We start from the raw sequence: 68,511 nt of genomic DNA, 5'->3' as shown, positions 1-68,511 counted from the left end.
CTAGAGCTAATATTGCAAGCAGCCCTCTGGTGTTTGATTGGTTGCCGGAAAGCGGGGCCATGCGTCCTCGAGCTTTACCTCACGTGGCTTGCTAGCTAATTCATGCGACAGTTTTGTCTATTTCATTCGAACAATAGTCACACGCGCCTTTTCAAGGAGTCGTTGTAGGACTCGGAAAATATCATTTTCTTTTTCTTCCTTTTTTTAACCAAAAAAAATAAAAATTGAAAACAATGAGAAAATCTAAGGTGATTAAGTTATAACTAATAATATTTATTCAATAGAAAAAATAAATATCAGAAGACAGAAACATGTGAGGGAATAAAAAAATATTTTTTGAGCATGTAAAAATACTTTTATATTTTTTATGGAATTTAATATGATTTTTTTAAATTAGAACCCAGTAATATAGAGTTAATATAAATTAGAATGTATGAATATTTAATTTATAAACTTTTTTTTGCAACGAATAAATGAATAAAGAAGTTAAAACCTGTCCTGCCTTCCATTTGATATTCCAATTGTCAATCTTATATTAATTTTGATATGATTTTGTTTTATAAATATTCTGCTCAACCCACAGATAATTTGAATGTAATAAATCTTTCAACACATACCATTGACAGTTTCCTACACGCGCTTCAGGGGCCGGTTTTTTTCATTATTTTATTTACTAATCATGTAAAAAATAATAATTAGATTGGTCGATACTCGATAGCACTGATTGCAATAAAATATCTCAGCTGATTTTTATTCTTGATTTACAAGACGACCATTTTGCCTGAATTGACCATTTTGCCTGAATTGATGGCTGAGGCCCGCATCTAATTTCTCGCGGAATGACCCATGTGCCCTCCTCCATGATGCCATTTCTCGCGGAATGACCCGGATATTACAATCCCATTTGACTTATAGGTTTTTTTTTATTAAAAAAAAAACAATTAATAAGTGATTCTATATGAAATACATATGGTATAAATTTAAAAGGTTACATATCATTTAATATAAAATAAATATTTTTAGTATGCTACAATTTTTCAAGTCATTATATATCTTAAAATCACAATAATAAAATATAATAAAATACTATTTAAATATTTATAAATACAATACAAAGCTACAATAATTAATCAAATAATATTGTTACCTCACAACATAATAATAAATAACATAACATAAAGTAGTAGATACAATAATATCCAAGTACTTGTTTGGTGGTACGATAAAAATTGTTTTTTAAAAATATAAAAAATTATCTTTTGATATAACACATGAAAAAAATAAAAATACTAATTTAAAATAAAAAAATCTATTTTTTTAATATAATTGTGGCACAATATCAATGTCAAACACCACTTAGCAGCCCAATCCAAATTCGGGGACAGTATGGTAATACTATTAAAGCAAAGGACACCGGTGGGAGATCCCCATCACCGAGAACATCCGTCGAAAGCCACTACCGTCATTTCGGTCAAGGACAAATGCGTCCAATAAATTAACGCAAAAATTTAAAAATAAAAACCTAAATAATCACGCCCAAAAAACCCAATCTAAACCGTCCATGTCCACCATCCGACGGCTCCGAACAAATATTCAAAAAACAGGAGGGAACCAATATAAACCGTCCGATCTCACTCCCTGTCCCTCACCTCCACTCTTCAGATAACCATATATCTTCTCTCCAGAGCTCTCATATCTCCCCACTCCCTCTCACGGACTCGAATTTTATCCCTCTCTCTCTAAACACCTCAAGGTAAACATCTCTTTCTCTCCATATCTCATGTTTTTCTGAGTCACATTGCCGTTAATTATTACTCACTAGATATATCAATTGTGTATCATTTATGCTTAATTTTATTGCGATGTTTTTTTTTGCGTTTTTTTTCGATTTTTCTGGTTAAATTGTTGATCTTCTACGCTCTTAATCGATTAGATCTCTAAATCTTCAAAATTATGTATAATTTGCTGCTTTTTTTTTACCGCATTTGCTGCAACGCTCTCACCAGGTAGCGATTTGATTGATTTATCCATTTCTTCTGATTTTTTAAAGTTTATTATAGTTACTGAATTGAGTTTATAGTAACGATTTTATTCAATTTTTGAAATTAAATTATTTCTAGTTAATTTATTTAGATTTGATTATTTTTCTCACTAAATTTATTTCTAATTTGCAATTTTTTTAGATCTTATCACTCCCGCGCAACATTTTATTTGATATTATGATTTGTTAAATTATAGTGCTAATTTATGCGTTTTTTTTATTAAATGAGAATCTATTAAAGTATTATATCTGTTAGATTTTTTTTTTTTGTTATCATGTGAAATTAATATTATTGTGAATTCTGTTTGCTTAAATCTTGGAGGATAATTTCGATAGATGTGTCAGATAATTACTCTTATTAAAGCTCGATTTTTTTGAAGTTTAAATTACTTTCTGTAGTTGTTAATTGCTGATTAAATGATCTGTTCTTTGTGAAATTTTGGGTTTTGATTGATTGGGGTCCTGTTTTTTGCTGAAGCAGCAAAAATGAGAGAGATCCTTCACGTACAGGGTGGTCAGTGCGGTAACCAGATTGGTTCAAAGTTCTGGGAAGTTGTTTGTGATGAGCATGGAATAGACCCGACAGGAAGGTACATTGGTTCATCAGATCTGCAGTTGGAGCGTGTGAATGTGTACTACAATGAGGCTTCGTGTGGGAGGTTTGTTCCTCGTGCAGTGCTCATGGACTTGGAGCCTGGTACTATGGACAGTGTTCGTACTGGTCCTTATGGGCAGATTTTCAGGCCTGATAACTTTGTATTTGGACAATCTGGTGCTGGAAACAACTGGGCGAAGGGGCATTATACTGAGGGAGCGGAGCTTATTGATTCTGTTCTTGATGTTGTAAGGAAGGAGGCAGAGAATTGTGACTGTCTCCAAGGTTTGCCGTAACTCCTCTTTTTTTATTTTTCCATTTGTTTCCTGATAATTTGTAAAATGGGTGTGGTGAACCTTTTGTTATTCATGCAGGTTTCCAAGTGTGCCACTCACTGGGTGGTGGAACTGGATCAGGAATGGGTACCTTGCTCATCTCGAAAATCCGTGAGGAGTACCCTGATAGGATGATGCTGACATTCTCTGTGTTTCCCTCCCCAAAGGTTTCAGATACAGTGGTTGAGCCATACAATGCCACACTTTCTGTACATCAGCTTGTTGAGAATGCTGATGAGTGCATGGTTCTGGATAACGAGGCTTTATATGATATTTGCTTCAGGACTCTTAAATTGACTACTCCCAGCTGTAAGTAAAGATGAAATGGCTTTAGTTGCATCTCCAATCACTTCAAGTTCTGTGTGCATCTTGTTTATGTTAGCTGCTGTTCTTCAAGTTGGACTGGTTTAGATTCCCTTTGCTTGTTTCGTGATTGTGGATTTGCTTGATTCGACGCATTCCTTTGCTTGTTTCTTTTGTTCAATTGATCATGTGATTCTTAATTTGGTTGCTGGTTTTTTTGCAATGTAAAATTGTTGCTCGTTTATTTGGGTTATGGAGCTAGCTTAACAGTATGCAAATAATGGAGCATTCTGTGATTTAAGTGGAAGATGACCACCAGTGGCATCTTTACTTTTAGTAATTTGTTTGTTGCTAATGAATTAACATGCTTTAGATCTGCTAGATATTCACCTTTTTTCTTTATGTTCAGAGCATTTGTGATAATTTAAATAGCTTAGAGCAATTTGAAAGACAATTGCTGGCTAGTCATTGTTTAGAGCATTAAATAATGACAGTTTTGAAATGCAATTTGCTGGTAAGTTATCGTGTTGCAATCTTTTACATGTTGAACTTAATGAATGTAAAATAGCGAGTAGATTCTGAATTTCTTACTTTGGATTTCTTTTATCTCCATTATTAGTGACCATTATGTACTGTTGCAATTGCTATTTTGTTGCTTGATGGCTGTGTTAAACATAAGCTCATTTGGGTCATTATTCCTTTACAGTTGGTGATCTTAACCACTTGATTTCTGCAACCATGAGTGGTGTCACTTGCTGCCTGAGGTTCCCTGGTCAGCTCAACTCTGACCTCCGAAAGCTTGCAGTGAATCTCATCCCCTTCCCTCGTCTCCACTTCTTCATGGTTGGTTTTGCTCCTCTGACCTCCCGTGGATCCCAGCAATATCGTGCCCTCACTGTTCCTGAACTGACCCAGCAAATGTGGGATGCCAAGAACATGATGTGTGCTGCTGACCCAAGGCATGGTCGCTACCTCACTGCCTCTGCCATGTTCCGTGGCAAGATGAGCACCAAGGAAGTAGACGAGCAGATGATCAATGTCCAAAACAAGAACTCATCATACTTTGTTGAGTGGATTCCACACAACGTGAAATCCAGTGTCTGTGACATCCCACCAAGGGGACTTGCCATGGCATCCACCTTCATTGGAAACTCCACCTCCATCCAGGAAATGTTCAGGAGAGTCAGTGAGCAATTCACTGCCATGTTCAGGAGAAAAGCTTTCTTGCATTGGTACACTGGTGAAGGAATGGACGAAATGGAATTCACAGAAGCTGAGAGTAACATGAATGATCTTGTGTCCGAGTATCAGCAGTATCAAGATGCCACTGCTGATGAGGAGGGTGAGTACGAAGACGAGGAAGATGGCCAGTACGCGGAGCAGATGTGAAATGTTTAATTTTGCACAGTAATGTCGACAGGTATATGTTTGCTCCATTATATATATTATTGAGGAATCTTATATTTGCTACATTCTATTTTGTATTTTGGGTGCATGAACTTAACTAGGAGACTAAGAAAACCACCCGTTTTCTTTCGTATAGTTAAAATGTTTGAAGATTGTTGATGATGAAGTGGGGGTAAGCTTGCTTGTAGTTATGTAGTTAAAAATCTGTTTCCGTCGTGGATTTGTTTTCATTTCATTGTAATATATAGTAATCATCGTTGCATATTTCAGTTGATTTTACTATCATCTTCATGTTGATTTCAATTATCTCTCCACCCCAAATTCTCTGGTTGTTCTTGGCTTGTTAAAAATTGCTGTGGCCTTCGCTAATGAAATTTTGAGCTACTTTGGTCGTGTTGCACTGTGATGGTGTTTGTTTTCGTGGTTGGATTGTGTTTATGATTTTTATTTTTATTATTTGTTTTAAATTATTATTATTAGTATTATTATTATTTTTCTTTGTGTTTTTGAATTGGTATGCTGTGTAAAAAATAAATTGAAGTATTTTCTTAAAAAGAGCTGTCTCACACCACTACTACGTATTCTCTACTTCCCCCCCATCTAAACCCTTTCGTTAAAGGATCGTTCCAGCTTTGGTGGGAATGGGTCTCGGGTACAGGTACCGACCTGCACACCTCTGGAAGTTACAGGGTTATTTGGCTACTTTTGCCAAGTTTCTTGGAAAGAGTGTCTCGCACCACTGGTATTTTCTACTTCCCACTAACCTGTTCTCTTTTTGTTGAAGGTGGTTCAAGTTATGGTGAATACTCTTCGTGCTCGATTAAACATATTTAGATGACAATAATATAAGATAATTTGGGTTAAATTAACTAAAACATGATTTGGAATATAAGACGAAAGAAATGTAAGTTCAAGGTTTAATAATCTAAAATCAAAGATAAAAACAAAGATAATTTTAAAAATATAATAATAAAAAATATAACATGAGTAGATTTAGGGTATTTTTATTAACTCACAATCCAATTTGTGATTTCATGAAATGATGATTATTTTTTTTTCAAAAGGATCTGGTTAAAAAAAAACCAAGGTTTAATAAAAAATATTCTAAATCAATTTGAGTTAACTTTATTAACCTGCTTTTAGAATAATCAAACAAAAAAAAATGAAAATGAAAAAACTCAAGGCAAATAATTTAATATAAAATGATGAAATTAAAAAATATATATAAAAATCAAGGAAAAAAATTAAGTTAACTGAGTTAATTTAACTAACATGCCATCCACTACTTGAGACCGAGATAAAAAAAAATAGACTTATAAAAATAATCAAGGTAAGTAAAATACAAATATTGTGAAAGAAAATGCAAGTTTTAGCTTGACTACCTTGCTGTTAAAATAATAAAATAAAAAGATAAATGAAAAAAACAACAAAAGAAGTGCCAAATAACTTAACCAAAAAAAAATACAACAAACAATGAAGTAATAAATAATTGAGTTAAGGAAGATTATATTTTAAGGGTATTTAAATAATTGAGTTATACCAAAAAAATGAAAAACTTGAAAAGCTCTTAAAACTAAGAAAAAGTTTTTTTCTTAGGATTATTTAGTAATTACATTGTAAATAAAAATATAAAAATACCGCTTAAACCTCTTTTTTATTATAATTATTAATAGGTTCTATTAAAAAGACTTTTGTACTCCTAAACGTAAGCTTGCTCACCAATAATAAAGTCATTAAATATGCAAATACACATTGAATATCCAATCTTTTTAGTATAGAGTATAATATAATAATGGTCTCCAGTGCATGTACCATTTTGTTGTGGGCCCTTGGAGTTTTTCCATAAGAGTATGGGTTGGGTTATCTGGGCCCGGAATCCCATTTGGTTACATTAGGCCCATTTATTTATTTTTGCTGGCTCATGATTTCAATTTCCCCATGACAAGAGGTTTCCTTCCTTGAGCATTCAGCAATCAATGGAGGACCTTAGACTAGAAGCTATCGCCATGTATAATCGAGCATAAACCAAGCAAAATCAAATTCTATGATATTTATTTGAAATTAAGACAACTTCATAAAAAATAAATAAATAGAAACAATTTATAAATATAAAATCAATATCAAATAAATATAAATATTAAATAATAAAAAAAAGAAAAAGAAGAAGAAGTCACCTCCTTCGATATCCATATCAACAGTGAAGTGGGGTAAAGAAATCGAAGTTCTTTAATGCGTAAGGTTACTACATGGAATATTTTTTGTCCATTTTTGTTTTAATTAAACAAGTAAAAACTTCATCCTTTTTGTATGTCTTTTGCCGGATATTTAAGTTCAATATATAACTCGATTGATTTGATGCATGAACTTACACGCCCACCTTGCTTGCTTTAATGGGTTTCACGTTCATCATCGTGGCACCCTCAGTTTTGTAGTGGCTCTGTGACAGAAGTCCAGGCCTTAGATATCAATGCCCCTTTTGCAACTTAAATTTCTCCTTTCTGAAAGGGAAATGACTTCTTCTGCATACTGTATGGTGCGGTAAAGTGGACAGTACAGAAAAAGAAAAGAAAAAAGTAAATGGAATAATCGAAGAAGTTTGACTCGGAGCATTTCAGTGCGGCACTCTTGTTTTTCAATGATTTTAATATCCTGATATTAAAATAAAAAATACTATGCATTATATGATCAAATACGCAACCTCAACCTTATCCACATATTTTTTTAAAGAAATCAAATGCCATGAACTCAGCCGAGTTCAGCCCAACCCAATTATGAACTCAGATGAAGAGCGTCCTGAGAGCTACAAGAGTAGTAAAACACATCAATCACTATTACATTTAAACAGGGTATATATAATATTGTAGAGTTTGCTTTCAGTTTGGTTAGAAACAATGAGCTGTCGAAGGGCGCAGGAATATGACCTCTTGAGTTGCTATCAATGGAGTCTTGGCTTCACCATCAGCATGGTGGTGGAAAACTTTAATACAAATCTTGTCATTGAACCGTAAACAAGACTTGGAAAGGGACTGATTTGAACTGCCAGTAAACTCAATTCCATTCCCTCTCTCCCTCTCTTCTTTGGCCTTGATAAGAGCTTAGTTTAAGACTCTAGGCAATTTAATAGTAGTTATCAAATTTGAGAAATTCAAAATTTAAAATATGATTCAAGTCGTATTTTAAATTTTGAATCAGAAAAGATATTGATATAATAAAACTTTATTATTTTTTTATTGACCTGATTGACCTAATCAAACCTGACATAAATCTAGTCGGATCGACTATAAAAAAATTAAAAATATAAAACAATATCATTTTCATAATACTAATTGACCCACAATCAAAAATTTTGATGACCCATGAGCTGATTCAATTATCCAACTCCCTTTCCTAGTTGGTGCCATCTTAGTGCCAAGATTATTTTTCTGACTTGTGGCCATATAATGGTAGTTAGGTTGGTTCATTAACCCCCAAGAACCGAGGAGAGCCACGAAATGGAACTCCATAGAATCGTGGAAGGTGAGATTACTTCGTCCTTAATCAAGATTATTTCAATATCTTGCTTGGTCACAAATCAACACCACTTACGGATTACCTAATGTGAGAAACACATGCCTTTCAAGGTTTTAATTCCAAGCTATAAACATACGACAAGTTTCTTGTTAAGGAAAAAACTTGCTATGAATGGAACTCTGGGAGTGAATTGCCAATAACCATGGAATTCCATACTAGTGGACATTAACGTTTAAGATGGAAACTAGTTTTTATTTAGTTCATGAAATTTAAAGTCTTGATTTGATAATATTCTCCTAAACAATGGATCATGATCAAGACGCACTTTGCTTCCTTTTAAGTATCTATTTTTTTTTTATTAATGTGGATGTTCGAGTTAGTTTGTTTATATCTTGACTAATTTTCTAGATTTTTTTATTAACGTGGATGTTCAAGTCAGTTTGTGTGTATCTTGACTAATCTTATAAATCCTGAAATTAAGAATCATGTAAGCCTCAACTTTTACTGCCGAAAGAGATGTAAAATAAGTATTCTTTACTCTATAATTCCTAATTATGAATAGTCCAAGAATTTTCTTGACCGGAAGACGAAACCCAAAATATATTACATAAAAAAAGGTATATGAATTCCTCCTCTTGTCCCTTGATTCTTCTGTTTAGAAGTTCTTTGACAAAAAACAAGCGCAATCCCTTTCCTTTTGAGTTTATTAAACCCAATCCGAAAGTAGAATTAATGTAAAGTCAGAGTCATGAGTTGAGTTTAATATGTTAAATTAAGTTTTTCAAGTCAATATTTTATAATATTTTATAATGATTTTAATCAGGTTAATTGAATCAAATTAAATTTTCAATTGAGTTACACAAGATTAATTTTCAAATAATCTTTTTAAAATTAGTCAGACCAGGTCTTGAGCTAGCTGGATAGATGGAAAGAGTCATTTTGATGAGCTGCCAACCATATATTCTTCACGAGTGAGAGTTTATTAAGACATAATCAAATGCCTAACTTGCAATACAAACGTGAGAAACGACACGTATAAATTTCTGCCTAATTTTAGATGATTAAAACGGTATTACTTGTATGATTAGAAGAGGAAACCATGTGATTAGGCAGTGCCTTTTGGTTTTAATTATCCTTAGGGTTTGGTGGCCAAGGATAAGGCCATACAGCAATCAATCCCTTATCCATGGCCATATAATTTTTTATGATCAAGGCAAGCGCTAGCTAGAAATTAGGTCAAGCTACTGAAATCTGTTGCCCTCATTCATCACCAAAATGGAATGGAAAGAGACTTTCTTTCTCCGTAGGGACAATGGCATGCATTGCAACGCCATTATGTTCTAGTTTTGACCTTTTTTTTTGTTTTCCAGTGGGAAAAGAAGTACCATGCCTTCACACATGGCTGCCATCCAGTTGTTGGGGGAGACAGGGAGGAGATTATTGGCATTTTGAAAACCTATTTTTAATAATTGTGGCCCTTTGATCGACAATTTAAAGAAGAAATAATTAGTTAGGGTTTGTTCTTTAGTCGAGATAATTCTTAAATTCAAGGGCTCAACGAGGAAAAGAATAGGCCAGCAAATCTTATGGTGCCCACAAACTGGGTCTCTTTGGATTTCTGGAAATATAGAGATGGAAAAGGAGTATTTCAAGTTTATCTCCATCCTTTTTTTATTTTATTCTCACCTAACCTCATCCTGACTTTTTATTACTATTTCAAAAATATTAATTATATTTGGAAAATATTGATTCAATTGGGATTTTTTATATAGTTAGATATAATAAATCTCAAAAGAGATAATGATAGACAGAAAAAAAAAGAGAGTAAATAGCACATGAAAATGATCTAATTTCCCCTTTTTTTTTTGAACAATTAAGATGTTTTATTCATTTTTAATTTTTCTTTTTAAATTAATTATACTCCTGCTTGACTTTTTATATTATCAGTTTATTTTTTTTTATAAAAAAACTTTTGTTAAATTAGAAAAAGACATTATCTTTTCCTTAATAAAACCCATAGAAATGTACTTGAAACTTGACCATTTATCCAACCAAGAAACAGAAAATCTTACTCTACTTGAAGACAAGAGCCAACGTCTACCAAGATTTGATCATCCCTTGAACAACAGAAAATCTAACCCTAAAAATACTCCAAGAAAGTTGAAAAGGGGACAGGGTCACCGAGAGAGAGGGAGCAAGATCAGTTTTTAGGGTTTTTATGTGCATTTTATGGGAAATGTTGCGTTGAGCCAGCATGGACAATTGCCCTGCCAAAAACCTGACTTTGCCCCCACTTTTGCACAAGTTTTTGAGAAAAAATTAAAACAGTAGTGTTTTGATTTCCATCTGTTTTAAATCTTGCAACTAATTACTGTTTGTAGTTGATTGATTATCCTAACACTTTCTCCAATCACATTTTCTGCAGAATTTTTACCTTTATACTCAAACATTGAATTTGAGTAACATTCAACTTCATCAGAACATACAGACATAGGCAGTTGAAATCTAAAAAACTAAAAAATCTGAATTTAAATGCTGTAGTTGATTGACCCTTTCTTTCTCGCTATAACAGGGCTTGTTTTTAATTTTTAATCGGATTATGGACTCCAGGGAAAAGAAGGGAGAAAAAACTAATAATTCCTTGAAGCAAGGATTGTTCGTGTGGAAAGTGGGCTAGAGCTAACCCTTAAAGGTAGGTGAAAAACGTGAGCAATGTGTGTCAAATGATGAGGACTCACAGAGATAACTTCAGTTTCAGACTTTCACAAGACAGGAAACTCCAATAAAAAAACAGGAACAAGAAGTGTTGTTAGTTAAAGCTTTGGTCTAAAGCCTTGTTCGTTTAGAAAGTCAAAAGGGAAAAAGAGAGATGGAAATCCTCAAACAGCAAGAGGCAATTGTATAGACCTAACTAGCCTATCTTGCTTGCCATTCCATTTGCTTGTCCTTTGGGTGCAATATAAGCAACAACAACTCTTGCTCGCTTACACAAAGATTGTGTTTAGCAGTGCCGTGCAACGGAAATAATACACTGTTTTATCAAACAGGTCTCTGATTGTATTCATTGTTGAAATCTTTTTACTCTAATTACTTTTCAGAAAAAAATAATCGATGAAATTTCCCAACAGAATATTAGATTTACATTTCTATAATGGGATTTATCAAATATGATTTTTTTCTCTTACTCTTGAATTTTTTTTTTTTGAAGTAATAAAACTTAAAGGTTGTTGTCTAGTTTTGATGGCCTGGGCATGTATCTAGATTTCTAGCTAGACCAGCCCCAGGTCTAGAGAGAAGGCCACGAAAGGGCAAAGTCGCAGAGGCAGACAAAAGCACAAGGGAAATGCCAGAAAAGAAGGTATGTATGTGGCGCAGAATACTACCTATCTTTTCATTTATTACTGCCACTGTTCGTGGGGTCATTCTCAGAATGACGGGACTTTGGAGGAGGATGCCATGTCTTATGTCAGCTTCACACTCCAAATTCATCTCCAAAATCCAAAAATGCCTAAAAATTTGAGACAGAGAGAAAAAGGAAAGAAAAAGATTACTGGATTTCTTGTTAATCTATCTGTTGTTTTAGTTAATTTTTTAAAATTGTTGATTCTTGCACGGCCGGATTAACCTATTCATCCACTGATGATTTGAGCTTGATCAAGTTAATGTCAAAATTATTTAATTTAAAACTTGATCCAAATAGGCTCTGATTTATGAAATGAATCTATCAAGACAAGTTGAGTTTAATAATTGTGCTCCCCATGCTTGAAAAAGAAACCCACCATACCATCTTTCTCCCAACAACCTCCTCTTCAAGCTGACTACAGGGGATGGCCAATGAAGAACTGGAGTGGTTAAATTGTCAGGGCATAGAAGTACGAGTGAAAGTGTCTATATTCAGATGAACAATTTATGAATATCATTAACAGTTCTTCTTCTAGCGGTCAATGATTTTTCAAACATTTGTGTATAAAAATAGATAAGTTCTGCAAATTACTCTTCGAATGAACTTTTTTTTATAATCGAATGAATACTTATTCTGTTCTCATCTTAATGACTTGTACAAAATTAAATCCACTCCTTTTAGAATCCTTTTCTTCTTCTTCTTCTTTTTGTATCTAAAAAATGATGAGATCAAATCTAAGTGAATATGAAAAAAGGCACCCTTTTTTATTTACATATAACAAGTGGGTTGTTGTTATCCATCTTGAGAACACACATAAATAAAAAAAATACAAAAAAATACAAAAATATTGAAAGAAAATCAAGAAAATATATCAGTTAGAAGAATATACCAAAATGCACAGGAAATTACTGAAGATTGGTTGAACAAGATCAAAATATACAAGATTGAAAAATTTAATAGTGTATTTTCAACTGGTGAAGGCTTTATTGGCAAAGGAAAATTCAATTTGAGGAGGAAAAATCAAAATTAAATGTTCAAGGACTCAATTGGAATTTTTCAAGGTTTAATTGAATTTATTAAGGGCTTAGTTGCAATAAAAAATAATTTTTGAAGTCAATTTAAGCTTTAATTGGAAGAAATTAAAGTGTGGGGGTCGAATTGCAATTTTTAAAAGTTAATTTGATCAAATCATGGGCTTAATTGCATAAATATTGAAGTTTGATGGGCAATTAGAAACTTGATTGAAAAAATTCAAAACCAAGAGCCAAACTAGAAAATACACGTGAATATAGAGGCTAGAATCTACCAAATCAGGGGCCAAATTAAAAAGATTGAAAGTTTATTGATTAATTAAAGGTTAAAATACATAAATTCAGAACCAATGACTAAAATGAAAAGGGCGGTCCACGTTGCGGCTGACAATTGAGTTTGACGGGGGTGAAATTACATGAAATTAAAAGTTTGGAGGCCATATGGGTGCAATTAAAAACAATTGAAAGAACAATGACTCAATTAAAATTTGCCAAATCCCAAATTAAAAATCCTCAACGACGAGTCTTTTAGATTTAATGAAGAGAAAGTGAGTGACTCGTCGTTCGGTTGACTGACCTATGTTTTGACAGTTTTGGTTGATCGAGTTGATAACTTCAAACGAATAAATGTGGAGTTACAACCTTTAAATTGAGCAATGTTGGATCCAAATGAAATGTGTGCATCCCCTATCAATTTCAGGTGGTCTCAGGTGATGATGACATCATAATTTCTCCAACGAGGCCTTGAAAATAGGCAACTTAGTCAATCATGACTAAAACACAATTGTGCAAGAATTGAAATTCTTTTCGTATGTTCACACACAAAGGCTTCTCAATGGATTCTTATTAATGGTTTACAACATTTTCCTCAAGATCAAGAGGTTATAAATGGATTCGAAACCTCCTAAAACTCTAGAAAAACCTTATAAATACCTCATCATGATCTAAAGAGAGAAGAGGGTGAATAAAAGAAAAAGAAAAAGGTAAGATAAGATAAGAAAAAGAAGAGAAATATCAATAAGAAATGTAAGTGTATAGGTTTAAAAGTCTAAACAAAAGTTTTCTTAAGCTTTGCAAGTTTGTAAAAGGCAAATTTTTTCAAAGAAAAGCCAAATAAGAGTAGTTGTTTTAAAATACATTGTTGATCCAAAAGTAGATTATTTGTGGCATGTTTTTGTTTGTTTTGTTTTATATTTATGTTTACAAAGATAGAAAAGAGGTTTAAAATGCTTAACTAGTAATGTTGTATTCACTTTTTAATGTTGTGTTTTTTATTTAATGATGTTCTTTTGAAGCATTTTTATGTTTTTGATATTTTAAAGTTGTTTATATATATATATAAACTTAAACAACAACTTATATAATGTTGTTTTAATTTTTGTTTAGCTTGAGTTATACATGTTAAAGTAAAGGTGTTTATCCTAGATTTGTTAGGCCTGTTTATGCATAAAATGGATTCAAAAAATCAATTTTGAATTCATGTTGCTTGAACAAGTGAGCTGTTTTAGGTTGGTAGTTTTTGGATTTACTACCTCATGCTTGATTTTGATGTTTTGATGTTTTTGTTAGTTTTTTGAATTTAAACATGTTTGTGTATGATATTGTGACTTGGACCTATTTTAGGTAATTTTATTTCAAGAAAAAAATAAGTTTTTGCTAAATAGAGCCTGAAAAAACAAGAATGTTTTTTTTTTCTTGTATATGGTAAAAAATCCTAAAATTATTTGAGCATCTTTTTTCAAAGAAAATTTAAAATACTTTAGCATGTTTTGTTTTAAAAAATATTGCATGGATTTTACAATAATTTTGTAAAATTCCAAAGGATTCTGGTTTATATTTAAAAATTATTTTTGGCAAGACAATATTATTAACTTTTAATGTAAGGATAAAAAGTCTAAAAGGGGTTAGTATCTAAAATGTTATTAGGGATGATAATTATATATTCTTTTAATTCAAGTATAAAAAATCCTAAAAAGAGTTATATCCAAAATATTATTAGGGATGATAATTTTATTACTCACTTTAATATAAGGATAAAAAAATTATATAAGGTTAATATCCAAAATATTATTGTGAATAATAAAACTCATTTACGTCTAATATAAGGATAAAATATGTAAGAAATTTTATCTGAAATATTATTTATTATAACGCTGTAGCAAAAATTCCAGTTTTACCTTGAAAGAAACCTCAATGATAATTGATGATATTTCACTTTGTCAGACCGAGTTCTTGACCTAGAAAACCAAATTTTGTTCATCATAGCAAACCTGTCATAGTAAGACGGTAGAAATAGACATCATCAGACCATAGCAAACAATAAAAAACAATGCAGGTTACTTCAAGTAAGGCGTATTAGAGGTGTTAATATATTTTCTTTACATAACCAATCACTTGCCTACAATCTATGAAAAAATCAATTAGGGGTTTCTAGTAACCGTATTAATAGGTGGTGACTCTCCAACTAACCAAAAGACCTTCCAAACATTGTCCGAAAAGAGTCATCACAACATCACGTTTTCGCAACAATGGTGTAACATGAGTGATGCTTTTAGAATATTTCTTAAGGCTCTGTTTAGTAACGTAGTTCAATATGTTTTTCAATTTTTTTTTGTCTGAAAAGGTATTAAATTGATTTTTTTAATATGTTTTTTGTATAGTTTTGATGTGTTAATATAAAAATATAATTTTAATATATTTTCAATTAATATTTTTATAAAAACGCATTGTTCCGCATTATCAAAAATATTCCAAAAGTTATTTAATACTTCCGATCAATCATAATATTTCCTTTTTTTCAAGATTTATTATAAACATTAAAGATATTATAGTATAAAATAACACTTGTTTAAGGCCATGTTTGTTTTCCGGAAAGTGGTTTTCGGGAAACCACTTTCCAAATTTTCCTGTGTTTGTTTTCCATTAGAAAAGTTAGTCAACGGAAAACACTTTCCAGTCAAAGAAAAATTTGGCTTGGTTTACAGAAAAGTGTTTTCCTGGAAAATTTGGACGGAAAACACTTTCTGAAAGTTGTGAAAAATTTAGAAATGTCATATTATTTGCTGATTATATCAATTTTGGTCCTCAAACTTTTGATAGCTATATATATTTTGTTTTAAATATTTATTTTTCAATTTCATCTCTTTGGCCATGTTTGTTTCCTGAAAAGTACTTTTCGGGAAACCACTTTCCAAACTTTCCTGTGTTTGTTTGCCATTAGAAAAATTGGTCAATGGAAAACACTTTCCGGTCAACGAAAAATTTGGTTTGGTTTCTAGGAAAGTGTTTTCCCTAAAATTTAAGTTTTATATTAACTTTGGTCCTCATTTTTATAATTGTTATTTGCTTTTCTCTTATCATTTTCTTATTGAATTTTTTTATCTATCAAATTTGGTCTTCATTCTTTTGATTTTTACTTATTTTATTTGAAATAATTTATGAAATGTTAATTATTATTATTTTAATTTCTTCATCTTTCATTTTAATTTTATTTTTTAGATTTGATCTCTATTAATTTGATTATTATTTATTTTATTTGAGATAATTTATGAAATTATATTTTTTTTCAATTTCATCCTCATTCAACTTTTTAATTTATAAGATTTGTTCCTCATTATTTTAATAAACTTGAGAAAATAAAACATTAACAAGTTATTTTTCAGCTCATTTTCCATGACATAACCAAACATTGCAAAGTGTTTTCCAACTTATTTTCCATTACACTACCAAATATCAGAAAATAATTCACTTTGCTGGAATTCACTTTCCAAGAGAAAATTACTTTCCAGCAAACAAACAGAGCCTAATATCTTTAATAAATGTCATTCATTTTTAACACAAATCAACAATAAATAAAATTTAATAAATACACTTAAATAACATGGAATCATTCACCTATTTATAGTACCATTTAGATACAATGCATTTGTCACATTGGCATGGATAGTCCTCAAACAAAATGCATTGCATTGAATTTTATTTTATTTTTACATTAATTCTAGTTTAACATCACTATCATGGTGAATACAACCCAAAATACATCCTCCTCAACTGTTTTTTAATTGATCAAAATTAGTACCAAATGCCAATTCATGAAGAAAAAAAAATCCCTTAAAATATCAACCAGAAGAATTATATACTTTGAAGAATAAATGATCACATATTCTTTACAGATAAAATTGTGGGAAAGTTCAGATTCTTGGTGAATAAAAATATAAAATATAGAAGAAAAGAAAGGTAGGGATTTCATGATGAGAAGAAAGTGGGGATATTCTTTAGCAGCAAGATGCTGTGCTGTGGGATAATGTGAGCTCAAATGGGGACCATCGTTGCCTCATTACCTATCAACAATCATCCTTTCCCATATCTTTCTTTTCTCTGTGCAATCAACCATTCATTACCTTTAGCTTTTGCGAATTGCAAAGATGAATTGCTGAGACCTCTCTGCTCAAAAGTTTTGAGTCTTTCCTTCAATAAAAGGTTTCAAGACAACAGTCATACTTTAGAAATTAAGAAAACTATAGAAGAAGACAATGTTTCTCTTGTCACATGCGCTTAGTGATTTTGGACAGGAATCATTCAGACATTTAACATGTAGCAATTTTTATATGTTGTCTCTGTAATGTAATAGTCATTGTCAAGGAATTTTGGTGTTCTTGGAATTGGTGCTAAATTTCTGGTCACCAGGCAACTAACCAACATTCAAACTCAAGGATTTGACCCTTTTTTTAATCTTTTTTCCCCTCAATTTTCTCGGCTTTCTTCTGTTGAGCTAATCACAAAGGGGAAATTTGAATCATTAAGCTGAAAAAGTCAAGCAGTTTTATTGTTATTTGCTTGAGTCAGATTACATTTAAGTGCAATTCCTACAAGAACATGGAGATTTGACCTTGTACAATGCCCTCAAGTAGTTTACAGTTGGTCTTTATGACATGCACTTATTCTGTGCAAACTCAAGTATACAATTTCAATGGTGTGAAGGTCTAATTGTGAGTTAAGATTAAAGGGAAAAAATGGTTTTTCAAGCGGTCAACAAAGGGGGGCAAGTATAATGTTGAGAAGCAGTCAATTGAAGTTGGCAGGTGCAAATCAAAGTTTTCTCTACAGATATGCATCCTGGTGCAAAGTCAAGAATTCAGACTGCATTACAAAACAACCCCCTACAGTCTCTATAACTGAATGTGTTAAGCATGAGATTAGAGTTTCAAAAGTTTGTTTCCCTGCAATCAAGAATGGCCACTCTTCAGTATGATTGACAACAGATCTCTTATTGTTTATCTTTGTAGATCAAACAACAGCAAGTCTGAGTTATTCGTGTTCTTCCGCTGACTTCCCAAATGGAAGATACTTGGAAAGACAATGACCGCTGACTTCCCGAATGGAAGATACTTGGAAAGACAATGAATGTGCATTCCGCTAAACTTAAAATGTTTGCCGCCTTCCATGTGCCCAATGCCGGTTTTGGTTCCCTGGTCTAATGGGTTGGTTTTTCTGAACATATCCCTGCTTAGGGAGATCATGCAGCTCCATTACCTGTATCGTTCTTTGCCTCTTGGCTGTGGAGAAAAAAAGAAAACAACTGTTAGAGATCATCTGCATATTCGAATTTGTACAGAAATTTATACAAGAGCATGCTTGAGTTACTTCATAATATCAAAAAGCACAACTTGGGACCAGTTTCATGCATCACCACATTTCATATCTGATTTTTTGTAAATTACTGAAAATCAATCTAAATAAATTACTACTAGTAACAATGATGCAGATTCAGATTTAAAGTAGAAATGCATAAAAAAAATCTCCATGCAAAGACACTAACCATTCTCAGCTTGTTGATACCGCTCCTGGAGTTTCCTTTTTGTGGCTTCAAGTTTCATCTGGACATCAACTTCATCTGAATTCTTCAATTTCTAGATGAACAATAGAGTGTCAGATTAAACTAGAGCGGTAGATTAAAAACTACAGCAATTCCTTTTATACTTACATCTTGCTGGCCAGTTGGAGGCTTTCTCTGGCTGGTAATCTTATCTGTTTTTCGAATTAACTGCAGTTCCTGATTCATCTTCTGCTCAACATTTTGCATTAGAGGTCTTCCAGGTCCAGAATTGGCATTTGAAGGCTTGCTTGCCTTTACAATAGCTTCTTGCCTCCTCATCTGTTGACTCTTGTTGTCCTTGGAAAGGACATTTGCTCCATTAGGAGTGTGCTGTTTCTGTTTTGCAAAATTTTGTTTCTCCACTGATGGTCTCTGTCCACTTTCACGGTTCTTGATGAATTCCCCACCGTTTCGAGGATCTGAAACAATATCCCCCATTCATAATCATGAATCTAAGAAGTGGGGAATTCAAATAAAGAACCGAATACCGAAAGCTCTCAAAGAGAGGAACAAAGGATAGCAAATTCAACTCACTTCCATCATCATCCATTCCATCAAAGAACTTCATGTAGTGCAGCAACAGGGACACACAAAATGTACAAACAGTTAGTCCCCAAACAGAATACCCCGAGTTATAATGTAAACATAAATCAAGATAAAAAAGAAACATACTTGTGAGAGCTCCATTGAAGTAGGTTGAGTAGCAAAGAAAGCTCCTTCATCCAAAGGAGGAGATGGAAGCCCTTCTTCTTCATCAACAACAGAGGGATTTACAGAATCGGGAGTACCTTCATCACCTAAAAATCCAAGCATAAAATCAGATGCCAGAGAGAGTTTTTTAATTGGGTTGGAAAGAATGGTAAAAGCATCTCTACCGATGACAGAGTGCTAGCAAACAAATGGGTACCTCTTATAGCATTTGCAGTACTATACCACTCGTCTACTAAAACTTTCCAGTCTCTGCAACCACATAAGAGAATTTAAATGTTATATAACTGAAAATAAACAAATAAAATTCAGTAGAGCATTCAAGAATCATAAACTAAATGACGTGCATGAATGAAGTCCAATGTCATCATTTATGGCACCTATACCCTATGTCTCCAGCAACAAGAAGTAAACTAATTTAGGCAGAGCTAGCATCTCAAAAAAGTGGCAATAACTCAGCAGTTCATTCTCGGTTCAGCAAAACTGGTGGAGAACTAGCAGAAATGAAAAGTCACCTCATAAACCAAGTTGAATATGATGCAGTCCTATGACATGGTCGAATTGCTAATTATTTAGCACATAGCAACAAACTACTACTACTACTACTTTGTTATCCATCAAGGCACAAAGAAGCTGTTGTACAACACAGGAAACAAGCACATACTCTATTAGAGTCCGTGCAAGATATCGAATCTGCTTTGATCCATGCTTCCGGAGGACATTGACAGCCTTTCCAATCTCAGTTGCCTGGTGAAAGACAAGCCCCATGAGTACAAAAACTCAAACTCGAGTAAAAGAATTCGTACTGCCAGACAAAATTAATCCAATTCAAAGACTAAAAGAAAGAACGAATCAAACCTTAAGAGTATCCACGGTCAAAGCCATCAGTCGAAGCTTCCTCAAAGATTCAAGCAACACGGAATCAGACTGTCATAAGAACAATCAAAGCACCACCAATCAGACGTCAGAAAACTCAAACACACAGAACAAAGTTTCAGTAATCTCCAACCAAACAACAACAATTCTAAAAAATCTCCAAACCCCATTTTAAAGGATCCATAAAACCAAATAATTTAACAATCCACTCACCCAAATAAGCTAAAAAAACCCAAATGCTGTTTAGATATAATAACATACCTCATCTTGGCTGTTATAAAGAATGTCTTTGATTCTCAAAACCTCATCAACAGTCTGAGAAACCTCTTCAATCTCATCAGTTAAAGCTTCAGCATCTCCATAACTAAAATTACAAACCAACTGATCATTCACATTCACTTCTCCATTATCAATATCATTATCTCTATTACTACTATTCACCTTGCTCCCTTTACTACCACCTCCCTCGTACTCAAACCCACCATCATCAATATCTATATCAACATCATCATCATCACCACCACCAACACCACCAGAATTATCACCATCCCTTCTCTTGCTACAGCAACCTCCATCATCACTCACACCTTCATCATGACCCGGCACCGCCAACTCAACCCGGTTACAGCCCGAACACTTTATCAATCTACAAGAAAACAAACGCTCTGCAATTCGATCTCTACGCAATTTAAACTCTTTAGGACAATCAGATGCTGCAACCAAGATTGCATGATCAATGATACCAAAAATATCAGAACTTGCTGTCCTGAAATAATTCCTCCAATAATCAAGTGACACAGATTTCATTGTAGCTCGATGACCCGAATCAAGAACCCGATTATATCAGTTTCTATACAAATTTGGCAATTCCCAGAAACAGAAAGTTAACATTCATTAGACTTTCATCACCAAAAAAACAAAAATCGATCTTTGGGATAAACCCAGAATTAAAAAAACAATCTTTTTTCCAAATCTGATCAATACAAGATTGAAAATCGATTGCTCACAAAAATAAATTTATTGTTTTTCCTTCTGGTTTCTGTTCTGTCTCGGTTACGCTAAAGATAGGATTTTGTGGACAAGTTGAAGATGGTGATCAAAACAGAATCGAAGTATCTAACAGAAACTAACGCGGGGTTTTGTTTTGTTTATGGTTTTTTGCTTTCTCGTTGCAAGGAGAGAAGAAAATTTTCATGAGAAAAAAAAAGTCCTGGAAAATTCGAGACTTTGTATGTAGTAGGAAATAAAAGAAAATAATTTCGAAATTTTGTTTCTTTCTCTCTCCCTTTCCTTCTGTTTGGTTTCCTCCACAAAATACCAGCAGATGCTGTGTGGTACAAGGCAGAGAGAGAGCTAACAAAACAAAAACAAAAGCAAAACCACTTTCCTTGAAACTGTTCTAAGTTTTTTTTTAATATTAGATAAAAAAAAACATAGAACGATAAATAAGAAAAGATAGAGAATGATTTTTATCTTTATTTTACTCTATACTTTAATTTATTTTCTTAATATTTTTTAAAAAAGAAACTTAAGAATTTTAATCTCTATCAAAATTTTCAAATCTACCCTCTTTTATTTGAGCAAAAATAATATAAAATGTAAAATCAAACAAGAATTGATTGGATTTATCCTTCTATCAAGATTTTTATCAAGAATTTAAGGTTTTTACTGAATAATATACATAAAAATATTTTTTTAAAATCTAAAATCATTTTTTTTTATGTTATTTTTTTAATTTATCAGATTTACTCGATAACTTACAAGACCTTGCTCAAGCTGGTTTTATCTATTTTAGATGTGATTTTATATTTTTAATTTTGTTCTCTTATAAAGGATCATTAAAAAAATAAAAGCAAACCCTTAAAGGCATAAAGAATATATAAAGGGTCATCATTCAAAGCTCTTTCTTTGTTGGAATAAAGATTGCAGAGTTTATTGACTCGGTTCCTTGCCGAGTCACCACGGCCGATAATCATCAAGTTCGAAAACGTGTCAAAAACCTTTTAGTTACCGTAAGAGTTGATAACTTAAGAAAACTCGGCGGCTCGGTTTTGTGGTAGAGTGAACAGTACACTGTCATGACTTTGAAACAGTTAGCCTGAACTCATCCGACAGATTAATTTGTAACCTAAATAATACAGGGTTTAGGTTAACTCGGATTTCAATAATAATAATAATAATAATAATAATAATAATAATAGGGTAAGAATTAATTCATTATAATATAGTTAAAAAATTGAGGTTGATAAGATGTGTCGTAGAAAACATGTCAAAACTTTTTTTTTAAATGTTTTTTATTAAAATAATAATATTTATTTTTTATAAAATAAAAAAAATTTAACTGAGTTAGTCAACTCCTAATTATCTAGTACCATTGTTAGATTTAAAAAATAGAAGAGTATTTAAAAATATGGTAAATATTATTTTTTAAAATGTTTTTTACTTGAAAATATATAAAAATAATATATATTTTTTATTTTTAAAAAATTTATTTTTGATATGAGTATATTATAATAATAACAAATATTAAAATAATAAATAAATTTTAAATAAAAATAAATAAATTTTATTTTTTTTCCTATTTGGACCGCGCTTCTACACTATTGTCATGAATGAAAAGAGTGAAGGGGTCAGATGTGTCATCAGCCTATTAGATTTATGGCTGTTATAGTTTTAATTGAGCTTTTTAATCTTTAATTTGATTGGCTGGCTTTTAGGTGGTTATTGACTTATGCAAAAGAGATTAGAAAATTAATTTTTTTTCTTGAATTATAAGTTTTAAATCAATTAACTTCTCGTAATTGTTTTTTTTTTAAAAACTCTTATTATCGCAAGGGGAAGATGACTGTTGTTAGTTAGAGATTTGTTTTCATTAACAAGTGAGTTTGTTTCCATATTATTATCTGATTTAATTAAAAAAATATAATTTGAAATAAACATCTTGTTTCATCATCTTATTCAAGATTAGATCCGTTTGGTGAATAGATTTAATCCATTGAGAATTTCTCATTAAAATTGTTCACAAAATATCTTGATAAAAGATTTTTAAATATAATTTTTAATTCACATTATTCTTCTCATATTAGATTTATACGAATATTTAGCATAGATTAATCATGGCATCGTATATTCCCAATTGTTAAAAAAAAAATGGTAACAAAGGTTAATTACCGATAGAGGTTTATGGATGGGAAAGAAAACGAACGAACATGTCTCATGATGGATTTTATTGCTTCGATACAATTTATATTAACTCTTATTTTTAATATAAAACCATCTTAAGTGAATCCTACCAGTAGTTTTTAGAGCCGGCCTGAGTTTTGATCGGATTGCCCGAGTTAATTTTTTTTATAAAAAAATCAAAACGACATCGTTTTAGTAAAAAAAATAAAAATCAACGGGTTGTAATCGAGTTTTTAATCGGGTCTTGTTGGGTCAACCCGTCAGGTTAGCCAAGTCATATCAGGTTTTTCTTTTCTCTATTTTTTTTTCAACTCGGCCCGTTCTAGACCCGGATCGATCCGCTAGGCCAGGCCGGATTTTAAAATTATTATCCTACATCATCATTTTAAGTGAATCATTTTTTTCTAAAAATATTAAGAATTGTATGTAGTAAGAATTTTTTTTATAGGGTTGATGTTTTGGCCTATAAACTTTTTGACTGAGCCTGGTTATATTAGCGAAAAGATTAATTTTTTTTTAAAAAAAATAATGTGTTTTTGTTTTCTTTTTTAAATAGAAGCTTTTTACTTAAAAAGAAAAAAAAAAGGAGGGGGAGGAGAGTGTTTTGTTTTTATGATTTAACTTGTTTTTTAAATTATTTTTTATTTGAAAAAGTATCAAATTGATATTTTATTAGATGTATTTTTTATGATTTTAATGTATTGATATCAAAATAAATAAATAAATAAAATATATTATTTTAATTTATTTTCAATTAAAAAATATTTTTGTAAAAACACATTTTATCATAATACCAAACACATGAAGAGTTGTTTGGCCCCTGATTTTTAATTTCTACTTGCTCTATTTTAAAGCAGAGTGATTAAAAATATTTGCTTGTTTTTAATTAAAACATTACTTGCTTTATTGCTTAATTTTAAAATATAAAAAGTGATTTTACTTAAAAATATATTAGCTTCTATTTTAAGAAAATGAGAAATTATTGTTTTGAGATAGAATGTTGTTTTTTTTTTTCATTTAAAAGACAAAAATAACTTTAAAAACCCCTAATAACAAAAGTATCAAATTATGCAAAGTGTCATTTCCCCCCGACTTATAATCCATTAAATTATACAATATTCCTATCTACTTAAAAAAAACTCTAGGTAATGTTTTAATTTTGATTTATCTAATACATTTTCAAATAATTAATTTAGTTTTTTAATAAAATCTTAGGTTTAAGTTACATCCTCAATAGTCATTTTAATTTAAACAACACAATAATAAATGACCAAAAAATTAAATATTCTTAATTATAATATTACATGACAGTTCATAACTATATAATTTAATATGTTGAATCTCTTAACATAACTCAAATCTAACCAAGAGAAATAAATACTCAAAAAGAAAGAATGAGAGACTTTTTTTATAAATATTTATAATTAATGAGAGTATATTAAAAAATCATAAAATTAATAATCTCATGCATGTTCTCCTATGTCTTTTATATATGGAGAATTATTCACAAACAAACATATATATATATATATATATATATATATATATATATATATATATATATATATATATATATATATATATAGTTTGTAGGAAGAGTAATGATAGGTAAATATGAGTTCGAGAAAATGATAGGTTAATTAAACGTGAGAAAATGAAATGTCACGTAAATTTATTTGTGTTTTGATAGCATATAATATCTCAAGATTTAATATAATAATAAAATAGTTTTTAAATTAAAATTATTTTATTTTATTTTTTAAAAAGTAAAAAATTAGGCTAGCTCACATGAATTTATAATCAATCCCTCATTACTAACATGAGTCATGGACCAGATTAATTTTTTAATGAAATATATTTAATTATAAAAACAACATTGCATCATGATTCTGAATATGGAAATATATATAAAAGTATTGCTATATTTATTTATTTTACAATATCTAATGGGAAACAGGAAAATTGTTATATTTTTTAGAAAGCACATTAATTTGAAATTCGTCCGAAACCGGTTTTCACTTTTTTGAACTTAAAAAGTTTGAGCTAGAAAACTCCAAATTAAAAGAAAAAAATCTTTCTCCTTCCCCCCCCTTCCTGTTACTCATCCCAAATCTTTAAAATACTACTTTTTTTTTTCTTTATTCTTCCTTTATGTCTTTATTTTCTTTGTTTTAGGTTCCTTTTCTTTTCATAAAATTAGAAAATAGCAAAATTTATTTTTTTATTAATTAAAACATATTTTATATGTTAATCGTGATAAAATTCATTCCAAAATCATAGACTTTTTTTTTCTTTTTAATTTATCAATTATAATATATTTTATACGTTATTCAAGATAAATCTCATTCCAAGATCATAGACAAATTATCTCAATTATATTCATAGAAAAACTTATCTTATATTTCTATTAATCATGTGAAAAATATATCTATTTATTTATGCAATTAAATTCTTGGATTTTCGATAACATGTTAAGGAAAAAAAAAAAAGAGTGCGACTTTCAAAACAGAAAAAAACACGTGGTTCTGGAACTTCAGACACGTGTTAAATCAGTAATATTTCTACCCCGTGACGCGCACAATCCTATCCAGCACCGAAAAAAGTCAGATATTCAAGGGTGGGGCACGTGTACGACAGCGAATATGAGTTAAATACGTTCAGTGACTGTAAACCACGTGTGCGTATGATATCCTGCCTTTTGGTCTAATCGAAGAAACTCTTAAACATGATTGGATGACGTTAAAGCCCTGTCACTTTCTCGGGAAAGTGACGTGGAAAAATTTCTCCAATGGGTCAACACGTTGCGTTGGTGTTTTTATCATGACCACAACACCGATACTTATTTTTTTTTAATTACCCATGTACTAGTAAATAAGGCTGAGTAAATTATCTAATTTGATTAGAATATTTATAAAAATTGATTTGGAATTAATTGAATTTAATGAATTTTTGATTTTTTCCCAGCTATTCATAATATTGAGATCGGCAATTAAATCCAAGAAAGATTTTCATCATAACTAATTCATAGCAACAAGGAATCATATCCCATCATCATATAGTGTTTGTTGTAGTTTTTATTTAAAGTACTTTTTATCTTAAAAAAATATTAAATTAATATTTTTTAGATAATTTTGATATATACTAATATAAAAAATAAAAAAAAAATTATTTTAATGTATTTTTAATTGATAATGACTTTATCTTACTATATTAAACAAGTACTAAAAAGTACTAATAATGTTTATAATATATACTAGTTAAATTTTTTTTAAGATAATATTTTATTATTATCTCCAGATAAAAAAGATTTGGATAATTGAGATAAAAGGAACATCTTTCCCTATATTTTTTGTTTTAAAATGATAAAAAACCATTTAAAAATTGTCCAAGAGACATCGATTTATTATATATCTTTATCTTTATATTTTTAATAAAAAATATTTTTGTTTTTTTATATTTATCTTTATCATGAAACACTAATTAAACACAATTTAAATGTTAGATTTTGTACATGTATGACGAAATAACATTAATCACAAAAACAATAATGTTTCCTCCCTTTTCATTTATTTTAGAAGGATAAATCCTAACGTTGGCTAACCAATGAGTGTGAATTTCAGTGCATTTTCATTGATTTTTTGTCATCGATAATTTGATCTTCGAAAACGAAGATTTGGCCTTCTTGTCTCTTGAAAATGCCAGCAATTCACACCATGAGATCAATAAACAGTAGTTTTTTTTTTAAATTGTGAATACTGATTGTTTTAATTTCATTTAATTTAATTTCAAAGTAAAAAAATGTTGTACCTATTAGTTAAAATAAAGTGATAAAAAGGAAATTAACAAGCCTAACAAAACCAAACAACAACACAAGTAGATATCCACTATTAAATAGTAAGCCCCACTATGGCAACAAGTCAAATGCACCATTAAATAGTAATCCCCACTATAGTAACAAGTCAAGTGAAGTCAAATGCACCATTACTCTTTAGTGTGTACGTATGTTGGGGGTCAAATTAAAATTAATTTATAATATTCTGTATTTTTTTTAATATTAAAAAATTTATTAATCGGGGAGTGAAAAGATGACATATGTACTTAACACAATGAATTAAAAAAATACATTAATTGATAAATTAAAAAATAAGTCGTGAACGCTGATTAAAAACTAAAATAAAAAATTTTTCTTTCTAGCAAAAATTAAATGATAGACAAAAATACAAATATTTAGTCTTAATTGTCCCTTTTATTTAATATATTTTTCTTCATTTATCTTGGAGGTTTGGTATGGTTGTTAAATACACATGATTCTTAGTTTTTATAAATACATGATACAAATACAATTGATTTATCTAAATATTTAATTAAAAAATATTAAGATAAGTTACATAAATCACTTTGAGGTGTTATGAAATTATAGAAACCTAAAAAAACATAATCACAATGTAAATAATAGTTAGACTAAATAATTTAAAAAATGAGAAAGATATTAATTAAAAATTAAAAACAAAACAAATAGAAATAGAAATAAGCTTAGGAGTTTTTGTCTGGATCACGTGCTTAATTTTTGTTTTTTTTTTAAAAAAAATGAATGGTAATATATCGTCCACCCAATTATTATTTTTTTAAATATATTAGATAACATGTCATTCATCTAAACAAATAATGTGTCATCACTATTATAATTTTCAATTTTCCAGGGTAGTTAGAAAGTGGAATTCGAGTTTTGAGATCTTAAAAACCTAATTTTAAATTATTTTTATCTAAACCATTTTCAACCTCAAAAACACCTTTTGATCACTCTTAAAAAATAAAAATCAATACCTTTTCTAAAATAGTTAAAGGAAAATACCATCTCCATTGAACTCTTCTCATTGACATTAAAATTAATTTTTTTATGGTCAAAATATGGTCATTGAATGTTTTCTCTCTCATATTCCTTTTCTAGGGACTTCTTCTCTCTTTTCTAAACATTGGGTGACCAAAACATAACAAAAATAAAATATAGGACATAAATATAAAAGCCTAAACACAACAAGGATCAAATAATGCATAAAATGAACCTTTAAGGACTAAAATGAACTTTCTCATGCCCTTTAAACAATGAAAATGAAAAAACTGACATATTTTTATGTGTTTTAATTTCCGCCTAGAGAAATTAATTTCCAAACATTTAGTATGTGTGGAAACACTAAAATGCTATTAATTTCCAAACATTTTGTATGTGTGAAAACACATGAAGCAAAACAAATTATAACATATAATCCTTGTCAATATATCATTGCGAGGATGAAATTACAAAGAAATAAATCTAGATAACACTGCTAAAAAAAAATCAAGGATGAAAACGAAAAAAAACAAATTGAGTGGACAATAAACTCAGTATTGGTGAACAATCCATTTATAATGCTATACCCATCTGTATAATATAATGGAGTCCAAAATCCACCAAAGATCTTGCATTTTTTAGGAAGGAAGAACGTGCTAAAATGCTATTAATTTTTTTCCTTTCTAATAATAACATTCATGCTTCTGTTTTTCCATGGCATGGAACACGGGCTGCTAGCATTGACTATATTTTCCTTGGAAGACTACAAATTTCTGGTGGCGTGGGTTGCGAATGGGTAGGCAGCCGGATGGCCTTGTGGGCACCGAGAAGTCAATAAATGAAATTCAATTATACCCTCTTAATTCTTATGAATTCTTTAATCACAAATGGATAATCTGCCTTTAATTTGTATCTAATTGGATACAGAATCGGTCCAAAAATACCACATCATGATGGTCTTTAATTTTGTTTAATTCTTATGAATAATATAGTAAAAAAATTATAATAATATTATTTTGATAAAAAAAAACAGTTTGAAATTTTTTTATTCCAAATTAAATTTAAATTAATAAATTACCAAGCTAACTTATTAGATAAAGCCTGGCTTTATAGCCATGATGGTGACAATCATCTTATTAAAGCAAGAACCAACGTGATAAAGGAATACGATAATATGGTAATTAATAATAACAACTATCTAATTATGCAAGAACCACAGAATGACAAAACGCGGTGGATTCCAAGCCGCGGACATGCTAAGATATACAAGTCATCATGGACTCATTGCTTTTTGAACGAATTCTTTGATCATGACTCTATTTTTTTTTAATTTACGTCTTCTTGTATAAGACTATTCACTTGAATATCTCTCTTTTAATTTTGATTTTATCTTTTAAATTTTAGTTTATAAAGAATTCAGCTTTGTCATGTGTTTCAATTTAATTTTTATATGATTATTTTATATTCATGACTTAGACTGCAAATTTATCATATTAAGTTAATTGGCTTAAGTTTTTTTCCTTTTGTAATTGATTTTTTTAATTTTATCATTAAACAATGGATTAATTGAAAATTAAACTTCATGATTTATTTGGGTATATTTTCTATAAGGTTATTCTCATCTCATGAGTTGGACAATAGGTTTGGCGGGTCAACCATGTTTGACTCGAGTTATATTTTTAATTATTTTTTTTTAAATTTCATCTTTTAACACCAGGTTGACAGAGAATTGAGTTTCATATTTTATTTCAATTTGCTTTTTAATGGGTTATTCTGGTCTCATGACTCGAGTCGTGGGTTTGGCAAGTAAACCCGAGTTGACTCGGATTATTCTTTTGAATCTTTTTTTAAATTGATTTTTTTTAATTTCATTCTTCAATATTGAGTTTATTAAAATTTAAGTCTTGTGATTTGTGTTGATTTGCTTTCAATGAAGTTATCATAATCTCATGACAATATATGTGGATTGACAGGTTATAACCCGAGTTGACTAGAATCAATCTAATATGTTATCATCTCAATATTTATTAAAAAATCTCATCTTAAATATTTATTTTGACTCAAACTATGTTTTCACCAATAATCCAGGTTGTTTTTGGACCCGTCAAGATAACTAAGTCACATCAGATCAATTCCCACACAATTTATTTTTTTTTCTACTAGAAAAAATTAACAGCACCTATATATTTTTTATATTAAAAAAAAACTGATCAGATTTGTAACATAACGCGAGTAAATCATCTAATAACATCATCTAGACGTTGTTGCTCACATTGGACTTTGGTATGGTCCTTCAATTTCTGCAAACAAACTTCATAGTTATGGCTGTCATTTTGGGTATGACCACCTAGAAAGTGGAAGCGATAATGCAGTTATGAAGAAAAATGTAGATTGAGTTTCAAGGAAGACCAAGAAAATCAGAAGAAACACTTGGCTAACTTGGATGAAAAACAATGGAAGGCCGGCGGCGGATAAGCTTGGACTGCATATATAATAGAGGTAACGTCTTGCTGGTAGCCTTATTGACTATGAATCTGAAGTTCAATGAGAGAATAGTCAAGAGCTTGAGCTTTTATGTACAGTATATATAAGCTATGAATTTATATACTATATGGTTAATGAGAGAATAGTCAAGAGCTTGAGCCTGAGCTTCACCGAGATTTGAATGCTCTATGTTTCTTTTTTGAACATCAAATCGTTGACGTCGCTCAATCTAAACCATCTGATATCGTTGTCCAGGTCATAATTGTTCCTTTTTTTTTTGGAGTCTTATTTTAGAAAATATTAAGGAATATTGTGACGGTCGCATCTTGGACGTGAATGTATGATCTCATGCACGATGAGGAACACTTGTTTTATGTAGTTGTTACCATCAGTAGAATTTGAAGCTGAATACTTTGGAAAATAAGGAAAAAAAAATTGCCACTGATAATCAAAATGATCAATCTAGTTCTTTGGAGAATTAGACTGTAGAATACACATATTTCATGCCCAAATGTTATCATAATTGGAAAATTCTTTGAATTCATTCATTCATTATACATTCCAGAGCTGGAGTCTAATCAACCTCGTTTCATCTAATTAAATAAGCATAAAATAATAATGAGATTGCGTAAATTTTAAGCTTAAAAAACTTTATTTGAAAAGTATTAAAAAATAATATAAATGATGTTTTAGCTTTTATTGTCAGTGATAATCGCACATTGATAATCTGCTTGATCAAAGTCATCGCCACCTTCTATTCGCCCATCGGTGGGAATTTTTCTCTTGTTTCGCTTGTGAATATGCACGACCGAGCCCTTGCTTTGGAAGTTCATGCAATTCCACGATTTGTACCGTCCTTCCACTCCTATCTGTTCAAGAAGTTTAGGGAAATTTATAGTCTGTATATATATAGTCTGAGAGAAGAAAAAGTTATGTTTACTGACCCTTTTCTGCCTGCTGTTAACCTGTTTGCAGTTTCCTCTTTGCAGCTTCAAATTTGTCTTGCATTGCAGCCCCGTCCATGAATCTATTTTCCTGCAAGAATACGTAATACATGCTTAGATGAACATTGTGTCTTCATTAAATCTTGAATGCTGTTAAAAATCATATTCCTTAATTAACCTGTCGATCTGTCAATGAGCTCACCGGCACTGTGATCTTATCCTTATTTCTGTTAACATCAGGTTTATTCTTGATCATTTTGTTCAAACCCTGCTCCCGTGGTCTCATAGGGTCATGTTCATTGTTATAGTGACTGGCATTTGTGAGTGTAGTAAGCTTTGACGCAGGTCCTTGTAAACGCTGCTCCTTTCTTGTTCCAACAAAATAGGAAGAAATCCCTACTTACTAACAGAACAAAATATATATATATATATATATATATATATATATATATATATATATATATATATATATATATATATATATATATATATATATATATATATATATAGGTCTCGGAAGGGTACAGGCAAGACAATGCAAACCTTTTTCGACTTGTTGAAACCCTTCAGGAAGTTTTTTCTTTCTGGTTTCGGCTTTTGCTTTGACTGTAACATCATCCAGATGCTTGGCTTTCTAGTAGAACAAATAAAATGTGTAAGATAGGGACTAGAATCTGGAAAACCTGTTGAGAACTTATTAATGGATATAAATTGTAACCTTATCAGGTATTTCCAGCGAGTCAGTTCCATTTTTCATCTTCCATTATGAATTCGGAGCGGGAGGTTTCCATTTGGCAGTCTCAGGATCAGAGGGTTTAGTTCTGGCAGGCTCCGCTGATGCAGGAACATATCCTTGCTTCATTGATTGGTGCTTATCGTCCTAGACTGGCATGTTGGCCTCCTTGGTAAGTTGTGACCTATTCTTAGCATTGACAGTAACTACACTGTTTTGAGGATCTGCAACAATACACAATATAAGCAGTAAGTTCAGAACAGGGGACTTCGGAATGACAGATAAACAAGCTATTTCAGGAAAAAAGAACAAGCCATGATAGATTACTCACTTTTGTCGTGGTCTATCTCGTCGAAAAATTTCCATGAAGCCAGGCCAAGGACAAGAAGAAAACAGATTTATCAAATGAATTCTAACGAATCCAATCCTGGAGCATATAGCTCTGAATTAATTACCAAACACGCGCACGCGCGCGCATATACGGTATACCTTAGAGAGCTCCCATTGGAATTTGTGAAAAAAAGACAGCATTTATATCATCCAATGGTGGTGCAGGGAGCCCAACCTCTTCACAAGCAAAAGAAAGAGTGGAGTCTGATGGAGCGAAACTCTCTGAAACGAAAAATGATCAGAAATTAGTTAAAGTTTAGTTCCAAATGAAGGGATGGCTAGATGAAAGCAACATTTCTAATGAACTCCTAGTGGATTTACCTACTATCGCTGCTGTAGATTGAAAATAATCATCGGTCTTGTTCTTCCAATCACACAACAGATGACAATCATTAGTTTTGAAGAAGAATCTTGACGAATGTAGTTGATAATAAGCTGCTGTTCTATTTAAGGCATCTGCAGACTCAATGTGATCTGTAGATTTTGCCAGGCAGAAAAGCTTGTGTTTTCAAGTAAGATATGTATGGAAAGGAATTGGTTATGGAAATGCTATTTTAAGATATATCATGCTAATATGATCGGATGGGGAGTAAAATGGCATGTACAGATCTTCCATTGACTCACATTCTAATCTTTTTGATCTTCTTAAATAGGTTATGTAGATATCATAGTTTCAGGATAATATCCGACACGTGGAAGGCTTTGAACTCTATCGATATGCAGACTCAACCTTCTTCTCCGAATATCTATTCCAACCAGAATGAAGTATACTAGCACCAAACCTCCATACAAGTGCTATAGAAACTTGTGGTGATATGTCAAAATGCTTAAACCCTTTCGAGCCATCAACACCGCGTCGCACTTCGAGGCAATGGCCTTATGGCCCTCGTCAAACAAAAACAGAACACAACAGCTTAAGGAGGTTGCTAATTATGAATTTAATAGCATGCACTGATATTACTCATATTAGTAAGGTATTAATGTGGAATGAATTTCAAAAAGGGGGGAAATGAAGATCTCAGGTGAAGTTTGTCAATATGATTAACTAACAATGAGGTCCTATACTACATCTGTAAATCAGTTATTAAGCTTCCAGTGACTTGCGAAGATCGTCACATTGAGGATTTTGGTATCCGTTAAGAAGCAGAAACCAACTGCTTCCTATTCTATGAAATGCCAGCATTAATCCAGATTCATTCCATGTACATTCTGATAAGGTAAACATAAGTACTTACTATGAACATTAACTAGCCTGATACAGCAGATACATACCGGATTAGTCTCTCAGCAAACTGACTAATCTGCTTCGACTTGTGCTTCCGAAGAGCGCTAACAATGATCCCTATTTCTGTAACCTGAAAGGATACAAATGTATGAGAAATGCACAAACTCTAGTTCCAAAGAAAATAAATTCAAGGTGAGTTTACAACAACTTGTATTATATTATCTGCAGAGTGCATGATCTATATACTAGCAGAGCCATTACAGAAAGAAATTGAAGCTATTATTACATGCAAATGATTTATAAATGAGTTGAAAACACACATTGTGATGCGAAGCACAGTCACATTCTTGACTTCCACGACGAAAACAAGCATTTCGATCAGCAATCTAATTTTTTTTCTGGCACAGCAATCTAATATTTTTTCTGGCACTAATTCAAGCAATACTAAGAACATCAGTCGGATCTAGTTCAGCATTCAAAGTCTCTCTAAGTACGATTATTGATAAATTTAGTTCCCTTGTGTCTTTTATACATGAATAAAGTTGTGATCAAGATAATCCAAGGTGCTGCATAGATCCTTCCCCATGGAAACAGCATGTGGAGGAATAAATTTAGACTTTTTCATCATTGCAATTAAAGGTAACCGACAGTATTGCCTTTTTGAAGCACTTTAGAAGAGCATTGAGAATGGAAATACCTGCCAACATCCTCATGTTGATTTAAACCATGTACAGCATAACAAATGTTTCGTAACTATGACTTAAATGCCTCATTTGTATGCAATGAATGATTGCACTGCCAAAGATTCAAACATATTCTGTAATAACGTGCAAGATAAACAGGCCGAAAACACTTTTCTCAAGATTCAAACCTGCAGAATCTCAACAGACAGATCCATCAATTGTAGCCTCCTCAGTGATTCAAACAGTCCTGCCTCTGACCGCGTCAAATCAGAACAGATCGATCAGAACTATAAAGCTCTCCTGTTTTGCCTCCTCAGGCCGGGTTAGCTCAATGTGGCCATGGCCACAACGCAGGGAAAGCAAAGGATTAGTAGACTGTCTCAACAACTCGCCCCTTCTGAGTTTGAACTCTTCAGGGTGATCTTTTGCTGCCACTGTGATGGCATTGTTGATAACCTGAAATATACTTCCTGTTCCACCCTTAAAAAACTCTCTCCACTGATTTATCCCCTCACAGTTCATTGTCTGAATCTCAAATCTTACAAGACAAGACTTCAAACAACAAGATTTTGAATTCCTAAGGATTTCTGATTGAAAACACAAAATCAGTTCTTCTTATCAGAATTCCTAGCTTTAAGCACTTGTGTTTTGTATGCCCTTCAAACTTATTAGAGTCTTGGCATCAGTCAATTACCTGGTTGTTGCTGTTTTTTTTTGCTTATTATGGCAAATAACTTGTACCAGGTAAGTGAGGTTTCTATTTGTCAAACAAGAAGAAAACCTGTAGTGGGAAATTTTCTTTTTTGCTCCTGAAGTGCATATCCTTCCTTAAGTACTATTAGAACTTAGATTGTCTGACTATGTCATTACAAATATCATAAAACAAAAGGCCTTTACTAGGAAATGATTTCTTTCCACAGCAAGCATCACCACTCATGTATGCTAAAAGCCTAAAATTATCACCTCTAAAATTCAAATGCAACTCCATTTTTTTGCTTTTCTGTTTCTCATTTGCAGTAAGAAATTTGATTAAGAACTGTGTTTGCAGATTCTAACATGGTTTTTTTGCATTAATGTGGCTAAAACTCACAAAATTTAGTGAGGACTGCATATAGTTTAGGGCAGAGCAGAACTCATTGCAAAGGTATAAAACCTTGGATATTTTCTCACAAGCAAGCTAAAGCTATTAAAGTTAGCCTTTGAGATTCATAGTTCCTCCACCTTTTTACCTTGAATTCAACCAACACTTGCCTTTTACAATCTGTGCCTATTCAATCATCATAAAAAACCCTTTTCAAAACTATTCTAAGTTATGATCAAATTACTCTCATATTTACCAACCACAAGATAGAACGAGTTTGGCTATCAACTAATTTTCACCTACTGCACCAGAGGTCCACATGGCTGGACCAAAAATTTATGCCCTGGTGCAATTCCAAGCTTGTGACTAAAATTTAATTATAATCTGACTAGAAAAACCGAGTTTTATTTATTTTATATAATATTCATAATATTTTTTAAGATATATTGAACAATAATACTAATTAATAGTTTAATAGTAATATTTTTTTTAGAAATATATAGGTAATAATAATATTAGTTAATTAGATGTCAAGGATAGAAAGAACTACTCCCTTTTTTTTATTGAATTAGATAAAAATTTGTATTTTAAAAAAATAGAAATTGGTATGTACGTACCAATTATTATCCTTATTAATAATGTCACAAAACTCAAAATATTTATGTAATATGTTATTAATTTTATGGATAATGATTAATCAAGATATCCATGTAAATAATTTTCTTTTTCTTAGTTCAGGAAGCACCAAATTAATGGTAAAAACCTAAGCACTGGTTAAAGTAGTTCCTATTAGTGGATTTTAAGATCCTTCAATAATAAAATTAGTAATTTTATTAAAAAAAATAAATGACAAAAAAAGCCTTAAATTACAAGAGTAAAAAATATTTATTCTTGTATTTTAGGATGATTAATGCTGGAATATATGCAAGTTATTAAGAAATAGAAAATGTTTTGAACCTTTACCTAGATGGTTCATTAGATATTTATATTCCTCGAACCTTGTTATTTTCAGGGAAGCAAAGAATTGAAAAGTTCTTTGCTTTAGGTGGAATTAATAAGAAATAAATATATCTTACATATCATTATTGAGATGGTAAGTACAGTAGGCCTCTTAAAAGACCTTTTATATATCTATAAATGTAGGGAGATCATTACCTTTTATATGAATAATTCATGTAATTATTCTAGAGGTAGGATTCCTTAGTCCTGGATACTCAAGACTTGAGATGTAACTAAATCTAGAAAAAATAACATGACGGTTTATTCAACTCATAAGACTTTTAGTTTAAATGATTGTCTGGGATATGGTATATTTCCTAGAGTTCGCCTGATTGTTGAACTTAAATATTTTAGGTTTGACATCTTATCAAGTCCATGTTTTCTTAGGTTTAACTGATAGCTAAACCTAAGTTTATTAGGTCTGGCATCTCGCTAGGCTCAATTTTTCTTGGGTTTAACGGGCGGATGAGCCCTAACATGTTGAGTCTAGTGTCTCACTAGGCTTATGTTTCCCTGAGTTCAACAGATTATTGAACCCAAATTTATTGGGTTTGGCATCCCGTTAGACCTAACTTTTATTGGGTTCGGCAGATGGTTGAACTCAAATAAGTTGGGTATGATATCTTTTCAGACCCATGTTTCTTTGAGTTTAGCTTACGATTGAATCCAAGTTTTTCGAGTTCGACATATCACCAGACTCAAGTTATATCGAGTTCGATTGATTGTCGAACCCAAGTGTTTTAAGTCCAGTATAATGCTAGACCTATGTCATGTTGGATTCAGCTAATTACAGAACCTAAAAGTAGTGAGTTTGACATTTCATCAGACTCATATTGCTTTAGGGTTCAGCAATCAACTAAACCCAAGTATATTAGATCTGGTACACAACCAAACCTAATTTATATTGGGTTCAACTAATTATAGAACCCAAGTATTTTGGATTTGACTTATTATTAAATCCATATTATTCCAAACTTTTTTAAGTCTAAAATATATAGACTTAAAACAACTACCTTATCATTTATTAAAAGATATTTTGTATATAAATTTATCCCACGAATCTGATATGACATATTCTATAATTTAATTTTTACTGACTTTATTATTGAATAATCTAATTGATTTTTTGGTCTATGCAAAGATTTGAAAACAGTGTGTTAAGAAATGTTGTAATATGTCTATATAGTTGTTAGTAATAGCTGCACCATAACTGTATATTCTTTTCGGCCAAAAAGCTGCTTTAATGCTATTTAGCTTTTGGAATGAAAGCTCTCTAGTTCCTCATTGTTATTTTCGTGTTATTAAATTAGGATTAACTTAGATTGGTAAGTCAATTTAGTTACCCGTAGATATGAAACAAGTTGAGTCAATATATGACTTAATCAAACCCAATCAAAACTAAATTTAACTTTTTTTAAAAAAAAAAAAGTCTCATTTTATCTTTAAAAAAGATAATCTTAAAATAGCACTCGGTTGATCTAGATGAATCCTTAACCCATAACCCAGGTTGAGTTGTATTAATAAAAAAAAAAAACAAATAAGTGATACAAGTTATTAAGTCCTAAAAATTCAAGCAGCCTAGAAACAAGGCTCTCGGGTTGGATAATCGATTAATCAATTGGTCCTGACAATCTTATCTATTTTCTCTAGCCAAAGTGGTTGATAACTTATACTTGATACTTGGTAGGTCAAGGTGGCTTGTGGCTAGTACTTATAAAAGATCATTTTTTATGGAAATGGAGACTCTATAATGCTTAAATAAATATTTTTTTAGAGAGAGAACATAAAATAATATTCTAGAGAGAGATGCTCTAAAAATATGTATGCAATAAAGAATAAAAATTATAAACCTTTGTTTTGAAGGTCTCATGGTTTATTTATAACTTATGAGTCTTGTCCTTTTATGGAGATGGAGGACCAAAGTGTAATTTTACCTTTGTTATATTTTGAGTTGTATTCCACTTATTTTATCCAGCTAAAAGATGAAGACATGATAGGCCATGAAAAACTTTAATACATCTAATGGTGTTGGCGGAATGTAGACTTGTTTAATTAACTATATTTGTGAAGAAATAAATCTTCCAAGATTTTATGTAAAAATCTATAGAATTGAAGGTGTTAGATTTATGTATTATGCTTGAATCTGTAGGTACAACTAATTCAGTCATGCCCTAGTTGTGATGACAAAATCCTTGGGCTCGACACTATCAGGAAACACGCACTAGGCCCACCCCTATTGGCCTAGCAACGTATCAGGCCAAGCTACTAGGCTTGATAGCACCTATTAGACCCAAGAGCTTGGTTTGGTAGGCGCTAGACCTAAATGGTGCCTAGGTCTCGCTAGTGCCATACCTAGGTTGTGATTGGGCCTAACACCATCTGTCAAACCCAAACATTGGGTTGACATTGGCCAGACCTAAGAGTACTTGGGTTTGGCCAATGCTAGACCTCGCAATGCCAAACCCAACGCGCAAAAAAAAAAATGCTTTTGGATTAAAAGAAATTTTTTCAGACATAAAATACCAAGAGTATGTACTTAGAAAAATTCTAAAATATTGAGGATACCATGCTTATCATTTTATAAAAATTTCTAAGTGGTTATGTAGAACCAAATATAATTGAGTCTTAACCTTAAAAATTTCTAGAGTGGAGTATAGGAGCTTGTGGCTTTCTCAGCATCATCATGGGTCTTAAGAGGCCTCTACTAAAAAGTGGTCACCATGATTTTTTTTTTTTTTTACGAAGCATGGGAGCCCCCCACTGAAGACTAGATGATGTTGATATTGTACTAAATAAACCAAGTTCATCCATTGAAGAGTGGGGTTATTGCCTTGGGAGATAGAGTTGTGCAAATAGCACTAGAAAAATAAGTTTATCTCATGAAGAGTAGTGCATGGAGCACTTGAGAGATCAAGTTCATCCCTTGGTAATTTGAGGGACTACTGCCCGTAGAGAGACCAAGTACATCCCTTGAAGAGTGATGCATATAGCATTGGGGAGATCAAATTCATCCCATGAAGGGTAGAGTATATAGTACCAGAGATACCAAGTTCATCTATTAAAAAGTGATGTATATAGCACTGAAAAGACTACATTCATACCTTGAATAGTGATGCATTTAGTATTAGAAAGACCATGGTCATTTCTTGGAAATTTGAGATACTACTGCTTTTAGGGAGACCACCATAATTTTGCATAAGTCTTGCAAAAAACTAGTAGTTTGGTCTACATTTTGTCTCACTTATAATTTTAAAAATATTTGGTTATCCAACATATACCACAATTTTGCATGAGTTTCATTGAACACTTTCTTGAAACCTAGATTACAAAAAAGCTACAATTTGTAATTTTTCTTAAACTTATCTTTTTAAACTGTAACCACAAAAATTACTATGATATCGCAACACTAAGGCATCAAAATTACTATGATATCGCAACACTAAGGCACCGTTTAGGAACACAGCCCAAATAGCATTTAGCGAAAAACCTTTCGTTTTGCTTAAAATAAAATTTTTAAATGTTTTTAAATCGTTTTGATGTGGTAATGTTAAAAATAAATTTTAAAAAAATATAAAAATATTATTTTAATATATTTACAAATAAAAAACAATCACTGTCACAATGTCAAATAGATTTTAGTAGTGATAAAGAACTGTTGCAAAGAGAGGAGAAGAGGAAATAAAAATTCTTAGTGATTACCAATCTCTTAAATTTAAAAACTAACCATCAAGGATGTTTTTTGTTCAAAAATTAAAGATAGATGGCTAACTTGTCCAAAAGGTTTGCATGCTTACAAGCCTTGTGCCTGTGCATCATCTGCACCTTAAGTTGTATACCCCCCGCCGCCCCCCAGCCCAAAGAAACCAAGACGCCATTGAAGTTGCATAAACCTATCCGGATTATACACGTACATGTATGATTAAGTGTTGAGTGAATGCATACACATGGAAATGTTGTGAGAGTCAGAACTCACAAGGACATGAGTGCACGGAGATCGTCTATGCCAACCTCCCTTTGGGTCTTTGTTCCTCGCCTTCCAAAAGCTTCTTTTGCCAGTTTCTTCTTCCTTTCCTGCATCTCTAATATCCTCTCTTCAATGCTGCTTTGAGCGATCAGCCGCACAACTGTGACATCCTCCTCCTGTCCAATTCGGTGGACACGGTCCATAGCCTGTTCCTCAACTGCTGGATTCCACCATGGCTCCAACAAGTAGACTCTGGAAGCAACTGCAAGGTTTATACCAGCTCCTGAAGCCTTTAGACTTGCAAGCAGAACTGTTGGTCCATGTGGTCCTGGCACTCCAAATTGCTTGATAACTTGAGCTCTCTTTTTTGCATTCATTGACCCATCTAACCGCAAGATCTTGAAACCAGCTTCTTTTAGTGGCTCCTCAAGTAATACCAACATCTTCTGGAATTGTGAAAAAACTACCGACTTTCTTGCAGGGTTTTCAGCCCTTGATGCTATCAAGAGTTTTATGAGAGCTGAGACTTTAGAAGACGTAGTTGTTCTTGAAGATGTGTTTGCGTTGTCAGAACCAGAAGATTCAGGAGGGGCTGAGAACAGGTCAGACACGGATAGAGGACGGCGACAAAGTGGACAGCATTGTTTGGCGCGCTGCAGGGTTTTCAAAATGCATGGTCGGCAAAATATGTGAGCGCAGCGTGTTATTACAGTCTCAGTTGGCGGACAAATGCATATCGGACAGTCAAAATCTTCACCATCTTGTAGCACCGTGACCATCTTCATAAGCAATTCCGGGTTATTGGATACATCTGGCATAGAATCAAGTTTCAAACAGTAAGCATACCATAACCATAGCATTTGGAAAAAATTGTATCAAAAGCTTTTGTAATTTGAACAAACTAATCTCATTTCTTTCCTGTATCAAACAGGAATGAAAACACACAGCAATTTGTTATTGGACTTCATTGAGCATCGATATTGCTTATAACTGGAACCATATACAAGAAACGAGCAATCTTGGAAGATGCATAAATTTATTACCAGAGATTTTCAGCAACAACAAACCAGAATGAAAAAATTGATGCGTGCAAATTTGGAGATTATAATTAAGACATGCATATGCAAGATAATCCATATAACACTCAATATAGAACTGTTTGAAATATGATGTATCATATAGCCATATCCTGAGCTTGGAATATGGAAGTAAATTTAAGGAGTGGAATGTATAAATCAATGTAACAGGTCCAAAAAAATCCACCTTCCAAATAATATTAGAAGAGTTGTGATAGAATCTCAGCAATTGAAATAGCCATACCCAAAATGAAAAAAAAACTTTAGGCAGTATTAAAAGTTAAAATACCTTCAATACTGTTAGAGGGGAGGAGTGACCTCAGATCAGAAGGACACAATGCCAAATCATTACATATCTGGCGAAGTCGTAAAATTATACAAAGTACAGTCGAAAAGTTGCGCATTAGATTGTTGGTGTTGATAAAATTTTGGACAACACCCTTGGCTTCTGCTTCCATCTGATCATACAGTTCACGTTCTTCACCAGAAAGTTCAATGTAATGAGTCTCTACAGTTTTTGATGGCAATCCAATTACACCCTTATCTTTTGTTCTCCGTAAAGAAATGGTTGCCATTAAAACCTGAAATCATATGAAGTCATGACATAATCATAACCTAAAAATAAAATGACTAATAAAGAAATTTAGCAACCATCAAATCCTAAAATCATAGGCAAATATGCATATGAATCCAAAAGAGAAACAATAATGGTTGGGAAAAAATGCAATTTGTAGTGGTTGGGAAAGGCACAATCATGTCTAACTAGGCACTAAGCCATGACATTATATATGGTGACGCAGAAGCATTCCTGATAAATCAAAAACTTAAATGGAAAAATGAATATGAGATAAATGGTGCTAAATAAGGTTCAGGACAGCTGAAAATTCTCATAATAGGCTTAGATTGTGGGATTAACTTAAAGGAAAAAAAATGTATTAATTCAGCAGAAAAAACCAGGTAATTCACATATGACTAGAAAGCTACATGTCTAGTTTCCAATGCTTCAAACGATGCCCAGATCTTAGCTTTCTATGGGGAGTTACGACAATTTGACTCCCAAGTGTCAAATTTTAACTTGAAATCTCTCCCCAACATTAATTTTAACTTGCATGCTTCTACCTTCTTTGTCAATAATCAGCACATAAAACTTCAATAATTAAGCCATTGAGTGGTGAGATATCCTAAACTCTAATCTCTAAGGTGGTGATATTTCTGTATCCTTAGATTCAGTGAGTTCATCCCTTGTTAGTGGTGGTTTTTTGTATCTCTAAAAGGTTGAACACCATTTATCCTATATTTATGCATCCTCCACGTTTCCCATTTCCATCATCTAAACACTAAACTAACCAGAATTTCATTGGCACACGGATCTGAGTTTTCCGGTATCATATTGGGAGACAAAAATACTTATTACAAAGTAGAAAAATTTTCAATGGAATTATGCTGTGAAAATCCTGGATATCAGAACTCCAACATTGTACAATGCAATTGTCGATAGCCAACATGCTGATGTGAAGGTAACATTTTCAAGTAACGGAAGAAAAAAAAATCAACAATAGGATGATTTACCTGCAGTCGTGAGAGCCCTTTTTTGTTACCCTGAGCAAGTGGCCTCTGTAATAGGCTTTGCCAGTAGCTCTTGATGGAGAATGGCTCAAACCTCAAAAAAGCCATCAGAGAAAACAAATCAAGTGATCCATTCTGGATAGGCGTTCCTGTAACAACCCATCTCCGCTTAGCATTCAATTTGGTAACTGCTCGACTTTGCTGAGAATTTGCATTCTTAATCACATGCGCCTCATCCAAAATGACTCGGCACCAGTCAATCTTCTTCACAGGGGAGTCTTCCCATGGGTCCTCGGCAGCCAAAGTAGAATATGTTGTCAATACTATATCATGCTTCTTAAGCTCCTCAACTTCTCTAGTCCTTTCCCCATAATACATATATACACCCAATGACCCACGCTGAGTGTGCTCCTCTAGCTGAGTTATCCATGTTGAAAATACAGCAGGAGGGCACACAATTAATGTAGTCTTAGCACACGGAACACCAGAAGACTTATCAGCCATGAGGACAGACTTTCCCTTCACATTTCCATCTGAAAGGGTATCCTCAACTTTACGCTTTTTCCGTCCTCCAATGACCTTTTTACTCGCTCTACCCCTCTTTCCCTTCTTACTACCAGAAACAGATACATCCTCATCATCCCCACCTATTTCTTCAGCAACATTGTCTTTATTGCCTCCAACAACACCAGTACCACCACCACATTTATCAAAAGCAATCAAAGAGAGTAAAGCTAGAGTCTTGCCCAACCCCATATCATCAGCAAAAATCCCACCTCGCAGAGGCTCCGGTCTCCTATTAGTATGATAATTCGTCAAAACATTCACAAACTCCCCATCTTTCTCCTCCCAAAAAGGAGGTAGTTCACCAGAATTCTCTCTATTAACCAACCACCATAACCCTTCTTTTTGATGCTCAAAAAGTTGAGACTTTATCACTTCCTTTGGAGGCTCTAAAGCCCCCAATTTCCCTTTCTTATTCACGTTCTCATCAACCAATTTAAATATCTCATCCAAACTCTTTAGCCCGCTTTTCTTATTCTTCTCTTTAACCACCATAGCCTCAGATAACCCAAAACCTACTTCCATTTGAGAAAGTAAAACCAAGCCACCTCGCGAAATCGCAGTTTTAACACTCTCAAAATCCTCTACCCTAGCAAAGACATGAACTTGACAGGGAATTTTATACTTATTACCACCACTCCTGGAATTAGGCACTATACCTTCAACATTAATCATATTAGAATCAATTAAAGGAGATAAAACAGCAGCAACTGACCTTTCAATGTGACCCACTTGAAGACACCTAGTGTTCAGTACCTTTAAAGCATTCTGATCAAAAGGGTTAAGTGGTTCCCTCACAAGACCAACCAATTCACGGCCAGTAATTGTGCCTGAGTAGTACTGTAAACCCACTATATTGGCTATAACAAAACCAACCATGAATGACTCATTTGGGGTTTCTTGTAAATAAGAACAATCCTGCCAATTATCAAGAGACATGTAAAGGCTCACTGGGTCTTCATGATCCTCTTGAAATTCTTCCATTAAAGTAAGAAAATCAAAGAAAGTTCGAGTCTTTTTGTGTCTTTCGAGTCGATGAACGGTGGGTTAGACAGAGGTGTTTTGTGGCGTTCAAGAATCTGTGAGATTAAGACATGTAGCAGGTTGTGCCGTTTTAATGTTTGTGTTTGAATTGGAGGGTCTAAAAGGGCGGGTCTTGAGAGAGAAAGAGATATAGAGAGAGGAGCTGGCCAGTCTTTATCTATAGTATAACTGACTGTTGAAAATTGACGTTGGAAACTGCAAAGAAATTAGTTTTTGTTCTTGGCATTTTTTGTTGTTTGGTGTGATTTTATAAAATGGGTGGTAGGTAGATTTTTCTAAATTCTCGACAAGACATATTGCGCTGTAATTATATTATAAATCTTAATAAATTCAAATATATCTATGTTAAAAATAAAATTTTGATATCTTCATAAATAATTAATTCTAAAATATGAAGTTATAAATTATCATAATTTTTTAAAAATATATATATATTTTGTTATCATTATATTATAAATCTCGAAAAATTTAAATATATTTACGATGAAAGATAAAATTTTGGTAACTTTGTTAATGATGAATTCTAAAATGTAAAGTTATAAAATATTTTAATTTCTTAAAAAATATATTGTGTTGTTATTGTATTATAAATATAGAGAAATCTAAGTATATTTATGTTATAATTATCATAAAACTTTTAAAAGGATACATTGCATTATCATTATATTATAAATCTCAAGAAATTCATGTATATCTATGATGAAGATGAAATTTTAGCATCTTCGTTAATGTTGGATCCTAAAATGTAAAGTTATAGGATATTTTAAATTTTTAAAAATATATTTTGTTATTATTATATTATAAATCTTGAGAAATCCAAGTATATATACGTTATAGACTATCATAAATTTTTTAAAAAGATATATTGCATTATCATTTTATTATAAATCTCAAGAAATTCAAGTATATCTATGTTAAAAATGAATTTTTGGTATCTTCATCAATGATTGATTATAAAATACAAAGTTATAGACTATCATAAAAATTCTAAAAATATATATCGCACTGTCATTATATTATAAATCTCAAGAAATTGAAGTATATCTATGACGAAGATGAAATTTTGGCATCTTGGTCAATGTTGGATCCTAAAATGTAAAGTTATAGGATATTTTAAATTTTTTTAAAAATATATTTTGTTGTTATCGTATTATAAATCTTCAGAAATCCAAGTATATCTACGTTATAGACTATCACAAATTTTTAAAAAATATATATTGCACTATCATTTTATTATAAATTTCAAAAAATTCAAGTATATCTATGTTAAAAATAAAATGTTGGTATCTTCGTCAATGATTGATTCTAAAATACAAAGTTATATACCATCATAAAAATTCTAAAAATATATATTACATTGTTATTAAATTATAAATCTCAAGAAATTCAAGTATATCTATTTTGGCATCTTCATCAATGTTGGATCCTAAAATGTAAAGTTATAGGATATTTTAAATTTTTTTAAAAATATTTTTTATTGTTATCACGTTATAAATTTTGAGAAATCTAAGTATATGTACGTTATAGACTATCATTAAATTTTTTAAAAGATATATTACATTATTATTTTATTATAAATCTCGATAAATTCAAGTATAATTATGTTTAAAATGAAATTTTAGTATCTTCGTCAATAATTGATTCTTAAATATAAAGTTACAGGTTATCATAAAATTCTTAAAAGATACATTGCATTATAAGGATATTATAAATCTCATAGAAATTCAAGTATATATGTGATAAAGAAGAAGTTTTACCATCTTTTTTAACAATGAATCCTAAAATGTAAAGTTATTAGATATTTTAAAATTTTAAAATTTATATTTTGTTGTTATCATATTATAAATCTCAAGAAATCCAAATATATTTGTATTAAAAATGAAATTTTAGTATCTCCGTAAATAATAAATTATAGAATGTAGCACTCACCAACGATAAAACATGAATAAATAAAAAATATTAATTAAACAAGTATTATAAATATTATTGTAACAACATAAGTTTTTTTTTCTTTTCTTTAAATAGGGGGTTTGAAAGGAGTATTAAAATTTGATTTTTGGAGTGCAATTATTGATTTAAACTTATTTTTATTTTCTAAGAAGATGTTTAATATGGAGTAATGGAGTTAAAGGTAGTGATTAAAGTCATTTGATGATATAAAAAAAAAATATTAACACCCAAATTATGCAAATTGAGGGTACAAGATGAAGGATTGGTTACAAGATTTTTAAGAAATAAAAACTTTTATGCTATGATTTTTCTCTTCCTCGAACTTATAAACACTTTTAGTGTTCTCATATTCCTCTAACTATATATGTTCTTAAGAATTATATTATTATAAACGATTAAATTATAGTTTATGAGAATGGAATTTTGCATCAGATAAAGTTATAGATAAAATCCCTAGGATAATCTTGCTCATGTAATTTTCTTATATTCTAATTGCCCATCTTATGTTAAATAATTTTGAAAACTTGTTTTTACTTTTTACACTTACTTTTATTTTTTAAAAAAACACAAACTGACTCGAGGTTTAAATTATTAAAACTTATTTATTAACTGGCTAGTTTTTTAAAATTATTTTTCAAACAGCGTGATTTTAATATTGTTTTCAAAAAATTTAGATTAAATCAGGTTGAACCGGATCTTTTTTCTTTATCTTGTTTTAAGTTGAATTCAAGATAGGATTTAAAATTACACTTTTATTTTGATAAAACTTACTCATGTAATAATTTAACATGTCAAACATGATCTAAAGTTGATAAATAGTGCGGGGTAAATTTTAATTTTCTCCCTTTATTTATATATATATATATATATATATATATATATATATATATACTATTTTTGTTTGAATCAGTCCCCACATCTTTTACTTTTGTTCCAATTTCCTCTCCATCTATCCCCAAATTTTATGAAACACCTCAACAACATTCAAAAAGTAAAGAAAAAAATAAATGCATTAAAATCAACAAAAATTATGATAAAACTTGTGAGGGTTAGTTTCTTAAAAAAATCATCAAATCTTACCAAATTCAATTCTCACTTGGTGATTCCTTTGTCAATACCATAATTAAATTAAAATTAAGATTTTAAATTAAATAATTATTTAATTATTTATTTCCTTAATTAGTATTGACTATATTTAATTTAATATTATTTTATTTCAAAAAGTGTCTTCTGTCCTCATAAATCTTTCCATAATATCTATTTTTCTATTTTTAAAACAAAAAAAAAGATTGGAAAAGAACATGAAATGGGCGAAAAGAACAATATACTTGGTTTTTTAAAAAAAAAACTAAGGAAGACTAATTAATTGATTTCTCAAAAACTAGAGGGACTAATCTATCATTTACTCGAAAATCAAGAATTGAAAGAAATCTCTCTTAAAAAAAAAGGAGAAAGGAGTTTGCAATCTCTGTATTGAATGAACAAGTAATTTCAAATGATTTTTTTTTTTTTGGAGCTCCTGCTGAAAAGTTTCGAGTTTAACCCTTTGTTTTTATTATATATATCACTAAGGTTAGGATTGTCTACTGAGCATGTATTTAATATTATTATAAATAGTATTTTTTACTTGAAAATATATTAAAATAATAATTTTATATTTTTTAATATTATCAAATTAAAATCATAAAAAAAATATAAAAATATTATTTTAATATTTTGAATACAGGTTAACAAACTCCAGGGCCTGTGCTCTAACTTCGGCTGTGTAGTCAGCAATACTTCCAATTTCCTTTTGTTGGTTCCGTTTTGCTCAACGTCTTCCTTCTCTTCACGGGGAGTTTGCGATGGAGGAGGATCGAAGTTCTTTTGACTCACAACTCCCACTCAGCTTACTCGCCCGCGCCGGAATATTCAAAAGCTTGGTTTACCTGAAAAGACAAAAGAGATGTCAAGAGCATGACATCAGAAAAAACTATTAAATTCGAATGTTCACGGCTTACCCTAGATCGTGTTGAAATTATAGTTTTAATTAGAAAGAATAAAGATGATAAGATTAAAAATTATTACTGTAAGTTAAAGACGATAGATAGTTTACTTCATATTTTTAATTAGAAAAAATAAAGGTGATGAAACATAAACTCAAGGATTTTTTTTTTGACATACTATATTAAATAAATAATTTAACTTAAAAATTAAAATATTGTATGATATCTTATTAACAATTTCATATTAATTCCTGGTCTACCTTAAAAGTTTTTAAAAGTTCATATGTTATTGTGATAATAATTATATTTTAAAATATTTTTTATTTGTGACATTAACATATCAAAACAATCTAAAAATAATAAAAGATTAATTAAAAAAATATTTTTTAAAAAGAATCACTCTCCAGCCCACAAAACAAACAAACAAACGGAAAGAGATGTCATAGCTCAACACTTTCTCCCAAAGAAAACATCATAAGAAAAGGCTGACAGGAATTTATTCGGGCTATTTCTTAAAATATATATTCAAGATTGCCCCACAAGGATGCCTTGGATCAATCTAAATGCAGAATAATTTATAAATAAAAAAGGATAGAAATAAATTAGAACATCAGGCTTTAACAAAGTTATTGATTGAAAGAATCCGAATAGTAATAAAATGATCAAGAAAAGAAAAATGGGAAATTAGTAATGTGAAGATAATTATAATAATTACAGCTTCCTTCGATACAATTTTCTGATTCTGTGTTTATGGATAGGCCCTTGCCCACCTGTCACAAGATAGTCCAGATTTCCACGAATCGAACATACGCATCCTTTTCTTCTGATTGATTGCATAAAGGTGGCATCTAGAAACCTTTTTCATTTATAATTGATTGCTAGTCTTTGTGGATAATTGGTGTTCTTGAAAAGTAAAAAGGGATTACATATGTTTCAAGATACATTACATCAAGAGAACTATCTTGATTATCCAAATCAAGACTGTTGATGTTCATACCATGCGTTGAGACTTTACATAAGTTTACTTGATTTAATTTGATTGGCTGATGTAGCGGTATGTCAATTTAAAATCTAACTCAAGTTATGTTTATATTTGAACTGAGTTAGATGTTAAAATCTAGATAACCAAGTAATTCAACTCAGAATACGATTAATCTAGATAAACTCGATGACAGAATAAGACTTGACTAAGTCAATTTCTAAGATTTTTTATTATTATTCAACAAGTTACTAGTGGATGAGGTGAACATTATTTTAGATTCTTTTCAATTATTTTTTTAATGATTCTGTTACCATTAAGATCATAGATCACATATGATAATTTGATATAAGTAGTGGATATTGGCCTCTAACACAATATGGGAAGATGTTAGATTTTGATAATATTTAATATGTCTAGCTATATTTTTTTAGGCAAAACATGAATAAGTTTTATTATTAAGGATTAAACTAGAAATCTTTTGAGAGAAAGGACCAAACGTGTCAACTTTTTTTAAAGGAGATGAGCAATTTTTTTTTTAATCTTTGAATGATTAAGCTGATCAAGAAAGAGGTTTATTTTTTTTAAAAAAAGAGAATATATATTCATTTTTCCAATAATTAAAATTAATCAGGTCCTAAAAATACAAGTAACCTTGGAACAAGATTCTCAAATTGGATAGTCAGTTAATCAATTGGTTATCGCAATATCATTAATTCTCTTTGGTTAAGGTAATTGATAGCCTATATTTGATGTTTGGTAGGGCCGAGTAGCTTGTAACTAGTACTTGCAAAATATCTTTTTTGATGAAAATGAGGACTTTTCGATACTTAAATAAGTATATTTTTTAGATAGAGAAAATATAGTAATATTTTAGAGAGAAATACTCTGAAAATATATATGCAATAGAGAATGAAGATTGTGAACTTTTATTTTGAAGGTCTTATAATGTATTTATAACATATGAGTTTTGTCATTTGTGAAGAAAAATGGCTAGAATGTAACTTTATTTTTGTGATATTTTAAGTTGCATTATAAGCTGTATTCCACTCATTTTATCTAGCTAAAAGAAAAAGAAATAACAAGCCATGATAGATCTAAACCCACTCGAGACTAGGCTTGATATGCTGTCAAACCCAATCATAGCTTGGTCTGGTTAGCATTGGACCCAACGCGCCTCCACTAGAACTTGTTTGGTGTTGGCATGTGCCAACTCAACGCATCCGAGAATTCAAGAAAATTTATACCCATATGTTTTTTTAGATCCGATATTTATTGATAAAAATATATAAAGATATACTACTAAAATCTTCTTTAATAAAAAGTGAAATGAAAACACATGAATTGTGAAATGTATATCATTTTGAGAGTAATTTTTTAATTATGTTTATGGCTGTAATTGGTGTTTTCAGTGTTTCGTTTTTAAAATAATTTTTTGAGTAAAAATAAAGAATAAAGGTAGAAAAACTAACAACTCCAGACATAAAATAAGAATGATAGAACTTACAAGTATAATAAATGAAAATTTTGAAAACAATTTTTTAAAAATAGAAAATAAAAACAAGAAACAAAAGATGACAGCTATACCAAATAATTAAAGATAATAACAGTTAAGAAAACAATATACATATTTTATATTTTATATTTTATTTTCACCTTCTCCTTGCCATTTAACATTAAAGATATTCTTTTAATATATTTCTAATCAAGTAATCATCATTGTCGTTTAGCATTACTGTGCTCGTTTTAAAAGCTTCTCCTATTTGATGAGGAACTTCTGCTCATAGTGTAAAAGAAATACCTGGACAAATCAGGAGACAGATAATTCTTTATATTCTATAACGCGGTAGGTTTTTTATTTTTTATTTTATTATTATTAAAAAATCATGAGCTTAATTGTCATTTTAGCACATAATTCATCTCAATTCCAGTAGGTTGTCTTTGTAATGTGTTTGTGGTGTTATTTCAATATGTTTTTGAAATGAATGAATTGAAATTTTAAAATATCTTTAAAGAAATAGTCCAATAGTTAAGATTTGCGCATAGTTAGGAAACCGACACGCCTGTGAATTAATACAGCCCAGACAAAGTTGAGTTTTACAAGAAATAAAAGATGTAATTGGTCCGGTTAACCTGTTGATTTTATGAAATTCAGTAAAAATCCAATTAAAATAATGATTTTTTTCCTCTAATTTCTTTCCAAACAATATTATTTTGACATTTAAAAAATATGGTTAATTTAAGTTAACATAAGTTAATGTTGCGATGTCGCGGTCGCACAAATTAATTACCCTAGCTTCAAACACAACACACAAGATAGTATAGAGCAAGCAAGGGGTCGATCCCACGAGGAAGATTCAAGTCAGATTTTTATGCTAGATGATATGCAATTTGGGGGGGGGTTGGACGTTATCTAGGCTAAAGCAAAAGAAAACAGAAAACTATCAAACTAAATTTAATAAAATCAGAAAATTATCAAGAGAACAAACCTTGGTCACAAACACACATCCACCTACAGAAATCAGAACTGATCATGGAAACGAAACATCAATTTATATTCTGAATATTTATCTCTTCTTAACATTGGTTAGTTAACGGATCCGCCGTATAACTAGCCCTAACCATCAAACAACCACAGTGTCCGCACTAGTAATTTAATTCAATGGCAGCCTTAAGAACTAGATAAGTTGATTAATCAAGAAAACATAACTGTCCGCAGTCTATGTTTGATTTGATTGAATGTTCTCCCTAAGATTAATAACGTAGATCCGCCACAATTATTAAACTCAGTTGCTTCACAAGTTCATATACCACAACTCCGGTTTTGATATCAAACTTAACAATAGATTGTCTACAATAATAACTTAGAGTCCGCTCTAGCAATTAAAATAAACAATCATAGGAAAAATAAGCATAGGAGAACAAACATATTCATCATATAAACTGAAAAGAAAAGGTAAAATAAATCTCACAGTTCTTGAAATCCGAAGGTTTCCGTGTCCTTGCAACCAAGAAAAAGTGTTTAGCCTTGCATGTTTGTTGAACAACTAATCAAAAAAAAGAAAGAATGCATAATTTAGGGTTTCTTAGAGGAAGGGGGCGTTTTTCTCTCCTTGGCTGGCTGCTCCCCTTCTCTTCTCTCATTCTTTTTATATCCTAGGAAACCCTAGGTCTCTATTTTACAAAATAGTCCTCCATTAAGTAGACTGTTTACATTTAAGTACTTCAATAACTATTTTCCTAAAAAGGAGAAATAGCCTTGCATGAAATCTTCAAGCTTTGATTTAGAGGAGCTAAATTGCTGAAATAAAAACTTGGATATCGGTTTAAATGCTTCGGAATGTCATTTGGACTCGTTTCTTCACGAAACCTGTTTGCTGGCAGAATTCAGATGTCATCTTTGAAAAATCATATCTCCCTCATATGACATCGTTTTTGGCTGCAATTTTGAGCGTTTATATAACTTTGAGTCATGAATCCAACAAAATTGAGTTTGCATCAATTGGACTTCTGTAGCTCCAGATATTCAAGTTGGAATGGCCAAAGGTCAACACTGGCAGATTGCGAGATTTGACTTTGAAGGCTGCGATTTCCATGCTCTTCCTTATTTTATTTTCTTGCCTTAGATGTCCAGAAAGGTATGGATGTTACCTTTTTAATTCCACTGGAATCACTTCATTTCAACCTCTAGAGCTCACGCTCTGCACAAAACATCGACTGAAGGTCAAATCTGCCAATTATCTCCAATTTACTCCTTTTTGCATCTTTCATCCAAAAGTGCATTCAAAACATAAAACAAAGAATATCAAGGCATTTTATATATAAAACATAGGCAAAACACTAGTTAAATGTGGGTGAAACTATTGAATAATATGGTTGCATCAGTTAACCTGCATGATCTATAACCTAGATCAAATCTTATCTTGGATTAATTTTTAGATCGGATTTAATAATTTGAATCTAAAATTTAAAAATATAAAAACACTAAAACCACCAAAAAAAGAAGTTAAAACCATTTAAAAGAATTCAAAATACATAATTTGATTTATTTTTAATTAGAAAAACACCTTTTCCATATCACACCAAACTAGTTAATTCCTAGAAAGATGTGTTGTTGAGACCAAAAAAAAATTATACATAAAAAAATGCTCAAACTAGTAAAATTATTTAATAATATTATTAAATTTAACTTAATGGGTCAAATCTAAAATCTCCTGACTATGTTTATTGTCTAATTCAAGCTTCAAATTAAATTGTATAGGAGTTGTACCAACATGACACAATTAACTTGACAAGTTAAAAAAACTAAAAACGAATGGTAAAAACATAGTTTGACTTCAAATATATTTTTTCTTAAAAAAATATTGAGACGATAACATATTTGATCAACTCGGGTCAACTTAGTTTAACACGTCAAACCCGCGACTTGAGTTTTGAACTTCATTGAGTTTAATAATTTTTTTTTTATTTTTTTATTTAATTATATGATAAAAAATAGATACTTGCAAAATCGAGTATCAACTCAATACCGATACTTTTTTCTAAGACTACGATAACCTCATAAAAAATAAATAGAAATAAATTATGAAGTTTAATTCTCAATAATTATATATTTTTCTATAGTTATTTTTTATTTAATAATATAATTAAAAAATAGATGTTAAAAAACCAAGTATCAACCCAATGCCATATGCTTTTTTTAAGATTTCATAAAAAATCAAAATAAATCATGAAACTCAAATCATAATAATTATATTTTTTTAAATTATTTTTTATATAATAATATGATAAATTATTTTTTATTTAATAATATGATAGAAAAAATAGATGATCATAAAATTAAACATTAAATTGATGTATGAATATTTTTTTAAGATCATGATAACTTTATAAAAAAATCAAAATAAATATTCAAATTTAATTTTTAATAAATTCAATGTTAAAATATAAAAATAAAAAGAAAAGAAGCATTTTAGTGACTCAAGGTACAGTAACATGTGATGGGAGGAAAATGATTTCCCCTCCTCACTTAATTCTTGTTAATAATAAAATAAAAGGAAAGAAAGAGATGTGAGTCATGTCACAATGTGGAGCCTTCTCCTGTGCGTGCCACTCATGGTGCCAGTGTCTGGCGCCATTGGGACCCTCGTTGAAGAAAATTCAACGAGTACGGGTGAAATGAAAGAGCATCTGGTTTACAGCATTGTGGTAGCTATGCGTCGAAATAGTCGAAATAATGTTTTAGATGAAGGAAGATTACGTGATTGAAACGCAGCACGTTTCTTCTGGATATTCTGTGTTCGCCTGGACATTTCAATATCTGTTTTGCAACGATATTTCACAGTATTTGCAACGGTTCCTTCTCATATGATAATGTTTTTGAAACATTGAATGCCCTCGATGGGTTTACTTCCATCAATTACCAACGGTCAACATTTACTTCCATCAAATTTTCAACTTTGTTATGGCATCGGTAAAGTGGAGCTTCATTATGGCATGACTGCATGAAGGAACTGTATTTATGTTTAAATTTGTTACATCTCCTTGCATCTATGTTCAAATTTGTCGACAAGGTTTACTTGCATGCTGGCACACAAATTTCAGCACATAAAGGTTATGCAATCCATACATAAAGGAATGGTAGGAGCTCCATACACAGCAAGTGTTATAAATCTACTGGAGAGAAACATCATAAGCACTGCCCTAGAAAGGCTTCTGAAACAGTGGGGAAGAAAAACTAAAACTTCCAACAAGAAGGTAAACTATCAACAACCACACTTCTGCACCTTCAATATCTGCTGCCTTTGATCTGTTCTTGTTCCGAGAGAGAGCTGCAACTTTGCTTCAGAGGAAAACTTGAATTTCTGCAACCCAAAGGTCCTGCTGGGTAAAGCCATACTGGAGTTCAGTCAACACATTTTAAGTGGCATGGAGATGCACGAGCCTCATAGCATAAAAGGAGAGAAAACGGTAAAGATGTATATATTGCAATGTGCAATGTTAACCAAGGAACTCTGAATGATGTTTACAAAGCCTTGCAAGCACAAGAAAAAGAACAGCAGTGCAGACAACAGACAAACATATGTAACTACAAAAATATTTTCCAAAATGTATTTGAAATTGAAGAAGCTGCAACAAACAAGAGCTAGAACACTAAATGGGCTTGATCAAAACAGCAGGTTTCTTTAAATAAGCTGACAAGTATGACCCCTGCCCTCTATCACCAATTATGGTAGAAGAATAGAAAGCCAGATTGCACGCAACAGTTCTGCTGGAACAAAATGTGGAGGTGTTTAGCAGGGACAAATCAGCCAGCAGTTGGCAGCAGAACAACAAAAGAATTTGCTCTTGCTAACAGGAGTATATGAGTGAAATAACCAAAACAACTCAAACAACTACTTAAACTTGATCAAAGGCTCTAAGAGGAAAAAATCACTACAGCACAGCGAATGCTTAGACAACAAGTATCATCTTTCACAGCTCACACATAATTGTGTTTGTGACAGATCTCAGCACTCCTCTATAAATGGATCCTAGTTTCTACATTTCATCAAGCAAGAGAAGGCAAAAACACGTGTGGCTAGCTGCATCTTGAATTTCAATAAATCGAGAATAGATTCGGTAAAACAAAGCAATAAAAATAACGCAACAAACAAGCAAATGATCAACTCATATTACATTCTACCAAAATCATTTAGAAATTTGTTACCTAATTATGGTTTCGGTATTGGAGCACTAGAGGATGAAACACGTTCACTTCGGAGTTCTTTCACAACAGCAGCCAGTGCTTCAGGGTTCAAACCCAAATCACAAAGAGCAATAAGCACCGAAAGGGTGTGTCGATCAAGTCCTGTATTGAGAAGGTTTGACATATGAAATGTCAAATCCAAAGATTCTCTTGCAGTCTTTGCAGCCTCTGGATCCATAACAGTAACAAATTTCACAATATCTGAAAAGGGAAAACTTCTCTTTGTGATCTCAGCAAGCATTTTGTCCAAAATTCAGTATTTCAATCAAAATAAATCAATAAAATTTAAAACCCATAATTTATAAACTACATATCCCGCAAAATACTCTAACAAAAGTCCCAAACTTCCTAAACTGTGAAAAAAGATTAAAACTTTTACAAAATAAATGAAGATAAGTACCTGAAAGTCAAGTCTTTGAGGATAATTCTCTCGTTTGCTTCAATTTAAGAACACCCTTTTCCGTTTTCAGTCAAATGGGTTCGATCTTGTAACGAATTTGAAAGAGAATCAAATGCGAGTAGAGCGAAAATTTGTAATTTGTCCAAAAAGAAAAAGGTAAAATTTTCCTAGGTGTGTGTGAGAGAGTTTTTAGGTGCAGCCCACGAAACCACTCAGAGATTTAAAATAGCCCAGTAGACTTTATTGACACTCATTTCCTCCCAAGTTCTTGGGCCTCAGGAGATATCATTTTTTTCTCTCCTATGATTACCAGGAGAAATTAGAAGAAATTGTTTGGTGCTCGGATAGTCAATTATTTATAGATGACATAAAAAGAGAGAGAGAGAGAGAGAAATTCTAGGTTTAGATAATTTTATTATTTTTTACGAGTAAAAAATTTTATATTTTTTTTTGTGTTTATATTTTTTTTTAAGGTAGATTTGAATAATAACTAATATAATATATTTTTTACTCCATGAGCATCATAAATATTATGTTGAAGACCTATGATACATGCATTCTATATGATTTGTTTTTTTTTTAATTTTTGTTTTTATCTTTATGTTTATTTACCTACCCTATGGAAAACTAAGTCTACCTATTTTTTTCCTTGATTATTATATACTAAATTTATTACATAACTCTAAATAAAAATGAAATGGCTAATAATTATCATCATGCATTCCACTTTCTATATAAAATGAGATAGGGATATATTGATATTACTTAATATTTTTCCTTTTCAAATTCACAAATTTCTTGACATGTTCATGAATCTCACAAAAGAAGGAAAAGAGAAGCTTGATATATGTCCATCAATCTTCACCAAAAAAAAAAAAACCAATTGCTCAATAATTGTCTTCATTGATAATTGTAAGTGGTCATGCCATGTGCACGAGGAAATGGAGAGTATTTGAAAATATAATAACGGTTGTTTTTAAAGTATTTTTTTTTAAAATATATAAAATAATATTTTTTTTATTTTTAAAAAATTATTTTTGATATCAGTACATTAAAATAATTTAAAAACATAAAAAAATAATTTGAAATAAAAAATAAAAAAAATTTAATTTTTTTCAAAAACATTTTTAAAATATAAAAATAAATAGGCTCCAAGTGACCCTAGAAGGATTAAGGTTAGGAATATTTATAGTTGGAGTAAAGGTTGCAAGAAGTTATATTTTTGTCTTCCTATGATTGGTAGTTATAATTTCTCTTTTTTGCAAGAAGTTTTTGTATGGAGTTCCCAATTGGTGTTGGTTTTTTTTTCTTCCAATGTTTTCTGAACTTATAACCTCTACTTTAGAAGAGAGGACAGTTTAATTGTTATAATAATTCATATGGATCGAACTGTTTAACTGTTTGTGCAATGAATCAAATTCATGTTCATCTGTGAATTTTAATGATTTTATTGGTGATAAAATTATTTTTGATCATGTATTATACTATTTCATAGAATTGGACACTATGTAAGAGATACCTAGTTACCTACTATTGATGTGGCAGGGTCATTGGTTTAGAGTCATGATTAATTTACTTCAGAATATTATGCTTTGGCTAATATTAACGGGGCCCAGCAATCTTTATTGGGATTTGCCCAATATACTTTTTGGGTTAGGCAAGCAAGACCATAAAGGATCTTATCTGTCAGAAAAATCCAATTTGTCCTGATTCCTGAAGTATCTATCTCCAACAAATATCAACCATTTACTGGTGACATGTGACAGATTTGGGAGGCTTTCTGTCTTTGTGCAAGTTATGAAAAGAACTGGTTAAATCACCTGGCTGTTATTTCTTGTAATGTTTTGATTGTCATATATTTGACAGAGTGTTGTTTTGACTATGTTTCAATGATTGCCATGCTAGAAGTAGAAGTGAAGTCGCAAACTGCTGTATAAATCACACGATTTAGGCATAATTTGAATCCTTCTCTGTGTCAAAAACATGGGGGCTCAATCATGGATAATTATGGTAGTAATACAGTCCTGTGACAAATCGGTGGAGCTATTTCTAAAAAATGGGACTTCTGCATTGAGCATTTTAGCAGAGCCCAGCATGGAAATTTTGCTGTATTTGACGATAGAGAAGCCACCAACCCTGGAAGCTTTGCTAGTATAGTCTGCTAAAACCAATGATAACTTTAGTGAAACAAGCTTAAGCTACATGTGAACAACTAAACGAAGTGTTGGGAGGTATTTCCGAGGAAGGCATTGTGTCTCTGGACAAACTTATGAAAACATAAGTTAATTGACCTGGCTGTTACTTCTTGTAATGTTTTGATTGTCACTATCGTATATTTTACATGGTGTGACGTTTTCCTTGAAAATATTTTTTTGACATTTTTTGGATTATTACCATGCTAGAAGTTGAAGTGAAGTTGTAAAAGCTGTCTTAACTGCAATCTGCTTTATAAAACACACACAATTGAGGAACAATTTGGAGTCTTGTAGCCGGTCGACGCAGGGGGACCCAACCTCAGATAAAGATGTTAGGATTGGCCGGCTCATCTTCGGAATCCGAAAATAAAACAGAGACAGAACACTCTATCTTTCTCCGTCAACAACATGGGGGCTCAGGCATGGATAATTATGGTAGTAATATGTACAACTTTCATGCAGATAAGCATAGCTGTAGACTCCTCCTCTGTAGATGATAAAATCCTGAGTCTGCCAGGGCAACCACCAGTCAGTTTCCAGCAATATTCAGGATATGTAACCGTTGACGAAAACCAAGACAGAACACTTTTCTATTACTTTGTTGAAGCAGAATCAGACCCAGCATCAAAGCCTCTTGTTCTCTGGCTAAATGGGGGTACTTCAGATTTCATTGTCACCGACTCACTATAGCAGGATGATTCAGGAGATTTTAAGTTTTGTTGTATGGTTTAAATTCTGTTGTGCTCTTCTGTTCCTTTTGTAGGGCCTGGCTGTTCTTCTTTTGGAATAGGAGCTTTCTCTGAAAATGGCCCCTTCAGACCCCGTGGTGGAGGGCTTCTGGTCAGAAATGATTATAGTTGGAATAAAGGTGCCTCAAAATCTGATTTATCATTTGCATGGGAACCACTAAGCATTGAACAAATTCAAGACTATGCATTCCTAACTTACCTGGAATGGTTTCCTAAGAAAAACTTTCACAAGAAGTTCTGTTGACTGCGAAAGACCTAACCCCTGGTGGAATGCATAGTTCTCTACTAATTATGTCCCTGCAAAGAGTTGCTAAACCTTGCCTTTCTTTTGTGCTGCAGAAGCAAACATGCTGTACCTGGAATCACCAGCAGGGGTTGGTTTCTCTTATTCCGCCAATCAATCTTTCTATGACCTGGTGAATGACACTATCACAGGTAAAAAAAGATTATTCTAACTACTTGATTGCTTAAATACTTTAGCATCTTACCTAGTCTTTTGATAAAGCACACCTAATACAACCAGGCCACAGGGCTTGTGCTTATTCTGATAAAATCCACAAGTTGATTTCTATCAATTTATCAGCATAACTGTTATTCTTTCTGGATCTTTTTGTAGTTATGTGCATAAGTAGTATATGGAAATTTTATTTTGACACTTAAAATATTAAGGCTTTCTTATCTTCAGCACAAGATAGTTACATATTCCTGCAGCTATGGTTTGTCAAATTCCCTGAATTCAAGGATAGAGATTTCTATATTACTGGAGAGAGCTATGCAGGTACCTTATTTCTGTGAAGGTGGAAAGCTTCAATTTGTTTTGGAAGAAACAACTATAAATTTGTGTCTGTTGGTCAAAGTGAGTGAGTGATCTTCAAGTTCTCTAAATGTAATCCTACAATGACAGGCCACTATGTCCCTCAACTAGCACACCTAATTGCTCAGTCAGGACTCAAATTCAATCTGAAGGGCATAGCTGTGAGTACAGAATAGAACACAGAATTCTGATATTATCAGTTTTCTTCCATCCGTTTTCTTAAATCATATTTCATGGAGTGCTAATATTTCACTTTTGATATGTTTCAGGTAGGAAATGCTTTATTGGAGTTCAATACGGATTTTAACTCTGAGGGCGATTACTATTGGGCTCATGGGTTGATATCAGATGCTACTTATGAACTCATGAATTCAGTTTGTAACAGTTCACAGCTATGGAGAGAGAGCATAACAGGCTCTAGGTTCGCTGCTTGTGTGGTTGTGAATAAGAGACTTTCAATAGAATTTCCTAACTCATTTGATGATTACAACGTCATTGGCGATATTTGCATATCATCTGGTGAATCACAGTTGGATGTTCCCAGTTACCCCTTTAGACCAAAGTTTCAAGTTTCATGATCCACTCAATCAGTACAAGCGGCACTCGATCAGACTGTAAGCTCTCTGTGTGTGACCCTATGTGCAAGCTGTTAAACCTTTGGTTTTAACATTGCCGGTGGGTTATTTTTGTTCTCTGTGTATGCAGAAAGATGCTGAGAACATAGATGTTTGTGTGCAAGAAAAATCATCCCAATATTTGAACAGGAAAGATGTGCAAGAAGCTCTTCATGCTCAGCTTGTAGGAGTCACCAGATGGACAGGTTGCAGCAGGTAATAATCCTTTCTGCTTTAAAGCAGATAGCTTTCTTGATCTTGCAGGTGCCATCTTACTTTTTTTTCCCCTGTTTTGAAATGAAAATAGGGCGTTTCAACAGGTTATGTCATTTTCTTTTCTTTGTAGTGTGGTGAATTCTGATAGGCGAAACTTCGAGATACCTACAATCAATATTGTGGGCTCACTGGTCAGTTCAGGCATTCGGGTCCTAGTCTACAGGTAACACAAGCAGGTTTTATCTGTTATTTACAATTAGCAAATGCTACTACTATTCATAACATAAGTTGAAATGACCTCTACAGTGGAGATCAAGATTCAGTTATCCCATTTATAGGGAGCAGAATTTTGGTTGATGGTTTGGCGAAAGAGCTGGGATTGAATGCAACTGTGCCTTATAGACCTTGGTTTGAGGATAAGCAGGTTAGGCTACTTGTTGTTGTAACCTGTTGTAACTGCAGTACATTTCATCAACAATTGAGCTTGGCCTTCATTTCTGTTCAAATTGGTTCAATTTTTCTTCCCAGGTTGGTGGATGGACACAAGTTTATGGCGATATCCTAACATTTGCAACCATCAGAGGAGCTGGACATTTAGCACCATTGACATCTCCCAAGAGATCCTTGGCCTTATTTTCAGCATTTCTGTCCGGAAAACCCCTTCCAGAGGCATTGCCTAATTAAAATGTTGATAATTTTTTTTTATAGAACTGATTTACTTTTATATATGTGTTTATATGCTTGATCAGCAATGCAACTGTCAGTGTCTTTGGTAGGAAAAGGAATTTGAATGCCTATATATGCAATGATATTGACCCTTTAAGCAACTTAAGTTTTCTATCTTTGTTCTGATAATTCAAGTGCTTGATTTCCTTGTTATTCTATGAGGAAAAACAAGATCACATTGGAGGATAATCTAAAGGGTAACCAATAAAGAGATTTGTTGAGAATCCAATTTGGAAAGTTGTCGAAGCTTGAAGTGTCCCTCTTGACATTTTCTTTTGCAATCTTTCACTTGAAGGTTTGAACTGGGAGTGGAAACCGTACCCAAAATTTTGTCATTGAACATAAAGAAAGAATTGAATGAGCAGCTATGAAGAGAAGAAAATTGTGCATGCACAGACAAATATCTGCTTGTGAAACCACAGGCTAAACATAGCAATTGCAGGTCCAAGTTAAATGTGCTCTTGGGAGAAAGTGTCTCAGATCATGAAAACTACATTATCATCTTCTGAGGTCCAAGTTTCATATTATCAGCTAACAGCTGAGCCTTCAATGTCCTCAATGATTGTTTGTATTGCAGAACAACAGTGTTATGGAAAACTGCTGAAAACGTATATATAGATTGGACTGGATAAAGTTTATCTAGATATTAGAATACAAGTCAATTCTTTTGTTGGGTAGAAAATAAATGAAGAAATCTTGTATTTAAAATGCAAAAATTTGAGCTTCTGCACAGAGCTGCAGAAAATGGTCTGCTTGTCATTGAAAGGGATTGCCTTATTTTTTTTTTTCTTGGATGGATATTTTTCAGATTGCTTTCCTCTATATGCTTGTATTCTTGGGAAAAATGGAAGGCTTGATAGTTTAATTGCAAAAAATACAAGGATATTGTCACTAGTGTATAACTATTCTGTCAGAGTTTTCAATAAAACAAAATTTATCTTTTAATTGCAGCAGCAAACCTCTTGTAAGTGAAAGTTAAAGACTATCTGGTGACAAAATCAATCAATCTTTGCACACAAATTGCTATAAATATACACTTAATTCAGATTAAATTGATGCCATAAAAATCTTTATGCGATAAGCATGAGGTATAAGCATCAATATAGCACAAGACAATTTCATATTACTGCAGAAATGGCTCGCCAAATTCCCTGAATACAAGGCTAGAGATTTCTACATCACTGGAGAGATCTGTGCAGATACCTTAAGGCTCATGAAGGCAGAAAACTCTGAGTAATTCAGAAGAAACAAGTAGCATAAGATTTCTGTCTGCTGGTCAAAGTGAGTGACTTCCAGCTATCTAACTATAATCTAAATCGACAGGTCACCGTGTCCCACAATATTGAAATCTGAATTCTAATATTATCAGTATGCTTCCATACATATTCTCAAATCATATTAATGGAGTGCCACTACTTACTTTTGATGTTTTTTGTTTTAATATAATAATATAAATCACATATTTACATCTCACATAATAGTTAAAGTTTTATTTAATAATGTAGTTAATCTCGTTTTTTAAAGTATTTTTTATTTAAAAAAATATTAAAAAAATAATTTTTTAAGTACTTGATTTTAACTGTTGTAAAAAATATAATTAAAAAATCTGACAATAATATTATTTTAATATATTTTTAATTAAAAAGCATTATATACCACATTATTAAGTACATATTTTTTAATTTGATATAATTATTTCACATGATATCAACACTTTAACAATCTAATGAATTCAAATTGAAACATGGATATCTTTTGGTAGAAGTGAAATGCATTTATGTGTTCATGCTCGATCAACAATGCTTATTTCTTTCCAAATAATATAATTCGAATGCCTACGCAATTGGAGGGATTCCACAATGCCTCTTTAGTCTTTATATACTTGAGGAAAATTCTTACATATCAAAATTGAATCTCTCTTTTTTATTTTATTCTTGGTGTAGAATTTGTAGCACCATTGATGATATTACAAAAACTAAATCGATGAAAATGGAAATTAATGATCTGCTCTGACAACTAGAAGTCTAAAGCCATTTTGATACTTGAACCTGGTTGTCATCTTCAAATTAACTAATTCCTAGCTAGTTGCCAGTTAATGCAACGTCCAGATTTTGCTGAAAAAGAAGTGTGCTACTCTCATCCAAACCTAAAAATGCTTCAATTCCACCACCATCTTCAGTGTCCATGAGCGTAACAGTACCAGGACTTGTAGCGGCATCCACGCCATGCACCCAAGAGGGCTTTCCCCATCCAAAATCTGTTTCATACCATGGCAATCGACACCAAGAGTTTACTATATAGACATCTATCTCGCTTTTTCTCCATGCTTCATCCCCCTCCCTCATCTTCTTGATCATGAGAGAAAATAACTCATCCCCGCTTGAAGCTTTCGCACAATCCTCTACAGCGCTTCTTATCGCATCGTGCACCCGATTCACACAGTCATGAAGCTCAATCTTGCTCTCATCATCTGGCACAAATTGCGCAATCACCAAGTTTATGAAGTTTCCACAAGCATACTCGGGCATAGTTAAAGTTGTCTTCCCTCGCATGTTAACAGTAAGTCCAAAGACAGAAGGCCTCAGGTGGCCGTGGATAGCTCGAGCTACCCTTATGAGAACCATCCATATAAGTCCTGTCACAACCTCCACTCGGGTCGGTTGGTATTTCAGCAGCTGGTTTGAATCTAAAGCCGTAGCAATTTCTTTCAATCTTGATATAGTTTCACCCTTAAACACGAAAGATTTCCTGACAACCTTTTTAACAGCTCTAACACTTATCAGATCGTCCACCGAAGTGATAGCGGGTATGTTCTTCGGTGGAAAAAGAGAACCGAAAGGGAAGCTCGGACGACAATGTACCTTTTCGATCCCAATTCGGCAAGCAGTGGCCCAAGTGTTGATGAAGGTACCTACCGTGTATGCATCAGCTATCCTGTGTGCCACACATGTACCAATAGCTAGTCCTCCACATTCAAACATATTGATTTGAATGGTTACAAGAGGGCTGTTTTCTGGTTGGAGTACTCGTGGCACCAAACGCGACCACATTTCAGTCTTAAACTCTTCTCTTTCGAGAAGTTGAGATAGGGAACCACTAACTCGAGCTTCCAAATATTCTGCTCCCTCATCACTACACCCAATTGACAAATTTTCTTCGATGTATCTCCCCCCTAGTGGGTAAAAGAGGGCTAAGGTTTCAGCTAGTGATTTTTCGATTTTCTTACTCCGCTCGACATTGTTTCCACCATGGTCTTCACCATTGGCTGGGTAGAAGAAAACGCAGGGCACGTACGTGGGAGGAGCAAGCTGGTCAAAACATGAAATCTTCAAGTTCTTAAGGTTGGGTGGAGTTGGAGATGATGGAGCTATCAACTTTCTAGATAAGATTTGAACCTTCATGTTCAGAATTGAATTTGTGTATGATTTTACTAGAATTCAAAAATCTGGGAAAATATATATAATCAATTTAAGAGGAATGCTTGAGATATCCTTTGCATAATCCAATTGGGAATGTATATCCTTTGCATATATATATAGGCTCATTACTAGCTTCTTCTAAATTTGTGTTATTGACATGGATATAGTCTTACAAAACTAAACAAATTAAGAGCATTTGATGGTACGTTTTAATATTAAAATCAAGTATTAATGAAGTGGAGTTAATTCATTTAAGTTAATCCAAAATTAATGCTTGAGGCTGTGCAGTTAAAATTACAAGAATTAAATTGAATTTCAATAAATGAATGTAACATGATGTTTAATCCAAGTAACTTCAAGAATTAATATATCCAGGAAGCTTGTATAAGCAATCGGTAATCATAACCACAGAACACGTAGCTGGACTGTTCTAACTTAACCAAGATTCTCGGTTCGAGTATTAGAAATGCAGCCATGTTAAATACTTGGTAGAGAGAACTTTGTCACCCTTGTAATCCTACCAGGCTCGAATCTGGATTATTATTGGGCCAAACATGAAGAGAAAGGAATGGACCAAGGCAAAACCATTAGGAAAACACAAATCCTAGCCTCATAAATTTTGTCTAAACTTACGTGCAATTGCAAATCATTACATAGTTGAGGTCCATGGCCGACCCACCACCATTTAGCACCACCATTTAACTATTGCAATTCTTACATGTACAGGACTAACTAGAACATTTGATCGGTATAAAAGATATTTTTAAGGCTCATAAAAGTCTATTTTTATGTTATAGTCATAAGAGTCTATAAAAGATCAGAGAACATTATGGCATTCTTAATTATCTCTTAACATGTTAGGTTTTCTTACTACTATTGTAGCTAACCATATGTATTCCCTCCGTGGCTATCCATGACTGCTGTCTTAAGTGTGGGATATTCACTGTAGATGTCAGAATGGTTCATGCACACAAATTATTGTGGATGATCCTTTTTATTTTTTAACAATTTATTTTGGTCTTTAAAGTTTTATTTTAGATATTTTGATCTTAATTTAAGGTCAATTGCTTTTGATTTCTTAGTCAATGATAGGATTTAAATAATAGAGATTCGAAATGAAAAAGGTGTTAAACATGAGTGGTATTCCATAAGTTTAGAAAAAAATATACTTTGATTCTCTAACTTTCAAAATAACTCAAATTATATGATTTCGGTGTCTCAATTTTTTTTTTCAAAATCAGTTTTGGTACAAAAAATTCATTTTTGTTATTTTTTAGTTCCTAATTGAAAGAGAAGAGAGAGGTTGCTTGATTCCAGAAGTAGAGAGAGAAAAATATCATTGACATCGATTTATACCACTAAAACAATCAATATTTGTGTCGAATGATTTTATTTGATGAGGAGAGTTCATGTTAGATGTTTTTTTTACCTTTAAAGTTCATGACAAAACATATCTGAGCTCAGTTTGATTTTTGGTTTCATATTGATTTGGGATTTGAGATGATTTTTTGGTTTTTTAAGGTTATAGATAGGTTTATAACGGTTTCAAATGTGTTTTAGGTCAAAAAGAGGTTGAAAACCGGTTTTTTGATTAAAACACTTAAGCTTTGATTTTCCAACATCACAATAGCCAAAATCTTGACAAATCAAATGACACGTTATCTAATTAGATAGACAATATGTTATTCACCTTCAGTTGCAAAAAAAGAAAAAGAAGACTTAGGCATGTTGGCCTGCAAGGACAAACTTGTATATAGGCCTTGGTGAAGTAGGTCAGGCTAAGAAGCGTCTGACCTTTATTTATTTATTTTTAAAATATTTTTTTAAATTAATGCTTTTTTATATGGTTTTTTTAATAATTTTTTTAATATTTAGATTAATACCTTTTCTTTCTTTCATTTTGTTTAGAGAAATGAAAATTAATTTTTTGGTTATACATTTAAATTTTGAAGATTTTTTATGATTCATCTATATTTTATTTTTTGTATAGATGAAATTTAATTTTGTAAATAAAAAAATTATTTTCAAATAATATTTCTAATATATGCAGCTTTACATAATTTTTTTTCTCTTTTATTTTATTCAATCAATTTAATTTATATTTTTATTTCTATTATCATTTGCTTGAATAAAAATAATATTTTAATAAATAAATTCAATAAATACAACCGAATAAATATCTCATCTTGCGAGATTAAATATTTTAATCTATATATCTCTTAATTTTTTTTAGTTATTATTTATGGTTATTTATTTATTTATTTATTGCACATATAGTTTTCAATTTATTTGATTATATATATGGATAAACTTTTTGATTTTTACTTAAAAATCTCTTAAATGTAAAAACATGTTAGAAAAAATTGTATATATAATTTTTTATTTTTAAAAAATCTGACCTACAGAAAATTACGAGTAAAGTATCCAGCTACATGTGGATTGGTGTCTGGTGACGTAGATTTGTTCACGTATCATATATGGATCGGTGACATGTGCATCGGTGGTTTTCTCAAACTTGGCACCTCAAACCTTGGAGAAAGAGTTTCTATAATTATTTATATATCATCCAAAATAAGGGCAAAAAATCTCCGTTGCTGGAGCTTCCCGGACATGGCTGCCATGTGGGCCTCACGAGGAAAGCAAAACACAGGGAAAAACTTTTTTTCTTCCCGTCTCGAAACGAAGATGACATTTTTGGTTTTTGTTCTTTTTCAGAGTTTTGGTGTCAATTTTCTCTGCAAATCTTGTGTTGTTTCATTTTCGTTAGATTTTCTGTCCTCTGCTTTTATGGGCTTCCACTTGTTAGAAAATGTATATATTTTAAGATGTAAATATATCATATAGACTTTTAAATTAAATAACAATTAA

The 68,511-nt window shown here is 31.7% G+C and overlaps 5 protein-coding genes and 1 pseudogene across 10 annotated transcripts; 2 read left to right on the top strand and 4 right to left on the bottom strand.

Moving 5' to 3' along the window:
• The first annotated feature begins 1,596 nt into the window (after positions 1 to 1,596).
• Positions 1,597 to 4,966, top strand: LOC133689311 (tubulin beta-5 chain-like). 2 transcript variants are annotated; one of them, XM_062109125.1, is made up of 4 exons: positions 1,597 to 1,753; positions 2,523 to 2,921; positions 3,011 to 3,280; positions 3,981 to 4,966. In XM_062109125.1, exons 2-4 carry the CDS (start codon positions 2,528 to 2,530, stop codon positions 4,661 to 4,663), a joined length of 1,347 nt encoding a protein of 448 aa, XP_061965109.1. In that variant the 5' UTR covers positions 1,597 to 1,753; positions 2,523 to 2,527; the 3' UTR covers positions 4,664 to 4,966. The 2 variants fall into 2 exon arrangements, with proteins under 2 accessions (XP_061965109.1, XP_061965110.1); XM_062109126.1 differs by having other exon boundaries at positions 1,617 to 1,753; positions 2,520 to 2,921.
• Positions 4,967 to 17,673: 12,707 nt separating this feature from the next.
• Positions 17,674 to 21,449, bottom strand: LOC133689902 (probable mediator of RNA polymerase II transcription subunit 26b). Its single transcript, XM_062110007.1, has 9 exons — positions 20,346 to 21,449; positions 20,067 to 20,135; positions 19,873 to 19,955; positions 19,408 to 19,460; positions 19,173 to 19,297; positions 19,035 to 19,062; positions 18,609 to 18,919; positions 18,444 to 18,534; positions 17,674 to 18,180 (listed from the first exon to the last, which is right to left on the bottom strand). The coding sequence occupies exons 1-9, from the start codon at positions 20,889 to 20,891 to the stop codon at positions 18,047 to 18,049; spliced, it is 1,440 nt and encodes a 479-aa protein (XP_061965991.1). The 5' UTR covers positions 20,892 to 21,449; the 3' UTR covers positions 17,674 to 18,046.
• Positions 21,450 to 40,319: 18,870 nt separating this feature from the next.
• LOC133688210 (putative SWI/SNF-related matrix-associated actin-dependent regulator of chromatin subfamily A member 3-like 1) lies at positions 40,320 to 45,048 on the bottom strand. Its single transcript, XM_062107624.1, has 3 exons — positions 43,244 to 45,048; positions 41,964 to 42,255; positions 40,320 to 41,409 (listed from the first exon to the last, which is right to left on the bottom strand). Exons 1-3 carry the CDS (start codon positions 44,786 to 44,788, stop codon positions 40,604 to 40,606), a joined length of 2,643 nt encoding a protein of 880 aa, XP_061963608.1. The 5' UTR covers positions 44,789 to 45,048; the 3' UTR covers positions 40,320 to 40,603.
• Positions 45,049 to 55,360: 10,312 nt separating this feature from the next.
• On the bottom strand, positions 55,361 to 57,229 carry LOC133688866 (mitotic-spindle organizing protein 1A-like). Of its 5 annotated transcripts, none has more exons than XM_062108500.1 (3): positions 56,911 to 57,229; positions 56,472 to 56,725; positions 55,361 to 55,642 (listed from the first exon to the last, which is right to left on the bottom strand). In XM_062108500.1, exon 2 carries the CDS (start codon positions 56,686 to 56,688, stop codon positions 56,476 to 56,478), a length of 213 nt encoding a protein of 70 aa, XP_061964484.1. In that variant the 5' UTR covers positions 56,689 to 56,725; positions 56,911 to 57,229; the 3' UTR covers positions 55,361 to 55,642; positions 56,472 to 56,475. The 5 variants fall into 5 exon arrangements, with proteins under 5 accessions (XP_061964484.1, XP_061964483.1, XP_061964482.1 ...); XM_062108499.1 differs by having other exon boundaries at positions 55,361 to 55,706; positions 56,472 to 56,711; positions 56,911 to 57,225; XM_062108498.1 differs by having other exon boundaries at positions 55,361 to 55,660; positions 56,472 to 56,711; positions 56,911 to 57,225.
• Positions 57,230 to 59,391: 2,162 nt separating this feature from the next.
• LOC133687801 (serine carboxypeptidase-like 45) lies at positions 59,392 to 62,325 on the top strand (annotated as a pseudogene).
• A 1,980-nt stretch (positions 62,326 to 64,305) lies between these two features.
• On the bottom strand, positions 64,306 to 65,625 carry LOC133689479 (acetyl-CoA-benzylalcohol acetyltransferase-like). Its single transcript, XM_062109337.1, has one exon. The coding sequence runs from the start codon at positions 65,623 to 65,625 to the stop codon at positions 64,306 to 64,308; it is 1,320 nt and encodes a 439-aa protein (XP_061965321.1).
• Positions 65,626 to 68,511: the final 2,886 nt, after the last annotated feature.

Source organism: Populus nigra, chromosome 3 (assembly GCF_951802175.1).
Source record: "Populus nigra chromosome 3, ddPopNigr1.1, whole genome shotgun sequence".
In the NCBI taxonomy this organism is placed as follows: Eukaryota; Viridiplantae; Streptophyta; class Magnoliopsida; order Malpighiales; family Salicaceae; genus Populus; species Populus nigra.
The sequence above is the reverse complement of the archived record's forward strand: the minus strand, read 5'-3'. Positions and strand labels throughout refer to the sequence as shown.

What these genes read in the sequence shown, in the direction of transcription:
- LOC133689311 (XM_062109125.1), top strand. Translation starts at nt 2,528, where the DNA reads ATGAGAGAGATCCTTCACGTACAGGGTGGTCAGTGCGGTAACCAGATT. An exon ending in GAATTGTGACTGTCTCCAAG is followed by an intron (nt 2,922 to 3,010) that starts GTTTGCCGTAAC and finishes TTATTCATGCAG; the next exon opens with GTTTCCAAGTGTGCCACTCA. An exon ending in TAAATTGACTACTCCCAGCT is followed by an intron (nt 3,281 to 3,980) that starts GTAAGTAAAGAT and finishes ATTCCTTTACAG; the next exon opens with TTGGTGATCTTAACCACTTG.
- LOC133689902 (XM_062110007.1), bottom strand. Translation starts at nt 20,891, where the DNA reads ATGAAATCTGTGTCACTTGATTATTGGAGGAATTATTTCAGGACAGCA. An exon ending in CTTCAATGGAGCTCTCACAA is followed by an intron (nt 19,063 to 19,172) that starts GTATGTTTCTTT and finishes CACTACATGAAG; the next exon opens with TTCTTTGATGGAATGGATGA. An exon ending in TGGAATGGATGATGATGGAA is followed by an intron (nt 18,920 to 19,034) that starts GTGAGTTGAATT and finishes ATATTGTTTCAG; the next exon opens with ATCCTCGAAACGGTGGGGAA.
- LOC133688210 (XM_062107624.1), bottom strand. Translation starts at nt 44,788, where the DNA reads ATGGAAGAATTTCAAGAGGATCATGAAGACCCAGTGAGCCTTTACATG. An exon ending in AAGGGCTCTCACGACTGCAG is followed by an intron (nt 42,256 to 43,243) that starts GTAAATCATCCT and finishes ATATGATTTCAG; the next exon opens with GTTTTAATGGCAACCATTTC. An exon ending in CCCCTCTAACAGTATTGAAG is followed by an intron (nt 41,410 to 41,963) that starts GTATTTTAACTT and finishes ATTCTATGCCAG; the next exon opens with ATGTATCCAATAACCCGGAA.
- LOC133688866 (XM_062108500.1), bottom strand. Translation starts at nt 56,688, where the DNA reads ATGGATCCAGAGGCTGCAAAGACTGCAAGAGAATCTTTGGATTTGACA.
- LOC133689479 (XM_062109337.1), bottom strand. Translation starts at nt 65,625, where the DNA reads ATGAAGGTTCAAATCTTATCTAGAAAGTTGATAGCTCCATCATCTCCA.